Source organism: Columba livia, chromosome 8 (genome assembly GCF_036013475.1).
Source record: "Columba livia isolate bColLiv1 breed racing homer chromosome 8, bColLiv1.pat.W.v2, whole genome shotgun sequence".
In the NCBI taxonomy this organism is placed as follows: Eukaryota; Metazoa; Chordata; class Aves; order Columbiformes; family Columbidae; genus Columba; species Columba livia.
In genome coordinates, this window is record NC_088609.1 from 2,844,020 (window position 1) to 2,915,346 (window position 71,327).

Below are 71,327 nucleotides of genomic sequence, written 5' to 3' on the forward strand. Positions count from 1 at the left end.
ACAGAGAGGGCTGGAAGGGATCCTGTGGTCTTTTTGACTTTGCTAAGAGATCAGGTAACTGCGGGCCAGTGGATTCAGGAACTTACCTGCACTGTCTCATTTCGTGTTCTTCCCTTTGATTTGTGTATAAAGCAAAAATCCTGAAGTGTGGCCGGGAGTGGTGGCACGATGCAAAATACTTCTCTTGGATGGAGTCCTGAAGCCTTTCAAACTCCAGAAGCCTGAGCAGCAGCATTAGTGTGGAAGTGTGAAAAGGGGACGTGAACGGTGCTGCTTGCCCAGGGACGATGGGATCTGGTAGGTTTGTTCCAGAGCTGGTAAGTGGTCCTGTGCAGGTTTTGCTCTGCACTTGCTGCTCCTCACTGCTGGTAGAGGCGGCCCCAGAGAGCGGGTTTGTGGAGCCAAGACCAAAGCTCCTGTTCTGTGTTCTTGGGTGAGCTCTTGGTCTGGACAGTCAGTCCTTTCACTCGCCCCCCTCCCTCTTTCCAAAACCCAGCCTGGAAAGTGAATCCAATGCATGTGTCTTCTGGACAGTGTGGGGGGGTTGGAAAAAGCTGCCTTGCCAGCTAGATTTGCTTTCCCTTTCCAAAGAAAACCTTAGTTCAGGGATGCCTGTGCCATTCCCTTGGGCTAGTGGAGTTGCTAAGTGAGCAAGCACCCCTTGGGCTTGACGCCTCCTCCTGCACGAGGAGAATGCTCCAGCCGTTGGCTGTGCAAAGGATTTTCACACTGGTGTATGAAACTGTGAAGGTGCCCAGCAGGACTTGCACTGAGTGGTTAAACTTTGCTCTTGTAATTGATTTTTGGAGATCTGTGGCTCAGAGTTTAATGGAGTTTGGGGAGGGTTGTTTTGCTGGCGAGGTGGGATGCGGCACTGCCCAGTGCCCTGTGAGCCTGGCATCGTCGGGTCAGCCCGTCTGTGACAAAGACGGTGGGTTCGAGTTCCTTTCCCAATGAAGTCTGAACAGAGCAGGGACCCCAAACCAGGTGGCTGGCCCTTTATTTGTCCTCGCTTTCAAAGGAAATCTGCCGTATTTGCATAAAATGCTTTTGTTTGGGCTGTGCTTTAAACCGTCTGTTTCTCCTTCCATCTTCCTCCTGGGCAAGAGAGGTAGCGGAGAGCGGTGGAGACCTTGTGGTGGTGGTACAAGAGTGATGTTCCAGTGATACAGCTCTCAGACCTTTCCTCGTCTTAAAATAAGCGAGATCCATCTGCTGGTCCAACAGCCTCTCATCACAGATGCCTATTTCCCTCTGGTCTTTATCTTTCAAAGAGAGTTCAGCTTTCTTTCGATGTTTTATCCCTAGAAGACCAAATCTGATAGACCTTCATGATGCTTTTTTCATGTTGGTGGGGAGGAGACACTTGTTTGTAGGTGGGAAATCCCTAATCCAGAGACTCTGATCCATCCTTATGAAGCAGAGCTGGATTTGCTCTTGTGGCCTGAAGGTCTCTTATTTGGGCAGCCTGTATAACGTGAGTCCCCCTCATTTCTGAATCCCACCGTCCCCCCCCTTTGGAAAGGGCTGGATCTCTGTGCCACACTTTTCCAGTTCCTGGTGATAAAATACACCAGGCAGTGTATGTGGCTTCTGGAAAATGAAAGGGCTGCAGAAAACATCTTTTTGGCAGGGAAATGGCGTGAATAAGGAAAAAGGTAAGTTTCAAGAATTGGAAAATGTGTTCTGGACAGCAAGAAGAGCAGCAAAGCTGATTTTTGATGTTCACTAAGGTGGCCGCCGGGAAAATTCTTCCCTTCCCCAAGCTTTTCCTGGGTGAGCAAACCGAGGGAGAGACGTCAGTGTGATGGAGAGGGGGTGATTTCAAGCAGACAGCAACCAAACAGAACGAGTCTCAAAGTACCTTCCCTCTGTCTCTTGGGAGCTGGGGACACAGGATGCTCTGCAGGACCTTTGCTGCCCTTTAGGTGCAGTATTAAACAACGCACATTCAGCCTTGTGCTTCCCAGTGCAGTTTCTGCATTGTTGGGTCCATGAAAGGGAGGTCCTGTTTGTCATTATGTGGTATTTTCTTCTGCTCTCTCTTCCTTCCCCACGTTTTAATTGAATCCTTAATCAAGGATGGCAAGATGCAGGTTTTGGGGTTTGATTTTTGAGGGCCGTGGGTGGGTTGGCTTTCAAGGTAGAGAGCAGCTTGGTTAATTTTCAAAACTAATAATTTCCTTTGGGCCACTCCAGTGGCAGCAACAGGCTTCAAATTTGGCTTCCATGGAAACATACTGCCATGGTAACGGAAAGGCCTGACAATCCTCAAGAAATATTTGCTCGTATGCTTCCTTGCCTCCTTCATTCTGTTTCCCATGCGATGTGTGTGTTTGGTTACCCCTGCCAGACTCAACTGGTGCATTGAAAAAGCTCTAAGCGCAGAAATGGGAAGAAAACAAAAGAGTTGTAAGAGCAATGGCATTGTTTGCAAAAAAAATCTGTTGTAAGTCTGGAGGGATATGTCACTGAGCCACAAATTCCCTTCCAGTGGGAAAAGAATGCTAGAAGAAATGTTTCATCCTTTGATTAATTTGTGGGGACTGGCTGGCATGGGCTGGTTCAAGGAATCAGACCCTGCACCCAGTCCAACGTCTGTAATATTGAGGATGGTGAGAACTGACTGATCCAGCGGTTACAGAATCCCAGAGTGTCAGGGGTTGGAAGGGCCCTGGAAAGCTCATCCAGTGCAATCCCCCCATGGAGCAGGAACACCCAGATGAGGTTACACAGGAAGGTGTCCAGGCGGGTTGGAATGTCTGCACAGAAGGAGACTCCACAACCCCCCTGGGCAGCCTGGGCCAGGCTCTGCCACCCTCACTGGGAACAAGTTTCTTCTCAAATTTAAGTGGAACCTCCTGTGTTCCAGTTTGAACCCATTGCCCCTTGTCCTACCATTGGTTGTCACCGAGAAGAGCCTGGCTCCATCCTCCTGACACTCCCCCTTTCCATACTGATCCCCATGAGTGAGTCCCCTCTCAGTCTCCTCTTGTCCAGCTCCAGAGCCCCAGCTCCCTCAGCCTTTCCTCACACGGGAGATGCTCCACTCCCTTCAGCATCTTGGTGGCTGCGCTGGACTCTCTACAGCAGTTCCCTGTCCTGCTGGAACTGAGGGGCCACAACTGGACACAATATTCCAGGTGTGGTCTCACCAGGGCAGAGCAGAAGGGCAGGAGAACCTCTCTGACCTACTGACCAGCCCCTTCTAATCCAGCCCAGGATGGTGAGGCAGTGCTGGTGATCTGCTGGGTCCCTTCCAGCTGATTAATTTGATGCTAGAGTTTCTGGAGCTGCCTGTCACAGCTGCTTTCACACCAAGATCAGTTAGCAAAGTTTGGCAGGGTGATGAGCAGTCCCAGCTCAGCATCTTTGCTGTGATTCAGTCCGGAGCGGGAGGGAGGGGGGAATGGAGCCTCCTGAGATGTTTTGCTAAGTGAGAAGCAGGTGAGGACACGACTCTGTGTGACAGAGGGTGCAGAGGAGTTTGGTGCTTTTGGTTTGAGCTCATGGCCTAACCTGGCACCACATCTGATCGAACTCCTATGGCCAGTTATTAGGCATCAGTAAGTGTGTGTATAGCTGTGAATCTTCCCCACAGTTTCCTCACCCTAAATCATCACACTCTAGACTTCAGAGACTTTTTTTGGCCAGCTGCCTTGAGACTCACAATGCCTGCACACCCAGCACCAGGCAGCTCATGGGGAATTAAGAGTTGCCTCATTTATTTCCTGATTTTTCCTTTAATATTCTCCATTTTCACCCTATTCTTCACCTTGCATCAGCTCTAGATCATTTGCTTAGCCCAGGGGTACTCTTGCAGTCTGACATGGCCTCAGCAGGCTGGAATGGAATGGAATGGAGAAACAACTCATGGAGCTACATGTAGGAGGAGAGCAGACACAGGCTGGTGAATTGGGGATGTGGGAAGGGGTCAGGTCCTGTCCCCTTCGGTCAGAGAGCTGCGTTATAGGAATAATCCCAACACAAACTTGCCCAGCTTTAGAAGAGTTACTGGGGGGGCTATAAAAGGTGTATGTCTCTCTGTACTAGTGTCTTGCGTGGCTTAACTGCAGCTGGTTAGACCAGGACACCGGGTTGTTTTGTGGTTGCTGTGCCTGCTGGTTTATATTAGAGACTAGAATTGCTTTGGGGGATACTACCTGCTAACTTTGGGGATGCAAGAGCTGCAATGTCCTTTTGTTACGAGCAGAAATAGCTGTTTACTGGAGAGCTGTGCGGATGGTCCCGCTTGTCACGGAGCTTTGCCAGCTTTTGCTGGCGATGCCAACAATGCGGTTGCTTGTGGTGGTGGTGGATGAAGTAGGTTGGCTTTTCTTCTCTAGCAGAGGGGAGCAGAATGAAAGAGAGAGGTTGCACTGGGCTGAAACAACAAGTGATGCTGGAGAGGGATGGGCAGAAACAGCAGCACTTGGCACTGTGGGGTGATCCAGGGTGACATACGCCTGTGACTGTCTGTCACTGAATTTCAGGGCCAGCAATTGCTATGTCATTGTAAAATTAGTTATTCATCAATGTAACAGCCTGCAACTTCAGGAAGAAATGAACAGCATAATAAAGGAACCCTTCAGAGTGGGGAAAAATTGAAGAGAAGGGGATGAAGTCATTTGCAAGCATCCCATATCCAGAATGGAGAGACATCTCACTGAAATTCCTTCTTATTTTCTATCCTACCCCCTTGCTGCCATTTTCAATCACTGCCATTTTCCTCTTGCTGTCTTTGGCAGATCTGATTTCTTAGTGATTTCTTCCCTCTGTGACACTGTTTGACTTTCTCTCCTCCTGCCTCTTGTGGAACCGAGTGGCTTTTTTTTGAGGGGGTGGGTAACGGAGGCAGCTTTGCTAAGTGTTTTGTTTTACAACCAGCTTCGCTTCTGTCCCGCTCTGTCCCAGCAAGTCTTTCAGAACAGGAAACCTCTCTGACATATAAATAAGGTTCTACTGCAGTCACAGGTTGCAATTATGAATTTATAAGGGAAGCGATCAGATTAATTGAGCAGCAGTGGGAGTGTTCAATTACACTGGCTTCTGATTAATTACCCTTTGATGGACCATGTCAGCACACTTTGTAATGCCAAAAGCATTGCCTGAGGTCTGTGGAGCAGAAAGGCCTTTGCTTTAAGCAATGGAAAAGGCAAATGTGTCTCAAGACTAATAGATGGTTTCTCCCCTGCCCTTTTGTTACAGTGGGAAAAAAATGACAAAATATCATCCAAGTATTTGAAGCCATTTTGGATTATTTGCTTTTGATTATTAAAGAAATGGTGTGATGGAGGGGATTTTTATGAAACCAGATGGCAGTTCCTCTTGACATGGATGTATCTGCTGTCCTCAGTGCAGAACTGCGAATGTACAGCAAAATGCTCATCTGGAAGCAATCATGTTATATTTCGGTTTTGTGCTTTCCCTCCACACGCGTTATCCCAAAGGATGGTGAATCTGGGGGTCTCTGGGGAAGATGCTAAGCTGGCACTGGAGCTGCTGCATGGAACGTTGCTCCATCTGGTCAGCCTGTGTCTCATGGCTTCCCTGGAGCTCGTTACAGGGCTGGAAATGATGAGAGCCCTCCAGCTTGATTTGTCAGCTGGAAATCAGGGCTACTTACCTTTCCCACCTTCACAGCCACATACAGATGCCGTGAGAGGTCTGGGCTGTTGCAAAGGCTGGAGGAGAACGTGAAGAGAACATCTGATCACATCTGTAGCCACTCTCTGCCCCTTAGTTCATGCAATGACCTCGTCTTCCAGCGTAAATATCTCTACTTTCCTAAATGTTATTCCTGCTATTCACATTCGTTCTCAGCCTTTACATGTCCTGGTAAATACACGGAGCCTGTTGGGTGGGAAAAGCCCCCAGTCTGACTCCGGCTGTGTGCACTAAGGTCTTGCACACCAGCACTGATGCTTCCCTGCTCCCTGGAAATCTCTCGCCCAATTATGTCAAGATTTCTCTCACATCTTGGTATTTGCAGCCACTAACGTGCTTCTGCATACCCGGTGCTTTCCTCTCCTCTGAGAATGAGAGACCAGAGGTTGAGTCTTCACTCTTACAGCAAAAATGGTAATTGCTCCCTAATGGCATTGCTGTTTGCTTTTGGATTTCAGCCCTGTTACATTACTGAGGTGCTCAGCATCGTGCTCGTGATATTCTGGTCAATTAAAATAAGAAGAACCCTATAGCTTATGAAGTTTCATAGAACTTGTTGCCTTTTGCTTTAGCACAGGAAAGACAGAGCTGTAAGAAAAAGTAGAGATCTCATGTGCATGTGTTTTCTGTTTTCTTCCCCGTGTCTGAGTCTGACAAGTCCAATTTGTTATTTTCTACCTTGGATTACCAGTTGTAATCTAAATCCCACAGTCCCTTTTCCTGAACCCTTCAAATAACACCTTTCTCCTCCCATTCCCATTCTGCTTCTGGAGCATGGACACTTCCCTTTGCTCTCCTCCGCAGTCCAGTCTACTCACTGACTTCTTCGATTGAGGACTTCGTTCTGTAATCTGGCGGCATCTCCAAGATGCTAACTCTTTCTTACCTCTCAGGTGGATGAAATCTCTCACCAGAGGTTGTCTTCCCAGTCACCTCCCTCAGGACTTAATATTGAGATCCTGCTCACATGCAGGTACCCACCAATATGAGGCTTCTCAAGGTTTTGACCAGCATCTGCTGGAGCGAGTTCAGAAAATGGCATTGAAGCTGGTGAAGTGTGTGGAGAACAAGCCTCACAAGGAGCAGCTGAGGGAACTGGGGCTGTTTGGCCTGGAGAAAAGGAGACTGAGGGGAGACCTTATCACCCTCTATGACCATGTCTTTGTAGCTGTAGCATGGAGGGTGTTGGTCTCTTTTCCCAAGTAGCAAGGGATAGGATGAGAGAAAATGGCCTCAAGTTGCACCAGGGAAGGTTTAGATCGGATATTAGGAAAAATTTATTCACAGAAAGGGTTGTGAAGCGTTGGAACAGGCTGCCCAGGGAAGTGGTTCAGCCCCCATCCCTGGAGGTGTTTAAAAGACGTGTAGATGTGGTGCTTAATAACGTGGTTTAATGCCAGTGTTGGGTTAATGGTTGCGCTCAATGATCTTAAAGGTCTTTTCTAACCAAAATGATTACATGATTCTATTCTATGAATAATTTTGTTCCTGAATCAAGTGCTTTTCCTTCTCAGGTTACATGAGAACAGAAGCGAGGCAATCCTGACTTTCCCATCAGAGTTTTTGGTGCAGCTCGTAGCTGTGAGAGCACAGGCTGCCACATGTCAGCTCCTCTTGCCTTTGGCACATGGAAGGCACCACACTACTCTCTCATGGGTGGTTAAGCTCTTCTGAATCACACGGTGTTTATGACACAGTATCTATTACACAATAAGAACACACACAAACTATTAGTGTGGTGAATTGTTTCAATGTTTAAAGCCTGTGGCTGGGTATGGAAGATCTCCACCACCACTAGTTACTCACAAACTGCACATAAATAGATCCCTTACATTATGGTTTTGGAAAGATTTCCCCCTTGGGCTTCTTCGTTGTCAGTCCAAGACAGCAACAATTCAGTCCAATATCTGAATTGTGAATGCCTGCTTCCGCACAGCCATTCAGCCTTGCCGGAGCTCCTTAGATGGCTTTCATCCCAAACTGAGTTTCGAGGAATGCTGCCAAACTTTTCCAATAGCACCAAAGTCAATAAGCTTCCCTTCCCACTCTAGTAGCTGTTTTTCCCCTTTCTTTTCTTTCTTGTCGTGTGTTTTTTCTTCTGTTGAATAATTCAGCTAATAGCCTGGCACTTGAGAGCTGTGTTCCCTAATGAGGGAAGCAGCTTGCCAACTTTTTATCTTTCCAGTCCTTTGACTGCAAACCCAACATCATTAACAAATCACTGTGGAATAGCCGTGGAAATACAGAACAAAATGTTGTTGTCTTAACTTAAGTGGGCAAAAAAGCAAAAAATAAACAGAATGAAAGAAACCTAAGCCCTGCACGGGAAAACGAGTTATGAAAGTGAAGTGTGCGTGAAAGGAAATGGTGATAATACAAATCTCTCTGCAACCTGATTTTGTCTCGATATCTGCAAGCAGGAAAGCTGTATTGGAGAAAGGTTGTTAACTCATTGAAGAGACATAGTTGCACTAATTCAAAGGATGGGTGTAGGTGTACCTGTTGGCAGATCTACTTTTTTCCATGTTTACAGAGAGTGGGTGTTTTCTGATTGTTTTATGGTCCATGTGACACAGATGGGATTTAAACAAAAGAAACATGTGATGCCTTTTTGGACAATGCATAATCCCCTTCAAAATAGCATTGAGATGATACTGGCTTGCGTTCGTTCAGATCAAGATTCACACTGACATGTTTCAGATGAATGTTTAGTCTTTGGTGCTCCCTGCATTTGTTCTGTCCTGGATCTCTACCTCTGCTCTACCAGAGTGGGGTTCAGCAGCTCGGGGTGCCTGCAGAGTCCTGCTTGGCCTCCAACCAAATGAGGATATATGGAATGATGTCTGTTATCTCCTTTGCAGGACAATAACAGCCATAATTTGGGAATCGGGCAGAAATGTGAGCTGGATGAGAAGCAGGAACCTAAATAATGTGTCCCCACATGCACAAGGTAAGGATGGTCAGATCATGTTCTAGGTCCACTTCATGTTCACCTAAATGATGCTCTGGGAGCAGGTCCCTAAACTTGATATGAATCTCATTTTGATGGTAGGTGCTAAATATGCAGCTGAAATACTCCCAAAGAATAGTACCTGAACATCATGTCAGTAGCAAATACTCTTCGGTTTTGTGTAAATTGGTGCTGAAAGCTTTTATCACCGTAGGCACAAGGTGAAGCATTAGCATTGTGTTCTGTTGCAATAGAATGCAGGAGCTGGCAAAGCACAAACAGAAACAAGGGCTTGGGAATAGGCTGATGTCTCCCACCAAAGACACACATCTACCAAGATGCTGGTCAGAATGTCCAACAGGCTTCTGTCCCTTGAGGATTTGACAGTGCATCCCATTGAGAACTGGCTGGATGTCTAATAATGGTTTGGTTCTCAACAATTGTCCTCGAGGAATAGCTATTTTCTTGTTAAGCATCCGTTTAGCAGTAAGGAAAGGGCAAACGATGTCAACACATTAGTTTTCGAAGCAAAGATTTGTGTTCATGAAGGGAGCAGCCAGGAAATGAGAAAACGTAATCAATAGAGCTTTTCATCCACAGATATCAGTGTTATTCATGTTTCAGGGATGAGGAAATGAAGGCTTGAGAAGCTGATGTGGCTCAGACAAGTCCTCCCACCAGCCAGCAGCTCGCCCAAGACCAGAACTCTCATCCTGAATCCCTGCCCAGGGAAATTCTGCTGCTGAACTAAAACTACACCAAGTGCCGAGTTCAACATCGCTATCTTAACTGTGTGATGTTTGCTGTGATGCAGGGAAGATTCTCATCTCAGGTCTTGAGGCCAAATTCTCAGCAGTTGATGTGTGCTGGGATGCTTAATGGGATCGAGACTTATCTCAAATATTGACTTAAAAAAATGTACATCTAAAATCCTCACATGTGGCAAAGGTCACTGTACTGTACAAACGTGGCTCCAAGAGATTTTCCTGATCCCAGGAAGTGTATTTTCTAATTTCTTTCCTGTTTTGTTGTCAGTATTTACACAAAATGCAGAACACTGAGCTGAATGGCAGAGCTGGGCAAAATTTGGCGCTTCTGAATTGAGGTAAGCTGTCTTAATTGGAAGTTAAAATCCCACTCATCTAGCCTGTAATTGCTATTAAAGGGTCCTTTAAAGACACAACGCTGAATTAAATTAACCTTGCTATATGGACATACAGAGAACTGCACCAAATTAGAGCAGTTAAAGATCAGATGTGTGTTTGTTTGCACTCAAAGCCTGGAGAAGGGAAATCGAGACAAACAAAAATGGTCACAATAGAAAAATAAAGGAAAGCAGACAGAATGAATGACTGAGATCTCGTGGAACATTGCTCAAAACGGGTCCTCAGGGAATGCAAATTGTTGCTCCTGAAAGGCAGCTCACCTTTCATTTGCATCTGCTTGTTTATGATCTCTCTTCTGTTTCATATCAGTCTTAGCTGTTTCTTAGTCCATTCTTCAGTTGCTGTTGGCAGGAGAGAAGACACCCTTTTGTTTTGCATAGCAGGGATAGATGCGATATGAAGCCAGATGGCTGCCAAGATGAGCAATTGAGAATGTCTGCACATTATTAATTGCAGCTGCTGTTCTCGCAGTCAGAGGTGATGGGAGGGTTCCCAGCAGCAGCCCCGAGCAGAGGGACAAAGAGGGAGATACCTTGATAGCATGTGATTACAATCCGCTGGTACGGGCTATTCTCAACCCCACTCTGGGCTTAGGCTTTCATTGAACAGTGGGATAATAGGAATGGATTTATCCTCGCCTGCCCATAAAGGTGATGGCCAGGAGCTCGCTTTGATGCACTAGTGTGATCCTGTTGTATTTGGTTGAAGCTGAACTGATTTTTGTTGTTTCTTGCTCTTCATTCTTTGTTTTCCTCTTACTGCTGAATTACATTACTAAAAATACCTAAAACCATATCATTTACCGAGCAGCTTCCTCTGCTTGTTCTTGTTCCAGGCACAAACATCCATCTCTCTCTAAACACCTCTCTCATCTGCCCAAATTAAGTCCCTGCTTCAAAGCAGAGCTTCACCTTTAGGGAACCTGTTATTCTGTAAGCCTGGCTTGTCTCTTCCTGTGCTAACAAGGTAGGGGTCTAGTTTAGGAATGACTGAAGGGAAGGGTTGATAATCCTGCCATCCTCAAAATAGGAGGTTGGAACATCTTGGCTTCTTGCTGATGATTAGAAGGGCTGTTTTGAGTCAAGCCAAATCCAGTGTAACTCTGCATCCTATTTCTGGTGGTGGCCAGGAGGAGATGCTGAAGGGAGACATGTAATTAGTATACTTTCCCTGCCTGTAATCCCCGAACTTCTGCAATCAGCATCTTAAGGGCTTCATGAACTGGAGGTGTGCTGTGCAGTCAGCAAAAGGCAGAGGTGGTGGTTGTCTTTATGAAGCTTGAAGAAGACTTGCTATTCCATGTTTCCTTCCTGTCTGATTCACCCGTGACACAACACTCCTACAGTCTCATGGTTCAGAAGACAGGGTGAATTTTAGCTGAAGTTGTTCATCTTGATTCAGGATGCTTCAGGGTAGGTCCTGTTGGTAATGGGTTTTGTTGTGTGTTGTCTCCTTCAGCTGCAAATTTGTAAACTCTCTTCTGGGTTTGCATTGGTAGCAGCAGTGTCAGAGTTTATTATTTTGACTGTGACCTCTTAATGGAAAATCCTGCTCTTCAGGTAGAAGAAAGAAGCAACAACAACAAAAACAACTTGAGAAGAGTCCTTTGGAAAGGACCCTTTGAAGCAAAGTTGGCTTTTCGTATTTGGAAGCCTGTGGTGATGACAGTGACCCAAGATGTTATCTGACTGGTGACCACCCACTATCCGAATCCCTGGGAATGTGCTTTTTGTTCTGTCTGTGTCTGTTGTGTGGCACACGAGTCTGTGTGTGAGGGTTATTGTGCCTCAGGCACCGCACACCTGCCTGCTCCAAACTTCAGGCATTTTGACATCTGGAATTTGAGGGTTTTCATGCTTGGGGTACCTGATTTTGGCCTTTTTGCACCTCCCTTCCTGAGACGCATGACTTACGGATGACGATGTTACTGTGTTTAAGGCATGTTGTTGCCTGGACTGTTTTTTGGGATGATACCAGGGCTTTTGCATTAGGACATGTCCAAGAGGTCCCTGTGTTTTTTTCTCCAGAAGAAGCCTTCGTGGGAGGGAGAATGAGCTGACAGGCAGTTTGGGATGGGATAAGGTACTTCTCCAAATGCAAATATAGGAGTTGTACACTGTCCTTTCCCTAGGACAGTGATGGGCTCAGTTACACTCAGCGTGTTGGCTGTGCATAGAGCTATCTCTGTTCTATGTGTCTAGGAGATCAAGTCCAGTTTGGTTCTATTTCCTTAAAAAGTGTATTCCCCACATAATATATATTTACTTTTCGTATATATATTTAGTTACAGCCACGTATGCAATTACGCATGTTTTCTGTGCATGTGTTCGCACATACAATTGCTCTAATTCTGAGCATGGCTATTTCCTATCTGTTGTGATCTGACTACAGCAAAAATTAAAATAAAGATTAGATTAGTTGCCGTGGTAACAGCTGCCCCTGCCTCATATGACGCACAGATTCTGTGAAGCGAAGGAGCACATATCAATTTACACTCTTAATTTTTGGGACACTCAGGGCTCAGCTCTTCCCAGGAGGTCCTCAGATGACACCAAGTGCTATCTCCCTGTTGCCACTCAGCAGGCTCATCCTCTTCGACTTTTTGTGATTCATAAGAGCTTCGGAGCTGCTGTCACCATCTCTTGGTAGAAACAATCTTCATTTCAGTTTCTTTCTTGAATAAAAAGAGCAGGAGGGTGATGAAAATTGTCTGGTCTGGGGGGCAGCGAGGCTGTGAGAGGTGTATTTGCCCCCTTGGGAAAGGGAACAGCCAGGACCATCCATGTAGCAGCTGTACGTGGACCAGAGTTATATGGCTAATAAGTATTTGCTAATGATGGAGGGAGGATGGTCACGTAATTTCAGCAGTCATGAATTAGCAAAAGAGGGTAACTGTCAGGTTTACTGGGCTCTACGTTCATTTGTTCTCATGACTGTACATCAAGCTTTTAATGTTTCTACTTCGTATTAGAGAAAAATAAGCAGCCTTGAGTAGATGTAGTCAGACTAATCATGTCTTGTGGTGTGAGGTCTCACTTGTTACATCTCCCAGCTATTGGATCTTTTCAGGTGTAGGATGAGATGAATTATCAGGTCTGGAGGAGAAGAGCACATGAAGAGATAATACACTTGCCTGCAGTTAATGATTGCTGCTCTGTGTATTTCACAAGGATAACAGGTCTTTTTGATTCTTACCCATTTGGTGCATATCCATGCTGTCTTTCAACCTGCATCCTTGGTTCCTCCTCAGAATTTATTCCAGAGTTATCACCAGTCCCAAAGATATATCCTGAAAGGAGGTTGTAACATGAAGGGTGTTGGTCTCTTCTCCCAAGCAGCAAGTTCTAAGACGAGAGGAAGTGGCCTCAAGTTTCACCAGGGGAGGTTTAGATTGGATATTAGGAAAAAATTCTTCATGGAAAGGGGTGTCAGGCATTGGAACAGGCTGCCCAGGGACGTGGTGGAGTCACCATCCCTGGAGGGGTTTAGAAGATGTGTAGATGAGGTTCTTAGGGACATGACTTAGTGGCAGAGTGAGGTTAATTGTTGGACTCAATGATCTTGGGGGTCTCTTCCAACCAAGATGATTCTATGATCTTATGTTGTAAGATCACAGGGCACAGCTGTGAGCCCACTGGTAAGAAAGGGGTGAGAAGGGATGGTCTGGGGAATGTCTCTCCCTCCACTCTTCCCACATAACTTCTTATCCATTGTTCCCTGCCACTTTTTGTGTCTGTCTCCCAAACAAAGGCATTTAAAGCCCTCACCTCCAGAGAAACCCGTTTACCTCAGGTGCATTAGGTATCTGGTTCATCCGCAGACTAAACAAGCCACAAACCCTTGGCAAGGCATTTTGCAAAGGGCAAGTGGAAAATGAGTTTAATACCACCCTGTCCCTCTGTGTCTAGCTTCCTCGTAAAAATCAATTTATCTCCTCCACAAGTGACGGACGTCTCTCCCCGCTGGTCTATCTAGGATCTATCTAGCAATTTGTGAACCCAGCTGATGGCAGACCTTAGTGTTCCCAGTTGGAAGCCAAGCTCAGGGTTTCTTGCTGCCTTCCCCAGGGAAACAGACTGTGGCACCTGCTTGTCCAGCTCAGGGAGCTTGAAAGCTGCTCAGCAGCCTGGTCAGGACTGGATCTAACTAGACTGTTTCTAAAGCTGGGATGGCAAACTACAGGTTCTTCTGAAACATCAAATCATTTGTTCTCCTGAGTTTCCTATGGAAAACTCATTAGGAAGAAGTTTGTGACTGTGGTTTAACATGCTGAAAGAGGACAAAATGTCCCAGCTCATACTGGAGAGGCGGCAGCACACTTAGATGTCTGTGTTGCCACAGCTGTAAGAACAGAAATTTATTATGAATGCTAATTATATTAATTAAAGTTGTGCCGCTGTTTGTGTGAATGTTTCCAGTGAGGAATACAGATTTTCCTCATTGTTTTATTTCTGGACAGAAGCTGGAGGGCTGACAGAGGCCAAGTCTGTACAGCGCAAGAACATACGTGCTATGAGTCCTGAAATATAATAGCATATGCAATGTAAAAATGCAGTCACTGAAAGCAATATTCCTCTTCTTTAGACTGATTCCCTATGGATTCTGAGGCATGCAACACATGTTGGCTTTCTCCAGCATCCCTGACTTGAGCTGTGCACACAGATGCCTATACTGGGAACTGCTCTGTGCCTCAGTTTACCTCCAGTTTCAAGAAAGGAAATGGGATGACTGTTTTTCCTCTCTCTCCTGGCTTTATGTGGGATGTCCAGTCTTCAGAACCTTAGTCTGTGTCTTCACATAGCGTAACGCTATGTGACTGTAGCTTTTTCACTCTGATTGTAACAAAGCAATGTCAGTACTAAAGATGTGCTCCTCTGTGTGGTCCAGGAGGAGCCCTGGACTGTGGAGAAACCCCTGGGGCTTCAGGGATGAACTGGGCTGTTTATTGAGCTATGTCTCCTCCTTCCAGCCCCTGCTGCTCGGCTCCAACCCCAAGTGCATTTCTTGGGAAGTATTGCCTGAAGTTTCCTGGCACTTTGTTTTCTGGTACCTTCATAAACCTCCAACTGCTGTTTTGTTCCCTATTTCCTCCTTTCCCATCTCCAGGGCCTTACCACTAATAGCTAAAATAAGGCACCAGCTCTGAAGGGCCAAGGTCCTTTATTCTGCATGGCGAGGAGAGGGCAGCTGCTGGTGGTGTAAGTGGGAGGAACGGGCTGCCTCTTAACACAAGTGCTCTATTTATGGGCTGTGAAGGACTCCTGCAATAATGCAGAGTTCTGGATGTCTCCTTATGAGGGCTGCAGAAAACCTTGTCTCTTCTGCTTATGGCTTATTACCAAAGCGAACTATTGTGGGATGGAGGTTGTAGGAAATGTGGGAGTACCTGTGCCAGCTTGTGTCTTGCACTGATGCGGTTGCCTTGCCTGTCTTAGCACTGCGCCTGTGCAGAGCAACCTCAGTGTAACTTGACCTAGACCTTCTCGTTTCCTATCTAGATTCACTTGGCAGTAGTCAACTGTTGCTCTTCCTTCAGCAAGAGTGTTTCTCCCTCTCTATCTAGCAGTCTGCTTTCTTAAGAACTTATATGAACACAACCTCCCTCCCAAACTGGCTGGGAGGCTCATAAGCTATTACAGATCCACATCCTCTTCTGCTCTGAGCATCATGATCCTTAATGCAAAAGGTGGAACAAGTGGAGGGGCCAGTTCTAGTAAAACCTGAAGTAAAATCTCCCTTTAGGAAAATGTCATTTGTAAAATTAGCAAAAGCTGATGCAGGAAGGAAGATGAGTGTGCTGCGTGCAGGGCAGCAATGCTCCTGTTTGCCTGTGGTCTTGGTGTTGCACCTTTGTCTCACTAAATGAAGAAAACCTGTCCAGCTGCATCCCAGCTTGTGCTTCAAGGAAGAAGAGTGAAAATAATAGATTTTGGGGACAGAGAAGGCTTTGAGAAGACTTTCCTGCTGCCCCGAGGTGAGCTTGGTACATTAATAGGATAAGTACATGTATTTTTATACATGCAATAACTGTTATGTGTCTTTACAAGCTGCAGATTCAGATAGATCCATTCTCAGCTTGTATATGGTTTACTACAGAGTGAGAAAACGAGGACAGAAACTTTATCAGCATGATATGGGTGAGGCCGAATGGTTGGAAAAAGAGCAGTTTTAGTCCTCAGTTCTACTAAAGCCTTGTGGTGTGACCCAACACAAACCACTTCATCTCAACACGTAAAAGAGGGGCAGAAGGATTTTGTGCTGTGGTCATGCTGAGCCCTGTGGGCTCACAAGACCTGACGGTGGGACACAGACGCTGGCTTTGCTCAGCAGAAGCAAGGGAGCAGGTAGCAAGATATTGTCGTTATCCTATATGTTATCCCTCACTGTCACAGCGCTTTGCTTCACCTCTGTTTCACTGTTCTAGCGGTGTTTAAAAGTCTATCTTAGTGCAGCCACGCTCCCTATTTCGCTGCCTAAATTTCCCCATTTCAAATGACATTCAGCTTTCTCTTTGTTTTACTACCATTGTGTGGCTCAAAGATTTGAGTCTTTCCATCTTTCAGCCTGATAGTTTTCAGAGCAAATGTAATCTAATGCTTACAGAGGGTATTCTCAGGCACAATGTGTTGTGCTTCCCAGCACAAGCTGTCTCTGTTGGCTCTACACTGCCATAACAACGATCTTTAATCATCTTTCTTGTCCAGAAGATGAACCTGAGAATTTTCCTAACCCATGTCTGGTATGATCCCAGACTGGTTTCTATTTCCTACCCTTTTGTGATAATTACTTGGTGGTGAAACCTGAGTGGAAGTTGTCTGGCCTCAGCGAGCTGGTGTTTGCTTCCTCTGATGGATGAAAACAGGAGGAGAGTGGGTGCAAAACACCAGGTCACACTGCTCTCACAGGACTTATAGAGAGAAACAGAAGCTCATCTTCATCCTGAAATAATCGCTTGCAAAGTTGGAGCTTTCCGGGTGGGATGTATCAGCTGCTATCTTGGGAATCTTCTGAATCAGTGACCAAACGGTCCAGGTGATGAGTATCCATTTTCATCTTCTTCTGCTTTCTAGTACCAGATCTTCACCAAAACTGTCACAAAGTCTTCCTCACCCTCATGGCAGGTTTCCCCAGGCAGCCTCGCTCTGCTCTTGCAGCCCTGGAGGCTCAGGGTGGTGGTTGACCACATGTGAAGCAGAGGAAGGAGACCTGTTCTGGGTTACAGGAGACTGTAGGTGGGAGAGAAGGGAGGACATCAGGCCAGGACAAAAGGATGATGAGCCTCTGGGAGCGCTCAGGTCCGGCAGGACAGCGTGGGATGCTGTTCTGGGGTGAATGTCCTTGTTCAATGCCAGAACCATCTTCCCCCATCACCACAACTACAACCAAAGGGGTTACTCTGGTTGGAGCTGATGGGAATTGCTGACCACAAATGTGTCTTGCATCATTGAAAATCAGGGAGAAGGTGTAGACCCACAGCATTTCTCACACATCTGTGGGGTTCCAGGCTCTGGGGGGGGCACCTGGAAGTACCTGGTCTATGGGTTTGGGTAAAGGGCTTGCAGATGGGACCACATGTTGCCTTTACTCCCTTGTTCTCTGTGGGTGAGCTGAGCAGTTTGTTTTTTGACAGAAATTGCTTCTGATGTACTGAAATCAGTATTTATCCTCGGCTGGACATAGAAGACCTGTGTAAGTGCCTCACATTAAGCCAGCAGGGGTTTGGATCCTGCAGTGCTGGAGCTGTGGGGCTCCACTCCAAAACCACCCAAATTACCTAGAAATAGTGTTTTGAGAAGGATTTAAATTACCGCTTGCCTGGCGGTGGCGCTGCCTACCTAAGGGAATTTGACAGAAAGCAAAAGAAAACCGGGGAAAATGGCAGCTTGGGGTCATTTTGCAAACTAGCCCGCAGTCAGTCTGTGTCCTTCATAGCCAGATGAATTGCCCTCAGGCACCAGGTGTCTAACCCATAATGTTTGCTGGGTGTTCATGGGTGCTCAGCAAAGCAAATAAGGCTATATCAAGTGTCAGAAGCTGATACTTTATAGTGGATTCCTTTTCCAAATGAACTGAAGGCTGTTCTGGTCTCAGTCGTGCCACTTTCCTCCCATCACAAAACATCTGAACAGCCAAACAGCTTTTATTATTTATGTTTGGGGATTGTGACCGTCCTTGAATGCCTAAAGCAGGCTGAAAAAACTGATTTTTTTCTGCAGGACAGAAGACTTTGGTTTGGAGTGATGTTTCCATGTGAAGTAGATGCTCCTGAGCCTGGTAGCTGCTCCAGGTCGTCGGTGGGTTCTGCACTGATTCTGGTTTCTTTGAGCAGCTGCAGGAGACTTTGGGGATCGGTGGCTCTGGCCCATCACACTGCCATGGACCGCAGGCTCTTTGGGAGCTCTGTAGCCATCTCAAGGCTCCAAGGTCTCTGCTGCAAAGCTGTGAACTCAGCCTTGCTTAATCCATATGTCAGCAAGCTGCGGAACCTGTGCTAGTCCTTGGTCAATCTAGGCAGAAAGGAGGTATGCCGTCTTTGCAAGAAAATCACCTTAGATTCGTGGAACCTGAGATGTTTTGGGTGAAACCTTCTATGGTTTTCTTGGTGAAACAAGGGTTTGAATGACTTCTGTCCAGCTCTGCCTGGTTCTGCTACTCACATCTCTGCTCAAGGAACTGTGGTATCTGGTCCTGCAGTGCAAAGACAGAGCAGAGACACAGCTCCCTGCCTGGAAAAACTGGCACTTTTGATGTGGGTTGGTTCTTCTGGGTTCCTAAGTGGGTCCCCTATGTGATCTATGTCCATGCATTGTTCCTGTGGTGTTTTGTCTTTGGTCTATGTGATCTCCTGATTGCATCGTGATTTTTAATGCCACTGTTGCAAGGATCTCCAAGTGTCACAGGACAGGAACAAGACACATTTTATGTTTAGTATTTTCTCAGTGAAACCATCAGCTTTCCTGGCTGTATCCCCAGTCTTGCTGTTGATATGTTTCTCTCTGCTCCAGGCTAAAAACAGCACCCGCATAGTAGTCAGCTCCAAGATGATACTTGCTGGGCAGCCTGTTTAACAGATTATAGGTTGAGCAAATTAAAAGCAAATGGAAAAGGAATGATAACAAGCAGAAGAGGTGGTTGCTGGCAGTTTTTCTGAGAGATCGGGGTGTTTAATTCTTGGCTGACTCAGTAATAGGCTGCTATTTTCCTCCATCCTTTACACTGACATCCTTCCCTCCACCTTGCAGCAGGGCGCTCAGGGCTGGATGCAGGCGCCTGTGTGACCACAGCTCTCTGCACGCTGAAGTGGGGGCTTGGAGCATCACCTCTCCCCAGCCCCAGCACGGTGTATCTGACCCTGGCTGCTCATCACTACAGACCTGTTGTTATGGTGCTGCAGAGGCAGTGCTCTGAAAAGCCAGAGTAGACGCACGTGCCTTTGGCTGGGTCCGGCTGGCTCAGATCTGAATAGGTCTTAATTACTCTTTTTGGCTGGGTTTCCTTCAGAAGTGAAGGCTCACAAGGGGCTGTTCATGTGTGTGTTTACGTATCTCCCTCCTTGGCTCTTGTTTCTCTATCTGTTCTTCTCCTTTCTGTGATGAGATGTGTCCTGCTCTTGCTCTTCCTCTCACAGAATCCCAGAGTGTCAGCGATTGGAAGGGACCTGGAAAGCTCACCCAGTGCAATCCCCCCATGGAGCAGGAACACCCAGATGAGGTTACACAGGAAGGTGTCCAGGCGGGTTGGAATGTCTGCACAGAAGGAGACTCCACAACCCCCTGGGCAGCCCGGGCCAGGCTCTGCCACCCTCACTGGGAACAAGTTTCTTCTCAAACTTAAGTGGAACCTCTTGTGTTTCAGTTTGAACCCATTACCCCTTGTCCTGCTATTGGTTGTCAGTGAGAAGAGCCTGGCTCCATCCTGCTGACACTCTGCCCTGCCTCTTGCTCTCACAAGGGTTGTGGGTACAGTTAGGAGAGCTAAAATCAAATGTCCATTTGGCTTCTGCTGAGCCAAATGCAAAGGCTACATCAAAACCTGAAACAATGGCCATGGACTCTCTGCAGGGATGTGTGGGGCAATTCCCTCTGCCTTGGAGGGACCAGCAGACCGGCTGGAAGCTCTGACACCTTACTGGCATAAAGCTAAGCCCCACAGGGATTCCTGCCACCCCAAAAGATGCTTCTCTCCCTCCAGTTTTCTCCTCCTGCCTGTTTTTGAGAGCAGAATGAGCTACCAGCCCACCCCAGAGTCTGTTTTCTGGAACTCAGCCTCAGTATCGAGAGCATAAAACTTTGCAGCAAACCCATAAATTCCTGTGTAATGTTTCCTACACATCCTCCTGGATTTTACTGCAGGTTTTATTAATGCTTTCCAGCAAACATGCCACTTGTGATATAACTAGCCAGCCAAGTTCTAACTGCAGAAATTTTATTGCATTAAATTGTTTTATTTTTATTTCTCCTGCATTTGAGTTCTGCTACTCCCTCCCCACATGGGCACTTCTGTCACTTGACCCGTTAGGGTCAACTTTATGTTGTTTATAAAACTAATTCACTGTCAGCTCAGTCCCTCTGCCACTGTATTTATTTCTCTGGTCATTCAGAGGTTTGGAGCAAAGAGCAGAGCAGGAGAGTTTATGGCTGAACAGACGAGCCAGGGAGACTGAGATGCCCAAAACATAATTAACCAAGTTTTGTGGAGGGATGAGCAAGGTGCAGAGAGACTGGGTCATACTGAAGGTGCCACATGGGCATTGGGGCAAAGGTAGGAAGAAAAGGAGTGGAGTCTCCTACTCTGGAGGCATTCAAGACCCACCTGGACACCTTCCTCTGTAACCTCATCTGGGTGTTCCTGCTCCATGGGAGGATTGCACTGGATGAGCTTTCCAGGTCCCTTCCAACCCCTGACACTCTGGGATTCTGTCATCTCTTCATTTCCTAAGTCACAACAACCTTTTCTCAGTGCTTGTCTGGTGCAGGAATCCCTGTCCTGTGTCATGGGTGGTGTGGTCATCACCGGGAGCTGGACAAAACCTCCTGGTCAGAAAAAACAAAAGCCAAACCAACCAAAACTGTGTTGCATGATAAACACAGGAAGGGCTTGAGTTTACAACCCCCCTGTTATCCTCTGGGCTGTTCCAGGGGCTTCTGATGTGTTTGTCTGTGGGGAGCTGGGGTCACCATCCTTGGCTCCTGTCCAGGGTGGGCTAAAGCTGAACAGGAGCTATAGAGGAACCACAGGGGTACATTAGATGGGAAAAGCTTATCTCTGTATACTGCCCTGTGCTCTCCCAGACCTGTTGGATGATCCCTGAAGGGAGCAAATGAATAAACTGGATCCAAAATGCCAGAAAACTGCACTCTGGCTGAGCCAAGTGATGAACTATTTCCTTAGCAGTGGGGATGTTACTGTGCTATGGGGGATAAATAGTTACACCTTAAATAATATGCATAGATTTCCAGGCATTGATCCAGCACATCCTGCAGGTCTCAGACCTGGGAAATATGCTTGAATGGTTAAAAGGCATAAATTACTTTAAATTAATCATTGATTTAATCCATCTCTCCAAAAGCTGGGATCACCGTGTTATTGTATCAGAAATAAGCTGCGGTTGCACAGGGAACTGCTTGAGAAACACACATTCTCAGTACTTTGGCTTCTTGCTCTTTCTGCGAAGCATATACCATTTCCCACGGAGATGAGTGGGTGTTGTACAAGCCCCAGCAGTGAGCAGAAAATCTCACAGGGAAGTACAAGTGCACTTTCAATCCAGCATCAAATTGCACCCATTCAAACACACAGAGGAGCCAACAGAAGATTTCTTTTGGGTGAAACAAGGATTGGGGGAGTGTTTGTCTCCACTTTTTATAAAATGGGGTTAAATGTGACAAACACCCAGCTGAGCCTGTGATCCCTCTGTGCCTGGGGACACCGGGAGCCGTGCACAGCATGGATAAGGGATCAGCTTCCTTGTGGGTGAGCTGGTGCTAAAAGCCTGGAGACAGAGATGATGTGGTGTCCTCGGTAAGGTGGAGCTTGTAAGGAGGGTGGAGGCCCTGGAGAAGATGCTGGAGACCAAGTGATGAGCTGTTTCCCTGCCACAGCAGAGCCGGCTTCTCTTGTAGGCAGCCTGACAGTGGCAGAGGGGGAAGGCTGGGGGCACTTAGAAGCCCCCCCAGTAATTTCATTGCAGGAAGGTGACAGCGACATGATGGCTGGAAAACTTGCCAAGGGAGCAGCAAGGAGTGATAAGGGACATGCTTAATTATTTAGAGACCATCAGACATGGCAAGTCATTGACTTACTGCACTTAAAGACTTAGCGGTTGCGCACGGGCTCCTTTCAGCATCGGCTGTGAATGCTCCTGGCCCATCTTGAGTGCAAAGGAAAACACATTAGTTGAAAGCTCTCCCCGAGGTGCTTAATGAGGTGCCCCTCGTTAGCTGAATCTGCAGAGCCGGCTCAGTGTATGCTCCCAGCCTGTGTGCTAAAATCAGTGTGTGGTGCTGCTGCCAGAGTTCAGTTTGTAATTGGAAGGGGCTGGGGATGCATGTTGTCTCACCAGCTCAGCTGCAGAGGTTGGACAGTGGGCTCGTCACTTGTGAACACCCTTCTCTGATCCTGAGAAGAGCTGAGAAAGCCAAACCTGCAGGGAGAACGGTGATGGTCATTAAGAAGTGGGTTTCTTTGGTGGAGTTAAGCTCTGTGCTGGCTGGGCAGGGATGGATGGCCAGGGAGTGCAATTAGCAGCAGGTCAGAATTGCAAATGGACGCTCAGCAGAAGCTCTGATCCTGATTCCTTTTCTCTGTGGAAGTGAGGAAAGTCCAGTCCTTGTCTGACCAGAAAGCAGGGGAAATGCCTCCATACCCTCTGGTCACTGCCTGTCATCTTTTAGAGAAATTAATGATCAATTAAACAGCATATGGGAGAAAAAGGTGGGATTTTGTGTTCAGATGAGACCATTTTACTCTTTTTAAATAGCCACAGAAAAAACTTATCCAAGGTCTTTCCAGTCATTTGGTTTATTTATTTTTACTTTCTCTTCCTTAATCGTGTTTGCAGCATTTCAGGCTTTTCAGAAAACAGCTGATGAGTTCATCCTACATCCAAACACACTGCGGTGTTTCTGGGGCAGTCTCTCACTTGCTGGGCATGAAAAAATGGTTGCAAATCAGTCTGGGCTTCATTTGGTCCTACAGATCTTTCTTCAGCAGTTTGCTGTTGCACTAACCCCAGTCAAACCAGCACTGGCCAGGCTTTCCCAGTCTGTTTCTTATCTGAACTGCTGCTTTGTTTATTGCACAGTTTGATCTTCTGGACATTGGATACCCAGAACACTTTTTTTTTTGTTGTTTGCTTTAAGTAGTGGTGAATAATTCTAGGCAGCAATTCTATTACCTAAGGAATAGGCAAGCAATGACTCCTCAGGCAGGTTAAGTGTCATTTACTCTGTTTTTACAGATGATTTAGTGAGAAAAGCTGTGAAGCCCTTATTTTTCACAAACCTTAGAGAGACTGAGTGCTGATTGCTCCAGTCCCCTAGGCAGCGGGTGGGATGCTCACAGAATTTTTGCAGTTGTTCTTTGTCTCTGCACAGATCCTGCAAAGTCCCCGTTGCCTCCCAGGCTGGGGGAGGCAGGTCTTGACCATGGTCTTGGAATGTGCCTCACCTTGACGTAGTCTCCATGCCTCAGTTTCCTGCTCTGCTGAATGTGTGTATTGCCATTCCCCTGCCCTCTTTGAGACAGAAATCCCTTACATCCATGTGCCTATATGCAGCACCTGGTACCTTTGGTCCCTGATCTCTCTGGAAGGGGTGAAATGTGAGTCTTACAAAAAGCATATTGAAAGGTGATGAGGGAAGGGGTGTCCAGCTTTGACCACATCTGTGACGTGGTACTGGAAAAACACTCCTGTAAACCAACATCTGCTTCTAATGACACTTCAGTTCCTCAAATCTACAAGTTTTGCTAAAGAGCATGTGAGATTTAATCATGATTTCACATGATCCTGGTGGTGATGGTAGATGAGAGCCCTGTGCTTAAATCTTACCTGGTCTTAGCCAGTCTGCTGGGTGGAGGAGTTAGCAGGGTCTTACTGATGGTCGAGGCAGCTTTTCCCTCTACATGCACTGTCTGCATGTAGGATGGGGAAAGCGAAATAGTCCAATTTCAGTGACTCCTAAAGTTAAATAGCACTAAAACCTGCCTGCAGAAAGGTGCTTCTGTAGCTCCTGTCCTGCCCCAGCTGTAGGAGATGAGTAATACTTTCTCTTATCAGCCAGCCAAGTTACAGGTTGGTGATGCTCATCTAGATGCTGCTGCTCTGAACTCAACCCCACCAACACCTGCTGGCATGTCTCTGTAATGGTCTGTGCTGCAGAAGGGAGGTACATTTCCTAATTCACTGGGTTATGGATCGTATCAGTCTCTGAAGAGCATGGTGAAGTAGGAGCCTCTGTTGTGTGCCAGTTGCCTAAAAGAAAAGATTTGGTTGTCTTCAAGGGCAGACACTGGTGACTGCTCTTGGCAGGAGGTAAAACTTGTTTGACGTGAGGTTCTTCTTCTCTCTCTTCAACTATTTTAAATAAAACCCTGTAAAAGCTATGTGACCACACTACCGCTTTCTGCTGAGGATCTTATTCCAAAACCTGCTGAATTAATAATGCATGAGCTGCCATAGTTTTTATAGCACATAATTATAATGGGATTTTTTTTTCTCTTCTGGATGCTGATATTGGAGGCAAAAAGAAGTCTGTCACGTGGAACTAATCTCAAACTTGCGAGAAACAGCTGCCCTATATGGACCGGTGGGTAGTCATGATATCTGATGTGGGGTATATGCAAGTCCACATCTGCTATAGGCAACTGCAGCAACTCCCGCCTCTGGTGCCTGAGAGGTACTTGGAGGCAGAGTAGAACCTGTTCTCTGTTTGGTGATGACACTGGGAGGGTGGTGCAGGAACCGAGAGGCAGAAAGATTAAGTGTATGGGCAGAGAGGCTTTGCAGCAGAGCTAATGAGCTGGAGTCAAGTGTTTTAACCAGCTTCTTCCCTGGGCTTTATGTAAAATAAAACTTGTGCAGGCACAATGATGCTACGCAATGTTTGACGTGATGACCTTATAAGCACTTCATTTAAGGATGTGATTAATGATCTGTGCTTTGCCATGTTATAACTTGATATCCCACATGGAGGCCACAGACATCTGCTCTCTACCAGAGGGTAAATATTCAGAAGGCAGCATCCTACAGACCTTGTTCACAGCTCACTGAAGTCACTGTAACAACTTTCATGAAGTTATGTTGGATCTGGCTAAAGCACAGCAGAATCCAAATGGTTTGATTTTCTCTTCTCTCTTCTTCCTTCTCTTCTTCCTTCTCTTCTTCCTTCTCTTCTTCCTTCTCTTCTTCCTTCTCTTCTTCCTTCTCTTCTTCCTTCTCTTCTTCCTTCTCTTCTTCCTTCTCTTCTTCCTTCTCTTCTTCCTTCTCTTCTTCCTTCTCTTCTTCCTTCTCTTCTTCCTTCTCTTCTTCCTTCTCTTCTTCCTTCTCTTCTTCCTTCTCTTCTTCCTTCTCTTCTTCCTTCTCTTCTTCCTTCTCTTCTTCCTTCTCTTCTTCCTTCTCTTCTTCCTTCTCTTCTTCCTTCTCTTCTTCCTTCTCTTCTTCCTTCTCTTCTTCCTTCTCTTCTTCCTTCTCTTCTTCCTTCTCTTCTTCCTTCTCTTCTTCCTTCTCTTCTTCCTTCTCTTCTTCCTTCTCTTCTTCCTTCTCTTCTTCCTTCTCTTCTTCCTTCTCTTCTTCCTTCTCTTCTTCCTTCTCTTCTTCCTTCTCTTCTTCCTTCTCTTCTTCCTTCTCTTCTTCCTTCTCTTCTTCCTTCTCTTCTTCCTTCTCTTCTTCCTTCTCTTCTTCCTTCTCTTCTTCCTTCTCTTCTTCCTTCTCTTCTTCCTTCTCTTCTTCCTTCTCTTCTTCCTTCTCTTCTTCCTTCTCTTCTTCCTTCTCTTCTTCCTTCTCTTCTTCCTTCTCTTCTTCCTTCTCTTCTTCCTTCTCTTCTTCCTTCTCTTCTTCCTTCTCTTCTTCCTTCTCTTCTTCCTTCTCTTCTTCCTTCTCTTCTTCCTTCTCTTCTTCCTTCTCTTCTTCCTTCTCCTCTTCCTTCTCCTCTTCCTTCTCCTCTTCCTTCTCCTCTTCCTTCTCCTCTTCCTTCTCCTCTTCCTTCTCCTCTTCCTTCTCCTCTTCCTTCTCCTCTTCCTTCTCCTCTTCCTTCTCCTCTTCCTTCTCCTCTTCCTTCTCCTCTTCCTTCTCCTCTTCCTTCTCTTCTTCCTTCTCCTCTTCCTTCTCCTCTTCTTCTCTCTTTTCAATGTACCCTGCAGTTGAGGAAATAGAGCGCTCATTGAAAATGTTTCCAGACCTTCACATAAGGACAAATAGGGACTCCTGATTTATATTTTTCACCTAAGTCTTGCTTATTTTGCTGTTCTGAAGAGTTAAGTACTCACCTTGTGCTCTGCTGTTGTACTGCAGATTGAGCCATGAGGAGCCCCAGAGTTTTTGCAAGCCACAAAAACTTGCAAAAGATATCATCTGTGTCCAAGGTATTAGACATTTGAAGGGGTATGAACTGCATCACACTGACCTTGCTTTTCAGCACTAGCTGTAATTCTGGGCTTTAATCATCACTGTAGACTGTGCATTGCCATGTAGAGCCTCAGCCCTTGGGGGAAGAATGTTGGGTGAGAAACAAGAGCATCATTGCCCTAAGCAGTGATAGTCTGATCAAAGACATGTCTCCTCTTCAGACAAAAACATCATCTGTTGGTAATGTTGATTCTGACATCCTTCAAAGCTAGTTTTTCCAGGAATCCAAAATGGCTAGAGTAATGTGATTTGTGCTGGTGGTAATTAGTTTCTCTTGTGGTCTGGCATGCTGCAAGTTGACCAGATGGTAGATATAACAGGCACAAAATAAGTCTCTTCTTGCTGGCTCACAAAGCAGTATGAGATCTATTCCAAAGGGGTTTTGGTCTCCGTGTCCAGGGACAGGTTGAATGGAGACATAATTGAAAATGGTGAAATTATCACAATGTGGAAAGCTTGTTATTCACCATTCTACCCATAGTAACTAGCTCAGCCTGCCTCCACTGGGAAACAGATTTTCATGGTCTAAGTCACCATGTGCGTGCTTTTCCCCATGGAGATGAGTGAGATGAATGTATTTGCACCTGAGGCACCCAAGAACATGTTTGCAGACAACCTCTGATATCTTCCATGGCTCAGCTGGGCAGCGGGACATTGCTCAGAAGGAGATACCTCAGTGGCTGAATGGACAGGAAGAGACTGGGTGGGGGGCAAGGACCACTTGGTGGGTTTGGTTCCCAAGGCTGAAACAATGTGGTAGATCACCTGGTGTCAGAAGGTGGCATAGATGTCTGTCCTCTTTCTTGTGCTTTGTCTCAGCCACCAGAATTGGGTTCAAAGAGGACATGACACTTAGTAGTTGTTCCCTTTCAGATTCCATCACTTTTGATTCTCTTCATGACCAAAAGCCCAGTTTATGACTTTTGATTTGTGATACCACCTAAATCCCATCCTTAGAAACATGCTTAAATTCACTGAAGACATACTTCCAACAGAAGAGCATAAATGCTCTTGGAAGGGCAGTTCCTTGTTCATGTGATGTTTCACGTGTGGGCCCTGACTCTGTTCCCATGCATATCACTGGTTCTTCTGGTGTTACCTTTGCTTTATCTGGTGAAGGTATTGACCACAGAAAGCACATACTTACCTTAAGGCTTGTGAGTAGTCCCACTGAATTCAATAGGCCAGTTCCTAGAAAAAGCACCTATGTAAGAGCTCTGCTGGATCAGCACCTCACTGTCATGACTCCTACCCCATCAAGGCTGTTAATTACCTTGGCAGCTCAAGTGCAGATCAGATGCATTTGTGTATTCTTCCTGGAGAAGATGGGGAAGATAAGAAAAAAATACTGTAGTATCTAATATGTAACATACAGTATATAAAGTATAATATATAATGCACACTGTGATTTTGGTTTTTGAGGAGCCAACAGTCCTTTTACTAAATTATCTACCAGCACTACTTTTAAAGAAGATGATGTAACACTAGGGTATCTGATGATCTGTATATGAAATAATGAGGTAGAGCTGCTGATGGGTATACTGTGTGGTTTTGTCTCTTCCAGATCTACTGTCCTTTGGTGTGATCTGGCTGGCAGAGAGGATCACGATGTGACAGAGGAGAATGATTTGGGCGTTTGCCCCCTGGGTGAACAAAGCCACATAACTTCAGGGCTGCTCTTCCCGTGAAGCTGCTTTCTAATTAGTTTGCCAGTGGGAACCTTTCAGGATTAAACACAGAAGACATAATCCTCCCTGCAAGGTAATTAAAAATATTTGTCCCTTGCTGATAACTGACCTGCTAATTTCCTTCTGTTTGAGAAAGCATCATAAAAAATTACTGTACTGTTTGTGTAACAGGACAACCACTTGCGCGGATGTTTCTCATCTGCTTACTTCAACTCAGTATTTTCGCAGGGTGTCACAGGAAGTAGAAACTTGTTTGAACATCTTAAAGTCTATTTTTGTTTGTTTGTTTGTTTGTTTGTTTTTAAAAATTATCTTTAAATTATTTAAAACAAAACAAACCCACAAACCAACCAAGCCACAAAGGTGCTAGAGAAGAGGATCATCTGATGAGAGGGTAGAGGCAAAGCTTCAGAGATGCTGCAAGTCACACTGGTAAACCATTGACTGCGAAGCTGAGATCCATGTTCTGTCCAGGACCCAAATCCCCACACAGTGTGACATGGAGACAACACTTCATACCTTTCCCAGTCAATCTCCCACCAGCATCCTGTTCTGATTTCAGCTTCCTCAAGACTGTGTGCAGGAGTCTTGACATGAGTGGATCATGCAGGAGAGGTTGAGTCTGCGTCAGGTCACAGCTCTTTGAACCCGGTGGGTTCAGCTGGGCTGAGTGCTCTGCAGTAACATGGTAAGAAGCTGCCAGCACACTGAGGAGATGCAACACAATGAGGAAATAGCGATATTCTGCCTGTAGCCTTCAGCTAAATGGTTAATTGGGGGTTAATTGACCCCTGCTCTGAAGGGCTTTGGTGTATGACATGTGCAGGCATGGGGATGGGGGCATTGGCTAACGAATCTGGGAACAGCTGCCCCAGATGCTTTAGGTCATGAAGACAGTGCTGTGCAGGATGAGAAAGCTCCTGGGAAGAGCAGAGTAAAAGTAGGAACTGTCCCTGCTGAGGTGCAGTGAGTATGTTGAATATTGTCTTGACGGAGATGAGGCATGTGGTGTGGCTGCCAAGTCTCTGATCAGAAAAGCAAGCTTTGATCTACAATCAGAAACAGCAAAAGATTCGTCCCTGACATAAGAACAGTCATATGGGACCAGTTAAAGAAATCTACGTTACCTATTATTCCGCCTCAACAGCAGAGGCTTAGGTTATGAAGATTGTGTCAAACCTAGAGTGAGCTTTCCCCCTCATGCCATTCCCAGTGATCAGAAACGTGAGGACACTGTGAGCCAACAGCTGCAGCTCATCTGTTGAGTTTCACAGGCCCAGTTGTATCTGTGTTCTGGGTCTGAGCACGTTAATACTGTTTTCCTCCATGGCAGAGTCCTGTGATTTTAATTACATGCTGCACAAGGAGACATCTCCTTCATGGATTTGAATCTCTTGCACAGTAATTTCACAGCTGCCTCTAGGAACGACAAATACTAATTTATTTTTTTATCTATCTCCTTCTTGTTGTACTTGATGTTATGGACAGGTAAACATAGCTGCAGAAGTTGGCCTTGCCCTCTTCTGCATTGCAAGAGATAGGACAGAGCACAGCACCATGAGACAGAGCCGGACCCTGCTGCAGTGCAAACTTTCAGACAGGCATGGTGGCATTTAAAATCCGTTTGGAACAACAGCAGATTCAGTCTGATGTTCCCTTCCCCTTAAGAGGCAATTAAAAGGTAAATGCACAGAAAGGTGCCGGCTCCAGAGACCTTGAGGGAATCTGCAGGGGACGTATCTGCAGTGACCTTTGTATAATGATCTTACTGGACCACGAACTTCCAGGGTGTTCTCTGTCTCCCACATGCTTTTTGCATGATGGGTATGGTTCAGCGGGCAGCATCACAGGCTGCTGGGTTTTGGTCTTGTTGTGCCAAGGAACTGGGATATTAGCATCCCGCTGTTCTCATAAGCGTGGATGCTGCTCATCCACTTTCACTCCAGTGTTAGCCCCAACCAAAATCCTTTGAAACCCCTATGAAAGCATGGATCGTCTTTACCCTTCCCACCTTTTTTTTTTCAGCTATTCTTGCAGAGAGAAACCCCCCAAAACCAGTGTGACATCTAAGGACTTGTTATGGAGTAGTAGCCATCCTGACCTGCTTCAGACCAGGAGGTGGTGATGCTGAAGCCCAGTCTTTGTGGGTGCAGGAGTGCTTCAGCTATAGATTTCTTAGTCATGTAAACCGGAGTCAGGAGCTGACAATGGGAAAGGGCAGGCAGGCAATTTTGCCTCTCATTCAGAAATTTCTGACTTCAGCTCATTTCTGAATGCAGCAAAGACTGGAAACAAACAGCTTCTCTGAGAGGGATAAATTTCTCCTCATCCGAGGGTTAGGATCTTGCCTCTGAAGAAGGCAGGGCTTCCCAGTTGCTGGCAAGTCTGAAATTAGGAGCCATCAGTCAGGCAAAACCCCCCTGGTAAATCACGAATCCTTGTGACCTATCAAAGCTTTGCAAGGCAATGAATCTGCTCTGATTTATACCAGTGGGAAATCTAGCCTTTAATTTTAGTTCTTGAATTAGCAGTTGTTTTAATCATGTGAATGCAGTCTGCCAGTGCCAGGTTGTCAGGGCCACATATGCGAAACTCGGAATTATTGCTTCAGTGGAGCCCTAAATATATAATGTTTCAGTAAAGCATTTTTATTTGGTTTATGGACCATTAAGTAGAAAGTGTGCTGTAGAGTCATGCAAGAGCCAACCTGAAGCAGGCGCAAACTTCTTCATCACTGCCTTGTGCAATTAAGGAACAGCTCATAGGTTATTTGGTATTAATTGACCCCCATGGGAGCTTGAGCGCTTTATGAATGCTATTATACAATGTGATAGCAGGGGACTTGAATCAATGCCCCTGGAAGTCTCTTTAGCTCTGACAGCCACTGTTCCTAAATAAACATGGTTTATAGGGTTGTTTCCATTGTGCTCTGAGGAACCACAGCAAGAATAAGTTCAGCCTCTCCAGCTTCTACCCAGCAACAGTTGGCAAACACCAAACACCAATTCTGCCACATGTGGAACTGTCTCAGTTATGCCCTGTGGAGATTTTCTCCAGAAAATCTTTCATCATGTGCTCTCCCATCACTTTTCTGGTAGGGATGAGAACACTGAGCCATTGTGAACCTCCTGTTACAGGGCAGAGGAATCTCTAGAGAAGACACAGCACCCCTGGAAGGGTCTGAAATGAGATTTCATGGATATTTCTTTCTAGAAGCACTGCTTTCCTGATGCCCTTGTGCCCTCTTGCTCAAGTCATGCAGTGTTCTGTTAGCATTATTCAAGCTAAGGAGCAAACAGAGTTGTCTTCCTCAGCAGGGGCTGTACCCCTTTCTGCAAAGCTTGTTTTTGCTTGAAGGATGACCTGTAAGGTGAAATACAATGTGATGCAGTAGAAGATGCTGCTGGATTAAGAATACCCAGACTGGAGTAGTGCCTGGAGAACGGAGAGAAGTAAGTGTTCATTCCTCTTCAGCACTTTCTTTGATCTTTGTTTTTCACCATTGCTATGTTACCTTTCTCCTTCCTCCTCTATAGAGATCATGAAAGTGATAATTTAAAGAAGAGGGGAGCATGATTCATGTTGAATCAACTCCAGCCCAATTCACATAGGATTCCTCTGCAATAATCTGGAGAAGATCTGCTCAGTTGCTGCTGGCAGCATCCAGGCTGGTTACAGCAGCATGGGCATGGAGAGCAGAAGAGGACATGAGTGTCAGCACCGCTTAAGCTGTGGAAGGATTCAGTGCATAACTTGCAGTTTGTCTTGTTTCCTTTGCTCACCAACTCTTCAAACAGGTGGTGATTGGCTTCTTAATGTGGGAGCCAAGATCCTGGCTATGCTTGCAGCAGGGTCCAGGCATATTTCTATAGCAAATACCTTTAAGTGTACCCAAGACCTGACTGCCACATGGAAACATTAATTTTGCATCTCAGGACGTCTTTTTTTATTTGCCAGCTCCCACACTCCGAGCATTTTCACTTCTGGGAGGTCCTGTCTCAGCATCCTTCACTGCCGATTGCCCAGCGAGGAGTCACTCCTGCATCCTTCCAGGATCCAAAGACAGCATTTGTGTATATATACATATATATACAATTTTATTTATTTGTACCGTGTGTTTCAAACCTCTTGCCTTTAAGAGATCCCTTCCTCTCCGCAGCAAGCGGAGTGCCTGCATCTTATTCCTTGGCATTTGGCGGTGGTTCTCCCCTCCTCTCCCCGTGCGGCGCCCGGCGCTTTGTTCTCCGCTCCGGGGCCGCCGGAGCGGGGCTGGGGCTGCCCCTCGGCTCACACCCGCTCCGGTGCTTTTCCTCTCCCCGAGGGGAAAAAGGGGCTGTTCTGCTCCGGGCACTTTTGTCAGCTGAAGGGGGCGGGAGCTACAGCCTTGAAGTAGAAAAGGAAGAAGGGAAAGAAGGAGCGGGGAGAGGGGGGGAGCCTGCCGGCCAGCGGGGGAGGCAGCGGGTCCAGCCTGGCTGGGGACCGCGGGCTGGAGGAGGAGGAGGCGGCAGGAGAAGATGCGCTGGGGCAGCGGTGCTGCGTCTGAACCCCCTTCTGCCTAAAGCAAAGGATATCGTCCTCCGAGGGAAACGAGGAAAGTGGGCAGAAGGCGGCCAAGCTCGCACAGAGCTCTCCCGGGAACTGCCCGGGGTTTGCCTGGCGCCCCAGCAAAGTTTCCCGAGCTTGGTGAGGACAATGAAGGAGACAGGTGAGATCTTTCTCCTAGTGCACAGCTGGGCTTCCAGCTCCAACCCTGCTGGTACTAGCCATGGCTTGGTCATTCCGGACTGAAGAGTGAAGAGGAAACCCGGGCACCCACATTCTCCATCACCTTCCCTGGCTCCATGTGTCAGCCTAGGTAAGTGTCCTCCTCTTCCAGACACTGGGGCATGCTCTGGCCCTGCTGGAGACTTTCCCAGCACTTTGCCCGGGGAAAAAGTCTTGCAATTCTCCTAATAGCTAAAGGGTGCATATATGTGTGTTTGTGAGTCTATCTGTGTGCGGGGGGTGCTTATAGCTGTCTTACTGCAATTTCTGTTTGTTGAACACTTGTTACTTCGCTGTGCCATCACACCTCTGGAAAGGAGACTCATCTGGGGTCTGTCAAATATTTCGGCTGTGCTACTGCAGTGAAACAGCATGGAGGGATGACAGTTCAATCCCCCTCACTGCAACTAAGGGGGGAGCATGCTTAGCTGAGCATGTTGCTGTTGCTGCTGGTGTGGCTTTAAATGATGCTCCTAAAATGCTGGCTCAATGTGTTAGTATATTCTTCCAGCTCTATGAACTCTCAGAGCTATGAATGAACATCTCTGTTCCCCTGAGAATATAGAGAAGGATGGATATTCCTCTGGAAGGAATCACTATAGCCCCTGGATTTCCATCACTCTAGCTTGGATATGCAGCTTGTTTTGTGCAGCAGTGTTTGGGAGTCATGCATTTCAAACTGAAATGTTGTTTGGAAAAGAAATCCAGACTCTAGCCAGTAAGAAAAGAACCTGTTTCACACAGAGAGCCCAAAGAGAACTTTCTCCTCTACTGGTGGAAATGAAGTTGTTCATTTTGGACAGGATAATTTGGCTGGGGAGAAATTTGATCATTTTTTAACGCATTAACTTGGATGAAGTGGAAGGTAAGAGCTGCCAGGTATCCTCAGGCAGTTCAGCAGTGGGAGCTGCCCACATCAGTGAGTTCTTGTGACTGCAAAGGGGATGGGGAGGGACCCTTCTCCCCACAGCACCAGTCTGTACTCTAGGAGATGACAGGAGAACAAAGATGCTTCTGTTGTACGTGACAATGAGAATTAGGATGGACTTTGTGTTGTTGCAGGGTCTTATCAGGAAAAGAATGGTGTAAGGCACTCTGTGGTTTTGGTTTGTTTTTTGCTTTATCTTCCACTGCTCTGCTGGCTTTCTTATCCCCATTTCATCTGCTTTCCCAACAGGAATCTCCTGTCAATAATCCTTGCTGTTTTACATGGACATCAAGATATAAGTACACAGTGATCTGCTTTCTAGATGTTCCCAGCCCAAACACTCTGCCTTCTATGTACCGTTGGTTGCGCTGTGGTGCATATGGTGGTCATGTCCTGGCCCTGTGATGGTGCTGTCCTCTGTGCCCAAGCCAATGGGAGAGGTCCCCACTCCAGGCAGGGTTCCCCTTGGATTCTCCAGTGACTCCATTGTTTTTTGCCAGGAAAGGTCTGTTATGTTGTGTATGTGCTACAAGCAAAGAGGATAGGAAATAAGTTTTGTCTGAAGTCTAGCGTAGCCAGAACCCTTATAGTGCAGCTATAGAAATGTTGTGACAAGCCCCATAACTGGTCACACAGTTTAAATGAGATCTCAACTCCTGGTCTATTTTCGAGCACTCCAGCTAGCTCTGTCTCATGGTTCTGGGGATATCTCCATCTGCATAACCTCAATGAGACTCATTTGGCTCTCCGTGCTTTTCTTTGATGCCATCTCTGCAGGTTTGGTGACTTGCTTGCTCAGTCACCCTCATGTGCTTTTATTGCCCACCTAAGGGTGTGCAACACAAACCCTTGGATTCCTGTTGTTTCAGCTTCAGCCTTTGGACAGTGTCACGGCCATTGTGTTAGACCTGGCCCTTTGAACTGACAAAATGCATGTTTTATAGCTGCAGATGTATCTGAGGAGGTCCAAGACCCTGGGTTTTGTCACACTCTCTGCTCTAGTCTCTGACATTTTTTGCAGGCTGATACTGATGCATTCCCAGACACCCAGCCCAAGGGGCCTCCTAGGAGGATGATTCCTGGCAAACTTCTTGTCACTGCTTTAGCCATAGCCATTTATTTGCAAACATCCTTTCTTCCCTCTTCAGATGCCAGGAGGCAGGTAGCTGCCATTGCCTGACCAGTCCCTTGGCACAACATGGGACCTGTGTGCTTGTCCTAGGGTGGCCAAAGGAGTGGCTGGTGCCTGCTCCTGTCAAGCTGCAACGTGAAAAGTCTCCATCCTTATGTGCCAGTTCTTATTTCTGTACTGTAGATCTGGTCCTCTCTCCTTCTGGGAAGTGACCATGAATGCCTGGGAAGCTGATGGTGACTGTAGCTGCCCTGAGCCCAACTGGATAATTCTCTAATGTCATCTATCCTTCCAGAGCAGATCTGTGGTTCTCTTTTACCTGCTGGGGTGAGCTGTCCTTGGAGAGTCTGCCCCAATTTATGATTGACTATGGTGCCTGAACAAGCCCTCTTTTCCCTCTCATCCCCTGTTACAGCCTGTGGAGGTCTGGTGAGGATTTTGCCCAAGCGTAACCCCCTATGCTTACAAGACCTGTAATGACGAACAAAAATTGCCAGACAAGGAAAATCAGCTACCGGGGACTGTGCTGGATGTTACCGCTGCAGCATTCAAAGCAGCCAGAAACCAGCAGGGTTTCTTCTGAGTCACTACAGGTGACTGCTGACAGATGTGATGAGCGGCATATTGAAGCTCCTCTGGAAAATCTCAGTGGGAGGATGAGCTCTGGTCTCTTCTTTGCCTAGGAGCAGAGGCAGTGGCTTGTCTGTGTATCCCAGTAGAGCCCAGCAGCTCTGACAAGAGGGGGAATTATTGCAGGGTGAGGGCAAACAAGGGCTGAAGAGTTGGGAGGGAGAAACCTGGTGGAGTGAATCTGTGATATGATTTAACCATGAGAAGTCACGCTGTTCCTTGCTGAGCATTTTGCAGCGGGAAGGTGAAGGGCAAACTGAGGGGAAGAGCCATGCTGGGTTATCTGTGCCAAAGATTCAGACTGGCATCCGTAAAAGCTGGGCTGAGAACAGCATGTGTGTGTCTTTAATCAGATGTTTTGCTGCTGGTCCAGGGCTGGTGAACGAGGCAGAATCAGAGCTCCAGCTCACAGCAGTGTGCCAGGGTTCCCAGGCAGAACAAAAGGATGCTGCTGGAGAAACGTGCATAGATGTTAGCCTGGCTAATGGAGAAAATGCCCTTTCTCTCTTGCACACTTTCAGTTCTGAAAAATCTTTGCCTGCAGAGACACTCCTCCCCAGTCAGGCATTCCCAGACGAGGAAGGATTTAATTATTTCATGTGCCTGTCCCTGTCAGCTCCAGCTGATGTCTCGCTGAATGGAAACTTCACTGAAAGTTCACTGCTGTGCTTCATTCAGGTCTAAACAAAAGCCCAAGCCAAGGAAATGAGATATGACACCGCATAGAAGAGCAGAAAGCTTTGTCTCAGCTGGAGGTGCAGGAAAATTTCATAACCTGGGAAACATGTTGAAAACACCCAGCTGATCCCACTGGCATGGTTCACGCTGGTGGGCGTTGGTTTGCTTTTTTTCAATTTAGTGGCTGCAGAGTGTTAATACAGAAGCAGTGATTCTTGGCTCTTGCAATAGAAACCTGTGCGGTATCAATTTTCCCCTGGCAAGTCTCTTGAAAATGATTTGACAGAACGGAGGGAAGAAGCTAGGGAGCCAGGCAGGGGGGTAGGAGAGAGCAGACTGCTATTGTTTGCAATCAGAATGGGAAGAGAAATACTCTCCTGCCTGTAAAATCAAAGGCATCACCAGCAAACTGCTGGCAATTTGTCTACTGGCAATTTGGCTTCCCAGCAAAGTACAGTGAACACAAAGCCAACTCTTATCACATCCAATAATCTCCTCCGTGGAGGAGCTGCTGTTGTCAGTCAGGGCTATGTGCTCCTGCTGTGGGTCCTAGGCAGATGTCCATGCAGGGTCTTTTCCAGCTTCATCATCTCAGTTTCCATGAACCTCCATTCAGGAGCTGGTGTTGCTTGGACATGAACCTTGCACAAGTTTGGTTTCACAGTTGCTGAGGCAAACAAGCTGTGGGTGAGGACAAACACTGTAAGACCGGCTACCCTCCCAATGGGCAGCAGAACATATTTCCAGTCCCGAAGAACCTGTATTTTAAGGAAAGGGTGGATGGAGTAGGGGAAGGGTCAAGAGTTGTATGCAGCAGTTCTTAAATCCTCGTGAAAAACACTTGAGCTCATGCTGTGCGTCCGTCTGCCCAGCCACAGTGGTCCAATGCTGTGTTGTGGTTCATAATCTAGGTAGAGGCAAGTGTAGGCTCTGGGCCATCATGCTCTCAGATCCACCTGGACATCATCCATGTGGATGGCAAAGGGCATTGAGCACACGGACGTCAGTGCTTAAGCCTGAGGCTGACTGCGCATGACCACCAAGGACAGAGAGAGCCCAGACTTGAGAGCAGGCTTGGATTTGTACTTAGTTGTTGGTGCCAGCAAACCTGAAGATGCTGGTCACCTTGAACAGTGGTAGAAATGCATCTTTCCTTTGTTGCTCTAACACTTGCATGCTTTTCTGTTCCTCTCCAGGGATTTCAAGGCAGCAGAAGACCAGAGCTAACCTTCTCAACAAAGTGTACAACCCGTGAGGACTGAAGAGACCTCTGAGATCCATCTCAACATGTTCAGTGAAAAGAGCAGTGCCTCTTTGTCCCAGAAACCCATCCAGAAAAAGACACGACCTCAGGGCCTCCCATCCCCTGCTCTCTGCTGTGCTTGTGGACTTTGCATCATGCTAGCAGGGATCAACATCACTTTAGTGGGAGCATTTGCCTTCGGGACCTTTCTCCCCGTAAACAACCCTCCCATCATCATCGGACCCATCTTGCTGGTGGTGGCCTTCACATTCTTTGGTGCCTGCTGCATCTGCAGCCGGAGGCCCCCAGCTCATGGGGCCAGGAAATCCAAGCCAGGTTCCAACATTGGGCTCATCAAACCTGGCAACACAGCATTTGAAATTGAAACTAGTGAGCACACGGTGCAGGATACCACCGCTGTTCAGCTGAGCCCTACAAATTCCCCCATCTCTTCGAAAAAGTCCACACCAGTCCATGAGAACACAAAGACTTGCAAGCTCTTCACCATGGAAGGCAATGGGCCAGTGGCCAAATACACCACTGGAGGAGAGGCGATCCAGCTCAACTTGCCCAGGGACCTGTCCGCATCCTAAACCCAGGCAGAGCTTTTGTTAGTAGCCAGCCAAATGCTGCAATGGGTGGGCTGGATAATCCATGATGTGCCATCGTTCAGAGGCATGGGGAAGGTGCTTGTGAAAAGCCAACAGACAGACGGGTCTCTTTGAATCACTGTAAGCGATTGGATGCAACAGCAGAAAAATTCTGGATATTTTGCTGAAAGGAACATGCCCATTATACGGCTTTTAAAAGAAAATTGATAATGATGTTGCTGTGAAAAGGTGACTCTCAGTTCCTGGGAACAGACTGATGTTTTTGAGGAGCAGATAGGAAGAGGGGAATAAATTAGTTTGTCTAGTGTAATATGGAAAGGTGGTGGCTGGAAGGAGGGGCTACATGGAGCTGAAAAATGACAGCTCTTTCTTCTCAGATGGGAAGCAATTCTTGAATGTAAAAGAATCGGGAACTCAGTATATTACAGCTTGCTGTCACTCAGTCACAAAAATATTTCTGCATTTTTAGTTCCAGGCTTTTTGGCGGTAGGGATGAAGCTATGTGTTTGCTATTGAAAAAGCAGTGTGAAACAACCTCCTCTCTACTGAAAATCCTTGCTCAATCTTGCCTTCATTTGGGTGACTTTACCACCCATTCTAAGAGACAACGGATCACAAGGATTGCAACTAGCATTGTTTTTTTCTTCTTGTTTTAATTGGGTTGGGCTGCAGCTGTGCTGCTCAGTACGATGTGTATCATGGAAGATCAGTCAGGCTGAATCTTTGGGGACAAGTTCTTGGGGTAACCAGAGATGCGCAAGAGCTTGCAAATGAAATCAGTGGGTCATGATAATGAACTGAGTGCTAGGCAGCTTCCTTTCCATCTTTTTGTGGAAGGTTGGCCTGGGACACACATCAGCTTGGGGCACAGGGCAAATAACTGTATGGGCTTCAGGACAGCTGTGCTGGAAGGTGGTGACTGTATCTCCCTCCCTGATGTGTCTGCGAGATCCACCACAGAGAGCGAGCAATCAGGAGTGGATCTCCTTGCTAAAGGAAACTGGCTGCTCAATCTGTTTATGGGCCTGCAAAGCAATAGGATGATTTTGCAGAAGAGAATTTATCAAGAGCTTCAATGCAAAGATACAACGTCTGCCTCAGAAAGACCCTGATGGGATGGATTAATGCTGCAAAGGCTTAATGCTCCTCCCTGGGTGACCCAGGCTGGGGAGATGGTACTGTGCTAATGGGCCTTTTGTGAGATGTTTTGTGAGATGGGGCCAGTGTGGGCAAGGACAGCTGTGTTAGGCAGGACTAGTATGTGGGGAGGCAGCAGCAGGAGAGTGGATTTTATGTAGGAACAGCTTCATAGATTCTCTGTTTATGGAAATCCTACATTTGAAATGGGACTCTTGGGACTTTAACTAGTAAGTCATATGGACACACGAATGACCATACCAGATCACTTAAAAGGCCCAGCTAACCCAGCATCCCATTTCAGACAAGGTGTGGAGAAGAGCATACAGACTGGGCAAAACCGAGGTGTTGCTTGCCTAAAATGCTTTCCCACCCCCAATGCGCTATTACTTAGGAGCTTCCTGAGCTGGGAGTAGTACCTGTACTTAGTAGCCTTGAATGGATTTCTTCTTCATGAAATAATCCATTTGCACCTAAATGTGTGTCAACATTCAACATTTGTGATCCTGCAGCAGGGAGTTGCACAGTTTAATGAGAAACAGTAAAGTTCTCTGTCCTTGGCTTATTTTCATCCTGCACTCTACTAATTCCCTTTGATGGCCCGAGTTTCCTGGATTAGAAGGTCCAGCAAACAGTCCATGGCCCCCACACCGCTCAGGTTTCCTGGGGCCTTTCTCATGTTTCCTTCAGTCATCTCTTTCCTGTGGTACTTCACATCTCTCATAGACAGAGGGAGGTGATGCTTCCCGTTCAGCTCAGCATCAGCAGTTTGCTAGGCTGAGAGCAACACAGCCTTGAGGCTTTAGTCAGCAGAGGTGGGTGTATGGAGAGGCGAGAGGGCTGAAGGGGAAATACTGGAAAAGAGGGAGAGGTTGTGTTATGGCCAAGGCTCCCCTGGGCCACTAGCAGACCTCTCCAATGGCCAGACTGTGAGGACTGTATGGCTGGTGTGCTGGGTTAAGTGATGGCATATGGGTCATGGGGGAGCTGGAGAGAAAAGCCACGGTGCTGCACAGTCAGTGCATGAGGTGTCCTGGTTGCCTTGTGGAGCCACTCTGCAGCTGATGATCCCTTCATGAGCTTGGGTAGGATGAGGTTGAATTTCACTCCTTGATGAGAGGGAATCAAACAATCTGTCTTCATGTGGGTCCTCCTTTAGTACTCCATCAGTTTGCTGCCTTGAACAGCTCCTTTCACATCAAGGAATTACATTGGTATGACTTTTATCAGGGCTGGTCTACTGGTTAGGAGGGGCAGAAGCAGGCTCGAGAGAAGGACGGTCATGTTGGCATGGAAAGATATGGGGTCAAGTCCTTGGTAAAGCCTCCAGGTCCAGGGCAAATCATTAATTGTGCTACTGCACAACTCCCTGCCTGTGTGAGAGGGGAAATACCCGCTCCCACCTCCACCTAAAGCTGCTTTAAAGATGAGCACATTGCCAAGCAGCAGGGTTGGTATTATCACACCTGAGTCTGGAGTGCTTGAAGGCGGATGGGTCTGTATGGGCTGATCTCTGCACAATCTCCTTTAGAGCTCATTTTTGTGGGTGAGCTCTGCCTGCAGCACCGGCTGCCCTTCGGCACCCAGAAGCTGTTGTGCTGAACAAAAGGTTCCCATGATTTTGCCTGCTGGTGATTGCTGTAGCAATTAAACAGAAGAGCTCGCTGATGTAGGTTTGATTCCCAGCCTGCTGGCTGACGAGCATTTTGGAATAGCATTTTGGAATAACACACGACAGGCTGGAAGTCCTTCAGAGGTATTACCCATGTGAATACGGTTACTGCAGCTCTTTTCTTTGAGTACTTGGAGCCAAAAAATTAGTAAAATCAAGTGGTAGCAGTACAACTCCTTTCTCTACTCACTGAAAGCTTAAAAACCAAGTCTGGTGTGTGTGTACTGGCATCACTCCTCATTGCAGCTGCAATGTGGAATGCCACCAGTGATGGATAATGCAATGGCACATCCCATATCAGTTGGGATGGAATGGGTACAGAAGCTGGACTTGGAGGGTGGGCTAGTAGTTTAGTGTGGTTCACACTTGCATTGTGGCATCGCAGCCAGTACAATGCAGAGAACCCCGACACAGCCCTAGGACCTGGACATCCTGTGCTGCACACGCAGGTCACCACAAAGCTGGTGTTGCTTTGAGAGCTGACGCCCTTGAGACCTAAGAGATGACAACCAGCAGAGATGACACCTGGGCAAGCAGAGGTGTAGGACCAGTGAGATGCTGATCCCCTGGTGTGATGGGTCTGTATGCCAAGCCGTGACTCCAACCACCCGCCTGCACAACGAGGTGGACACGGGATCATCTGCTGCCTTCCAAAGCATGAATGCTTTCGCCTTTTTCTGTCTTTCGGGATTTCCGTGTCTGTCTCTCTGTCCGCCTCTGTGATCAGCCACGACTAATGTTGTTGTGAATCTTGTGCCTCCTTGTGTAGCAGGAGGCAGGGAGAGTTTCTTGTGTTCTAAGTCAGAGTTTCTGGTGCGAGTCTTTTTTTTACGAATGACTGTTTATGTGTGTGCAATGTGGAATTTAGAAAAGACAGACCCATTAAAATAATTGCCCTTGCTAAGCATGTGGGTCACCTTCTCTTTCACTTTGCCAACCACCTTCTCCCTTACCCTGGGACTGTGTATGCTCTAAGGCTGTCTGTATTCCTTTTGCCTTATGCTCCTCACTCTCCTGCTTGATTTCTAGACAGTGCAACCAATTGCAAGGGAAAAACATCCCTAAGAGTTCATGTTGCCTCTTGAATGGCATTGTCCCTTGAAGCCCTGATTGCCTAAACACTAATCCCACTGTGGACTCCCACTATCATCGCTTTGGCTAACATGGGAATAGTCCATTTTAGCCATTTTCCTTACCTGTGTACATTAACCCCCAGCTGTGCACCTGAACAAGACCGATATGAATCTGTGGGCTGGGGTGGGTGAGGACCATGGGATGTTCTGAATTCAGCCTCTTCAGTGATGGAGGACTGGACTGGATTATTTTAAATGATCTTCCCCAGTCCTGGGTATAGATGACATTTATTTTATGGTGCAAGGAAGGGGCGGAAGCTGTATCTGGTTGTGTTTATGTCTGTCTAGGATTGGTGCCATCACCTTTCTGTGCTCCTTTTGGGCTTAGCCCAGCATGGTCTCTTGGAGATGAGTCAAGGAGGGATAGCACAGTGAGAATAAAGAGAATTTGAGAGCCTTGCAAATTCACTTCGTCAAAGGGCTTCTCTCCCATGTGCAGCCCAGTGATTTGAGATGAGAGGAAATCTCTCCATTCCAGGCAGGCTGGCTGGTTAAAGACCTGGGAAATGAGCTGGCTAAGAAGGTTCCACTGACAATGTGTGTAAAATGAAAACCTGCTCCCTTCAGAAAGGATTTTTTTCTTTTGGCCATTAGGAAGAAGTCCCTGGAAGGGCTTTTCTTTTTTAAAAGTGGGACCAGAAAGAAAAGCACAGAGGAGGGTTCGCTGAGCATCCACTGCTGCCCTCCTGGCCCTGCACAATTCCTGCCCGGCAGCTGCACAGCAATGAGCTGGACCACGAGCTTCTCTCTCCATCTGGAAAAACAGAACAGGAACATCATATGACATGTAATTAGCTTTTTCTATTTCCCAGCCCAAATTTATTTGTGGCTAGTTTAGCTGAGGTACCTTTCTGCCTCATGGAATTTTGTATCCCTGAAACATTCTAGATTTGTTGCAGATTTCTTAGAGCTTCCCTTTTGTCAGGCTGAGCTGGCTGACCCCTTCCATCCTTCCCTCCTGTGAAATGCTCATCCTTCCCCAGGACCCCCCTGGCGCATTGCTCTGATTTTGGCTCAGAAGCTTCATAAATGCTCATGTGCTGCCATTTTTTTGCAGGACTCACAAGTCCACAGAAAGGCACAAACTTTCCAGGTATCTTTTGTTGCAATAAATGAGGCATTTTTCCCTGAATAAGTCCTGGAAGAGAAAAAAAAAAGTACACGAAAGAGCAAAAATATCCATGAAAATGTGAAGTTTCCATTTGCAAAGTCCCTCTGTAAAATGTGCCTTTTTGTTTCGTTTTGTTTTATGTCGCTAGTCTCCAGTGAATCCACAGCAAATGTGCTCGACTTAGGGGTCAAAAGGTCAGTTTTCTCCAGCTTTCAGTTGTTGTCAGGTCAGTGGAGCTTTCAGCATCCATTGGAGAGACCCTCAGACACTGCCAGCTGCCCCATTACAACATGCTCTAGGAGAGCTTGTACATTTGTTTTCTAGAACTCCTGGCTATCAGAGTGATAACACCAAAGAATTCCTTGTTTGGGATGCCCTCAAAGTGACACCCTTCCCATGTCCCCAGGGTGATGTGAAGCCACAGCAGATGCTCATCATCTGCAGCGGCACCTGCCTCTGGATGGACCAAGGGTATGGAGCATCTCTCCTGACGTTGTCTTACACTGTTTGTTCTCTCACACTTCCTAGGGAAGACGTGAGTTTAACTTTTTTCATTTTAACATTTAAAATTTAATGAAATATAACAAGGGAAAGTGTAGAGTCTTGTATCTGGGCAGGAACAACCCCAGGTTCCAGTATAAGTTGGGGAATGACCTATTAGAGAGCAGTGTAGGGGAAAGGGACCTGGGGGTCCTGGGGACAGCAGGGTGACCACGAGCCAGCACTGGGCACTTGTGGCCAGGAAGGCCAATGGTACCTGGGGTGGGTTAGAAGGGGGTGGTCAGTAGGTCAGAGAGGTTCTCCTGCCACTCTGCTCTGCCCTGGGGAGACCACACCTGGAATATTGTGTCCAGTTGTGGCCCCTCAGTTCCAGCAGGACAGGGAACTGCTGGAGAGAGTCCAGTGCAGCCACCAAGATGCTGAAGGGAGTGGAGCATCTCCCTTATGAGAAAAGGCTGAGGGATCTGGGGCTCTTGAGCTTGGAGAAGAGGAGACTGAGGGGTGACCTCATTAATGTTTACAGATATATAAAGGGCGAGTGGCAGGAGGATGGAGCCAGGCTCTTCTCGGTCACAACCAATGGTAGGACAAGGGGTAATGGGTTCAAACTGGAACACAAGAAGTTCCACTTAAATTGGAGAAGAAACTTCTTCATGATAAGGGTGCCAGAGCCTGGCCCAGGCTGCCCAGGGAGGTTGTGGAGTCTCCTTCTCTGCAGACATTCCAACCCACCTGGACACCTTCCCGTGTAACCTCATCTGGGTGTTCCTGCTCCATGGGGGGATTGCACAGGGTGAGCTTTCCAGGCCCCTTCCAATCCCTGACATTCTGCGATTCTGTGATTCTGTAACACCAATTCAAAATTCTTGGAGATTGGCTTCACACAATGGTGGTCAGTTTGGGGACTTCTGCTGTGCCAGCTGCCCCCACTGCTGACCCAGGGAGTTCCAACAAGGAGGGGACCGTTGCTCACCCAGGTTCAGTGTGCCACCAGGCTGCAGAAGACAGCTGGACCATCAGGGCTGGCCAGCAAGGATTGCTCCATACAGGCTCGTTTCCATGGCTTCGTTCAGTTCAGTCTAATTTACAAATTCTGCAGAGGCGATCTCACTGTTTCCATCAGCAGATCTCCTACTTCTTGTTATCACTCGCAGTCTCTCTCTGTGGGACCTGCACACACCGACATGGCTTTAAATTCTTGGAGCACGGAGGGTGTCAGACTTGAGAGGACAGATTATGTTTTTCAAGGCGTCTTTGCATACAAAGAGTCCCTAGCAGTTTTTCCAGGGAGCACACATTCATTGGGAAATTCTGATTTCTTGAAATAGGTCTGTCCTGAGAAGACACTGGTTCTCATAATGCTTTTGCCAGGAAAATAATTTCCCAGGTTCCAGATGAAATTTCTGATCTGAACACTTGAGAATTGCTCTATTATCCAATCCTCCAGGCGCCCCTAAAAGGAGACCTTGCTGGGCTCTTTCTCCAAAGAGAACCAAACTTCAGCGGCAGCTTCGGGGCTACAGCCCCTTACCAGACCCTGCTTTCAATAAAGTCCAGAAAACCAGATCTCTCTGCAGCAGATCTGTGTACCCTCCCAAATCTATGGCAGGAGGTTTCTCCTGCTGGAGTTTCTGCCATCAATCTGCTGTGACAGTGCACACAGCTTCGTATGTAGCTTTCTGACCTGCTGCCAGATGGATATTTGACGAAGTTTGCTATAAAGTCAGGCAGAAAAATGATTTATTTTGCTGGCACATAGGTTGAAATAATGCTGCTTTGGGAGCCAAATCCTCCTCTGTTGTTATCTCTGTGTGAGAAATCAGTATGATCTATGGTTCATCTTTTATCTCTGGCTGAGCCAGGCAAACACGATGCTGTCATTAGGAGCTGATCCTCCCTTTCCTGGTGTGAGTGGTTGGTGTTTTGTCCCATTTGTCTCTGCAACTTCACACTCTCTATTCAGAGGCAGACTTCTTATGCGGGAAGGACGCGATGCTGGTAAACCCAATGGGTCTGGCTTCTGCAGCCTCCATAGGGGTGGGCACATTGCTGCTGCATGTGCCCCATGGCTGATGTGCAAATAAGCAGCCAGCTTTGATTTATGGGTTGGGAACCATTCACAGGATCACTGAGTTCACAGGAGAACAATAACCTTTGCCTGGCAATTGCAGCTGCACCTGGGAGGAGCAGAGCTGTTTGCTATGGGGGAGGAAAATCCAGGTAGCAAAGCATGAGGAGCTCCTGAGGCTGCCCTCCCAGCTCCATGCTGCATGGTGGTCTCCAAAGGGCTTTTCTTTCTTATCCTTCATCTGAAAACACTGACCAGCCCTGAAGCCAAGGCAAATTTTTTCTGTATTCATGCTGGATAAACCTTTTTTCATGGCTACAAATCCCTGGAGATCCCTTTGAATGTGGTGCTACCCCACAGTGATGACCAGTGGTCCCATCCATGCCTCTGGTGCTTTGCTGTGTAGGTGTGAGACTGTCTCTGGAGACACCAGGTAAGAAAGGAAACTGAGACACAGACCCGAAGAGGTGATAGCTCAGATCAAAGCATTAATCTTGCTTTTCCCAGGGAAAACGAAACCCAAATATCTCTTGGCATCTGTAGCATCCCGGGGCAAGGATTTTCATGACTTAAGCCTGTGTTGTGTGGAGACCCACCTGCTTACGTGTGCTGGCTTCATTTAAAACAGAGGGAGGAGAAAACACCTCTTTTCTTGATTAAACCTCAAAACACACCTTTTGGGTGTGCCAGATTTGGAGACTCAATAAAGAACTGTAGATTCCCTTGTTCGGGCCAGTGATCTCCGAGGGCCAGAAATGCAGAGCCTTGTTTTCTCTGCAGAGAACTGAGCGATGAACTTACTGAATGAATCTGTTGGCTGTTGTTTCCTTCACATGATGCATTTCTTTGGCATAACACTGAATCTCCCAGCAGCTCTGGGCTACATATATTTTCACAGAGCCTCATTAAAAACATAGCTTCAGTTCTGAAAATCACATTTGTTCTAAATAAGAGCTGTCTGCTGGGAGAATTAATTCCTCAGGCTTAAGTCACCTCCATGGAAGTGTTGCTGTTGTCTTCGATTTTATGGCTCAAATGATTATGCTTTTCCAACACCCAAGAATAACAAGATTAGGGAATTTGTGGCAATGAAAGCAAAGAGGAGGAACTAGCTAAGAAACAGAAAAAAAAGAAGAGAAATTGAATTTTCCTATTAAAAGAAAAGGAAGTGGCTATTTCACTGAAACAATTTTGCTTTCGGGAAATAACAGCAGGGAAAACTCCCTGCTTGAACCAAAGAGAAATTGAATTTTCCTATTAAAAGAAAAGGAAATGGCTATTTCACAGAAATGGGTTTTCTTTCAGGAAATAACAGCAGGGAAAAATCCCTGCTTGAATCAAAGTCTCTTAATGAACTTACCAAGTTCATTGTCACATTCAAAAAGCTTTGTGATCCTTAGATATACTATTTAAAGCTAATTTGGGAAGCATTAAATCCAGTCCTGTGATTATAAATTAATGGAAAAATAAGAGTAAATTGGCAGGAACTGAGGTCAAACGTGCAGCTGGTGTAACTGCAAAGTACCACTAGCGGAGGTACAAATGTCTCCTGCTCCTCACTTCTGGCCAGACCTTTCCAGAGGGTGGAACCCTTGTTTGGAATAGATGAGGGGTCCCAGGTGGTTTTCTGCCATCTAGAAGATGAGCAGAACCACTGGGAAAAATTGGTTCAGAGGGTTTGGTCCGTGTTTGAAGATGATCTTGTGATCAGAAGTATCCAGAGATGACAATTACCATCCACCCATCAGCGAGGCACTGGGCATCCCTCTGGCCCTGTGCTGCTGGGGGAGAAATCCAGGGAAGAGGCTCAAACTGGTGCATTTTCCCTGACGATTTGGGCAAGGTAAGTGTGAACCTGTGGGCTCCTCACAGGGCATGGCTGGTGGAGCAGCACTGCAGGGGGCAGGGGAGGTGGGGAGCGGCAGGACCACGCTGAAATTGAGGATGCTGAGAGTTTGTCAATTGGGAATGCAAATATTCTGAGATGCGGATGATGGCTGCACATATGTCTGCACCCCACACTCCTACTGTCAGCCAGCTGACTTCCCTCTGCAAGGCCAGGGAGGGGAACCCACTAAGGGAAAGGCTCTTCTTTCGTGACACCGGGAGCACTTTAGCAGGGCTGACACTTGCAACATCATTAGGCTTTAATGTTTCTGTTATTTGTGCTGTCAATTCTCTTAATGGCGCTTCAGCAGCATGGAGTGGAGTGAGTCATAAAAGTAATTATTAACTAGGCTATGGCACTGAAAAGGCATTCGAAGTTCAATTCAGCGCCAGCCCTGGTCGATGTGGATGGTGTACATTTGTTAATGAGCAGGTGCAAAGTGCATTTGCTGTGGAGAGAAAAGGAGAAAGCCCATTCAGTGTGGAATATTTTGCCTGATTATCTTCACAGGGAAATGCATGCCAGCAGGTGGAGAGAGGGAATGGTTTATGTCTTGCTCCCCAAGTTCTTAAGAGTACTTAAAACTCAGGCACTCTGGAGTTTACTACCTCATGTGCAGATGGACTCAGAGGTGTTAGGAGCTGCATGTATGAGGAATGGCAAGAATCTGTGGCTGCCACTGAGACCTGAGAGTCTGAGTAGAAACAAACAGGCGAAAGGGTGGGAGAAAGGAGTGAACGTTCCCATTGCAGAGCGAGGGAAATGGATGTACTGGGAGGTCAAGTGATGTGACTAAGGTCACGTTAAGGGTTGGATGGCAGAGGAGAAAATGGTGCTTAGATTCACTGTGTCTTGTTGGTGTGACTTACTCACCAGACCTTCCTTTTACCTAGATGTGCTTTCTGCTGGAGGCACACATCACCTTTCCAGACAGATTTTTAGCTGCGGTGACAAGGGTACATTAACCCCCTCCCAGGCGTCTGTCCTTCCTCTGCCAGAGGTTCCAGCCAGGGCCAGAGGTGGTGGAGGAACACTGAGCTCCTGAGAATTCCCATCAAAGGCAAGAAAGCAAGTCCCAGGGAGGAGCAGGTACCAGCTGTATCAAAGCTATTGCTGCTGGCAGTGTTCTCAGGCAGGGCAGGTCGCTCTCTGCTACAAGGTTGTATTTACTCCGTAAGATTATTGCTTAGCTCCCGCTGGGTAGCTCTGCTAGAGCTGATAATTGTCCATCAAGCAAATGGCAGAGCAAAAGCTCACATCAACAGCGACAGAGTCCAGGCTACCCAGATGGGTTTGTGCAGGGCTTTCATATTTTGTTGTTTTCCTTGTTATTTGGAAAGGGGTTTGTTTTAATCAGACACCAGCAAACGCATTTCTGAAGGTAGGAAGATGATATTTGCTGAGATGGGCACCAGCCACCTGGAATAGCAATTACAGACCCTGCAAGTATGGCAAGGGTCTGGGCAAGCGAGAGGATCCAAGGTAGCTGGTTTGCATTTTATGAGCGTGGATCTGTGTTAATAACAGGGAAGAGCTGGTCTGAGGAGGTGATGGACTGCCTAGAGTGAAAAACAAGCAGTGATTTATCTTATCTTATGATCTGTGAAGCAAAACTGAAGGAAGGTGACGGTGATGGGATAGAAGCTCATTTGCATCAAGCCATGAGCAATTGCCTGATGGACAGACTCCATGCCCATGGCCAGAGGCGTGTGATGATGAGCTCATGTGTCCCATGGGAGCAGAGTTGTGGCAGACAGCACATGGCTAGGGTGGGACAGCCTTCCCCAGGGCCTCGGTGAGGCTGTGATCCCACCATGGGGTTCTTGCGCATCCCATGGCATCTAGGGAGGATCTGAGAGCCCCTTTAGTGTCAAGGAGTCAACATATTATAATTGGACCTGCTTTAGTGACAAATTCTAGACAAGCTCTGAGCAAGGCTTCACATTTCAGCTTCATGGTTTATGGGGACTGCAGTGATAATCATGCTTCTAAGTGGAAATAGCTGTACAGGTTTCTCAGATTATTTCCATTCAGACTGACACCCCCAGCTGCCCCCAAAAACCAAGTTCCACAGTAGCAAAAAACCCCTCCAAACCCCAAAACATTATAGTCTCAGCTTTAATTAACTTCCTACATCAAGAGCCACTTTGGCTGTAACAGGTGAGTGGTTTTCAGATACACTATTTATCAGCTCCCTAAATGGAATCAGAGTGAGTTTGATGCAATTAGGCAGTAAGCAGCACAAGATAGTACCACACAGCCTGCGTGCAGCTCTTCTCTGTTCAGATTTGCCTTGGAGGAGCTGGCTCCATCCTACACCATGCAAACCTGTCCCCACTGCAGACAGGCCGTCCTTCCCCACAGCCACCTGTTTAATGCTGAATTCATTCGCATTTCTTTTACGGGCTTGTGTTTTCTTTGGCAGACAGGGTATGAATTATTGCCTGCTCTGCTTCTCTGTTTAGGAGGTTACAAGGGCCCAGTTAAAGAGAAAAAATATATGCAAAATGAAAGATGACTTTCCATTTGATCAGTACACCAGACAGAAAGAGAGGAGCTTTTCCATCAGTGCCTACAAAGCTTTTTGCCCTGAGTTCAGTGTTTGTATGAAATTATCATCAAGCCATAAATTTAACTGAAAACTGACAGTCTGAATGACAGACTTCCCGACAGTCATCATGTGAAATAGATGCCATTCAGGTGAGTACTGGCTGTGCATTAGGATGTGGGTTTTATCTGGAACAGCAAGCTGATTGATGAGGATGTGTCAACAGCAGGAGTGTTGTCTGCTTGAGTGATGAGGCGCCTGAAAGCAGTGGCTGGTGTTTGATGGGTGCCAGAGATCAGATCCTGAGCAAGAAGAGTGGGTCAGGTGGGACCCACTCAATGCTGCTGCAGATGCACTGGAAGAAGAGCCAAAAGACAGCAGGCACAGCCAAGGGGCTGGAATTGGGTTTGGGGCTGGGGATTACACCAGCAGGTGTCCCAGGAGCTACTTCGCTGGTTAGGTGGAGTGTTTTCTGCTGCCTTTGATATGCCAGGTGGGGAGTGTACTCCAGGAGGACCACTTAGGGTGGGTGCTGCCAAGGTTTGCTTTGAGTAGTTTGAGCAGAGGTTAAAAGCAGACGCAGAGCAGGTGAGAGGACTGGGATTGTTTTGGCACTGGATACAGTGGTGCTTGCAGCAGAAACTGTGACCACCAGTGCCTGGGAGATGCTGTGATGCCACTGAGGCAGTGAAGGCAAACCTGCACTGTGCTGGTGTTTGGCAGGGAAAGCCGACCTTGAACGCGGGTCTCATTTCCCACTGAATTGCTGCTTTACACCAGATAAAACCAGATTACCACCCCTATAGCTGCTGTGCTGCCAGCATGGCCATTCTGCCCCTTCCTGGGTGCCCGTGCAGAGTCCCCACGTGTCATCTTTTTGTCCTCTGTACCTGCTTTGTTCTCCTCAGCCCACAGCTCTGGGGACCTGCCATGGACTTTTAAGTCAGAGCACTGCTCTCTCCCTCTTCCCCCGCTCCCCCCTTGTATTTTTTCTCTCTCGGCTGTATCAGCCAGTCTAATAAAAGATATTGCCTCTCCCTATAAACCTTGCCTCTAGAGACTTAACCGCACTGAGGTTGCTATAACAACAACTGAGCTTTTCACCAGCAAGAAGCGGAGGAAAAAGGTACTGGGAAGACCGAGCAAGAGCTCAGCAGAGACCCTTCCATCACGTTATCCCTGCGAGGGCAGCACCTGGGAAAAGGCAGAGAAACACAAAGAAGGAGCATCTCTTAGGAAAGGAGGTATTGGAATCCTGACTCTGCAGGGCAGATCTCCTGGGTAAATGTTTGCCTTGTTTGGGCTGAAACCCACCTGTTGCTGCTGCACAGAAAGGCACCGGGTTTAGCATCCCCAGTTACCAAGCTGCTCCTAGGACCCATTTGTGGGGCAAAATTCCCATCCTGTCCAGGAAGGAGATTCTGATTAGGTCTTGGGGTGAACCAGGCACTTCCAGAGGGTAAATGGTTGATCTGCCCACTTCTGGTTGCAACTCTCCAGGAAAAGTCTTCCCCTGCCCTTGGGCACAGCTCGTGTCAGCATCAACAGAGGGGCTGCTGTGGTTTCTTGGGCTGAAAAGTGCCAGAGAGGGCTCAGGTGAGGGGAAGGAAGTGGAAACTGCTGGCAGGAGCATGCAGATACTTGTAGGGGATGCTTCTGCTAGGAAATGATCACTTATAAGGACAAAAAAGTGGTAGGAAAGCTTATCTGGAGTAGCTATAGATACCTACAGAGACGCTCTTCTCCATCCTCTTCTGTTCTTTTCAGCTGTTTGCAAATGCCACAGCGAAGCTCTTCTAACTCCTTCAGCTGGGGGTTTATATGAACCAAATCTTCATTTTTCCCTCCCAAGTTACGGATTAGGGGCTCTGAATTGTTAAACAGCTGAGGATTGCCAAGAATAGAGAGTTTGCTAAGCACTCTGAGAGCTGGGCATTAGAGAAAGTTAAATTATTATTCTCAGATCCACTGCAGAGCTGAATATTTATGGCTCAATCTAGTTTTCCAGAGTCTCATAATTTCTTATGCCAACTGTACTTTATGGAAATGTCCACAGGGAAGGAATTGACTTTTGTCCCAGGCCCAAACTAAACAAGCTCAAGCAGTGATTATTTGCGTTTTGAAGCAGTCAGATAATTTAATCTCAACATCTATCGATTCTCTTCTGCACCGGAATCCTATGGCTAAACATCTGCAAGGCAATTAATAGCCTAGAGTACAAATTCATTACAGATTTATCAATAGGTACAGAGTTTTAGACTGAGAAAAAATAGTTTTTAATCTGCTTACTTTGGGGTGACAAAAAAGAAATGCAGCTTCATGCAGCTGAAGGTACATCTAAGGCCATGAGAAAACTGCTTGTTGCTGGAGTGGTTTGAGCGGCTGATCCATTTAGAATCATAGAACCGTTTGGGTTGCAAGGGACCTTCACAGGTCATCTAATCCAACCCCACCGCAATGAGCATTTCAACCCATGTAGTTCCCAGTTTGGGGTAGACAAGAGTAAATCTTTGGGCAAAATAACAAGCATTACCGTCATCTAACTAAAAATTGAACAAACAGCAGCAATGTCCAGTGTTGCTGATCCTAATCCCTTCCCTGGCTGGCAGTGGGGGCTGACATTTGCGGGTCCTTCCATGGCAGCCGCCGCCGTTGGTGCTTAGGGAAGTGATTCCCTTACCAAATAATTAATTGGTGCAATCTGTTAATGATGTTTACAATGTACTTTGTGGGCCATCTGGACAAAAGATGATTTGCGAGGATGATTGCCATGTGTCCCTGCCTTTTATCCTCGGTAATGATTAAATATGGACTAATTGGGGGGCGGGGGTGTAAACAGGTTACAAAGAGCCAGGGCTGGCAGTGATGGATCTGTTGTCAATGAATAGGAACTGCAGCTAATAGGAAAATCTATACCTTTCTGAGGAGGATGGGCAAAGTCGATCAGAACCAGGTGATGTGGCAGCTGGGGTGAGGGCAAAGATTCCCAGGTTCCCCCTGCAAAAATTTGTCCCGTACTTCACCGTTGCGGCTGGAAATCTAAAAGGCAAAGGGTTGTCAGGTATTCTGAGCATTGCAATTCACCGCATCCTAACACAATAATCACCAGGCTTCTGGAAGATTATTTTAGTGTAGAAAAGAAAAAGTCTGGCATTGGAGGGTGCTGGGGGGAGCAAGGAGAGTACCATGCAACCCTGGAGAAATGCCGTCTCTTTGGCCCTGTCCTTGTCTCAGCCTCCAAATAATATGATATTCATCTCAGCCCCGTTCGTCAGAGCTCATTTCCCTTGCAAGGAAATAAAGAGTGCTCAGCTCTAATTTATGCAGCAGGGGACGCATGAGTCTGGAAGGGAAGCAGCTCAGCCAGTCACGTGCAATGTAAACTCCCTGTGAAAACACCCCAGATCCACTTTGCAAAATGAATCCAATAAATGACAAAACAATATACATGCACTCTTAAGGAAGTAAGAGATTAAACAAGACCTAGAGCTTATAATCATTGCTGCTCTGGCGTAAGAATAATTTACAGTAATAGATGCCTGCCTGATGCGTCTTTTAGCAGTTTTTGCAGGCTTTTTCCAATTCCTTTTCCTACACAATACTTCAAATTTGTTTGTACCCAGAATAATTAGAAAAAACACACTCTTCTACTTAGTGTGTAAATCTGCATCCACAGGCCATTAGAGAACAAATGGCTGCAGAATGATGGCCCTCCAAATTAGCCACTATTTATTGCTTCTACAGCCAACAAGGCTTTTTCCAAAAAACTCTGAGCTGAGCAGCCTTGCATCCATCAGTAATACTCTTGTTTAGTATTACATTTAAAAGTCATGCTTTTTTCTTTTTTAAATGTAAAAATACCCATCTACAGAGAAGACGACTCAATGGCCTATTGTCAGACTAGGAACTGGTATTTGTCAGCAAACTGGTATTTGTTGGCAAAAGGAACATTGACTGACCTGACTCATGGTCCTGAAGTCTGCAAATCAGTGCGATTACTGATTCTGAGTGCTCAGCACCACCAGGAACACCAGCCGTGTGTTAAACCACTACCTACAAGGACTAAATACAAGTGTTTCTGCACCCCTCAAGCTCTGCCTTCGCCTCCCTTCATTCACCAGGTTCTCCCACTCCAACTGCACGTCTCCACCACAGAGTTTTACCTAGCACGTGAATGATGAGCTGCAAATGCAAGTTGCCTTACGCTGCAGCTCTAGTGCCTATTTTTATCCCCCTAATTCTCACCAAGATTCCTATTAAAGCAATTGGGATGCTTAATATGGGGCTTAATAATTCTTTGAGGGGTAGAGCTATCTGAAATGAGCACCTCTCCCTGTGGAAGCAGCACTTTGAGCTCATCACTGCCTCTTCCCACTGTGCTGAGAATGAATAGTGTTTTATTTATAGGCAAGGCACAAAGCTGAAGGCCCAGGATAAGAGCTGCCAGCTCAAGAGACAGAAATAATATCTGTGATTGACCTAAATGTCCAAGGCAACCGCTGACAGCCGAAACACAGCACAGGAGTGGAGCCTTTGACGAATAAATGGAAGGAAATTTATATCCAAGGCTGCAAGAGAAGACCTTGGGAAATAAAACCTCTCAGCCTTTCAGCAGCAATCGCTAAAGGTAGATGACCAAATTGCATCCCACTGTAACACCAGCCTCCCTGAGCGCAGCAAAGACCAAAGCGCATGACCTGACAGTTTGCTATCACAGGACAAGATCCCAAACTGGCATTTTCATTCTTAAATTTTGCATGGGCAGGTGTGTGCTCAGAAATACCCTGGGTAACATGTTGGAGGGTGGCTCTGATAGCCACAGCACAGCGGGCAGCTGCCATCAGCCAGGTGAGTCCTACACTCAGCAAACAGCCTCTGGGTGATGCCCAGGAATCAGGTGTAATGCCTCAAAAATCCTCATACATCAGGGGGAGAGCCAAAAGCTGCTGGCGGAAACTTTCTGGAGGAAATGTAGCCAACAGCAATGTAGATCTGGGGATATCTGGGACTTTATAGACTCACAGACCAACCCTGGTGCTTATCTATTCCCCATAACCCTCCCTCAGCTCTACAATCTGTTGTCCCCCCTGACAAGAAGCAGTAACCTCCACCGAACCCCCAAGCCAGGATGCTCAAAAAGCAGAGCAGCTGGAGAGCTTTGGTGTGGCTGTGGGATGGAATGGCAACAGTCAGAGAAAAGACACTGGGGCTGAACAGGGACCCTCAAAAATAAATATACCCTTGGCTAAGAGCTGACGGGGCAACTTGAACACACCTGTAGGAAACGTAAATCCTCCATGGAGAGGAGGGAAACATGGCAGTATTCATTTTCTGCACTACCAGATGAAGCTGGTAGGTGTCACTAACAAGAAATAAATTGAAAATAAGAAGAGCAGGCATATTCAGATTTCTGAATCAAGCCTTCACTGCTGGGTTTGGGTGTGCATGTTTGGCATAGCACAATATGGGGGGGGAAATCTAGATGTTGCACAAGCCAGGTTAAGTGCAGGATTTAGAGATGGGATAGCACAGTGCATGGCTGTGCAGAACAATGTTAGAGATGGGGCAATGGGTGCATGGGGGGCTTTGCTGCTGAACCTCTTTGCTAAGGATGTCCAGGAAGGAAAACCCCAGCATGGGCACCACCTCATCTGCCTGGTCTGTTTTTCATTTTTCCCCAAGCTACCTCACAATCTTGTGCTTCTGGAGCCTGTGATCTGAGCCATGGTTATTGCACACAATTTCCCCCTCAACTGTTCTAACAAGTAATAGAATTATCCTCCTTCCCCAGCTCATCGGCCAGGAGCTCTCTGGCTTTAATTCAGTGATAAATCTTTGCTCCATGGAGGGAGAAGGGCAAGAAAGGGGGAGAAGGAGCGGTATAGCCACGAACAGGGAGCTGATAAATGCTAATGAGTTTATAGGGATTACACCAATTCTTTAGCTGACGCCAGCGAGCCACATAGCTACACAGACCCATGCAATCCGCCTGCATCTGCCTGCAATAAATAATTCAAAAGACAGGCAATTTGCCCTTTCGCTGTAATTAATTACAGTTGGCAACCACAAGAAGCCAGGGTAAACATTTCCCATGGCTGCAGGTGGAGGGACATGCTGTGACCCTGCGCCAGCTCAAAACCTGGGCAGCGCTTTGCCTGGGCCAGGCTGGGCCCCCCCGGCTCCCTGGGGCTGGTGCTTGGGGGGCAGCGGGGACTGGGACAGGGGGTGTTGGTGGTGGTTGACTCCCAGTTATTATGTCCTGGACCAGGAACAGGCTTGAATCAAGGCACAGGACCCAGTCTGCAGGAAGTCTATGAGATGCAGCCGGTCCTGCCATGGTTGCGTTTCCCCCCAAGACCCAACCAATATGAATTTTTTATTATTATTTTTGAAGACGATGCCTGCATCTGGCAGGGGTTTGGGCAGCAGAGGGAGCTCGCACATCTGATATGAGCAATTTCTCAGCTGGAGCTGTGGTTCGCCTGTCCTGAGTTTGTGGGTGCTCCACACCAGGATGAGGTGTGGGGATGGAGGCTGCCAGCCCATCCATGGGTGAAACAGATGTGCAACATCTGCTGCATCTTCTCTCTGTGGGTGGATGCCAACCACCTCCATGTTTAACAGCTGTTCCTTGTGATGTGGTTGTACTGCCTACAAATGTAACACAGCAGAGAGAGTCCCTGTTCCAGAGAGCATCCTCCAGAGCTAGACCTCAAGGAGTCTTGGCTACCAAAATACCAGCTTGAGCTCTGCAGGTTAAAAGCTGAGCTCCAAAGGACCTCACTGCAGTGTCCCACAGCTGGTCCCTATGTCAGGCATTGTTGATGTTATGGTGACAGTTTCACCACTGCTCCTGCTGATGCTGGTGCTCTGGACAGGAGAGGCACGGATGTGGCCATGAGTGGCACATGTGGCGTGCTGGAGAGAGTCCAGTGCAGGGCAACAAAGTGGAACATCTCCCTTATGAGAAAAGGCTGAGGGAGCTGGGGCTCTTGAGCTTGGAGAAGAGGAGACTGAGGGGTGACCTCATTAATGTTTACAGATATACAAAGGGCGAGTGGCAGGAGGATGGAGCCAGGCTCTTCTCGGTCACAACCAATGGTAGGACAAGGGGTAATGGGTTCAAACTGGAACACAAGAGGTTCCACTTAAATTGGAGAAGAAACTTCTTCATGGTGAGGGTGGCAGAGCCTGGCCCAGGCTGCCCAGGGGGTTGTGGAGTCTCCTTCTCTGCAGACATTCCAACCCGCCTGGACACCTTCCTGTGTAACCTCATCTGGGTGTTCCTGCTCCATGGGGGGATTGCACTGGATGAGCTTTTGATGTCCCTTCCAACCCCTGACATTCTGGGATTCTGTGTGATTCTGTGATTCTGTGCTGGAGGAGCCCCGGCCTCCCCCCTTGGCCATGGTCTCACTCCTACCACCTGGGCACTATGATTTTGAAGAGGGCTGCTCTCCACTGAGAGATTTGCAAAGGATGGTCATAATCTAAAATTGTATTTGTTTGCCTTTTTTTTTTTTTTCTTTGTGTCAGGTCATCATAATATGGCTTGAGGTTGAAGGGCAAGATAATCTCTTATCTTGCCTTATCTCTTGTCTTTCAGTACTTTGAAAGGCTTTTCTTATGATAACGTCTATTTGCATGCTTTGACATTAACTTCAAGATGCAAGAAGCATGAGAAAGTTTTCCTTTCTTTTTCTTTTTAACTTCATTGGTTTAGGCTGAGATAGAGTTGATTTTCTCCATAGGAGCTTGTATGGTGCTATGTTTTGGATTTGCAAACAGAACAGTGGTGATGATATAGGGATGTTGTAGCTGTTGCTGAGCAATGCTTACACAGTGTCAAGACATTTCTGCTCCTCACCCTGCCCCACCAGTGAATGGGCTGGGGACAAGAAGCTGGGATGAGACACAGCTGGGACAGCTGACCCCATCTGAGCAGCGGGGTGTCCTGGACCATGTGCTGGTATGTTCAGCAATAAAAGCTGAAGGAAAAAGGAGGACGGGGCAGGGGATGTTCTGAGTTATGGTGTTTGTCTTCCCAAGTCGCTGTTACATGTGATGGAGCCTGGTTTTCCTGGGGATGGCGGAACACCTGCCTGCCCATGGGAAACAGCGAATTAATTCCTTGTTTTGCTTTGCCCATGTGCACAACTTTTCCTATTATCTTCACCTTTATCTCAACCCACACATTTTCTCACTTCTACCCTTTCAATTCTCTCCCATATCCCAGTGGAGGGGAATGAGTGAACAGCTGTGTGGGGCTGAGCTGCCTGATGGGTTAACCCGCAATATTACCCGACCTACCTTGGCAAAACCAACCTACATTAACAGTATTTTCAGTGTTACTGAGTTTCCCCCATCCCTATCCACACACCAACACTCGCATTCCGAATTTCATGTGAAGAGCTCCTGACAGCTGCACTCCTCCAACCTCACATTATTACAGCGCAGTCCCTGGAAGACGCGGTAGATGGCACTCCAGATATGGTATTCTAGGCCTAAAAACTCCACTCCCGAAGTTAAACTAAAATTAAAAACCTGGAAAAGTTCAGGAAAGCTTTAAGCCTCTTAATTTAAATACAGATGCTGAACGTCTGGAAGAAATTCCTGACACTGGGAGCTGCTTTTCTCACCTTCTTCAATAAGAAAGGTCCCACACCCGAGTTATCAGCACAGGTTGTGTGTGGCATCCCTGGAGTAGCAGGTAACCAAACAGAGAGATTTGGGGGAAGGCAGGTGGAGAAAAGGGTATGGCCGATTTTATTGTCATTAATAATAATGAATCCTTCTCTCAAAAATTTCTCACCACAGAAAGAACCTTGTATAAAGCTTGGTGGACCAATGGAATCGGCTGCGGGTGCTTTTCTGGTGGTTTTTCAGCTATGGCTTGGCTACAGGGAGGTGCCACATCTCTGACCCATTTTCCTTATAGCTGCGTGCAGGAGCCTTCTGACCATCTCAGCATGATACGGGCACTGAGGCTGCTGCTCTGTCCCAGTGGAACCATAATGGAAATGCAAGAGGAGGTACTGCTAGTGATAGAGGTTTGACAAAAAATAAGCAAATTATGTCTAATTGATTCTTAAATCCTGCTGAGCTGCTGGATGGATCATATCAGTGTACAGTCATCTCAGGTAGAGAAACAATAAGACCCAGATTCCCTGGACTCAGAGTGTAGCTGTTGGCTCCAGAAGATCCTATTCCCATTCCAAACACGTCTCCAGAAATCCTACCTTAGCTTCCATTTTTTTCCCATGAAGTGCAGTGAAATTCAAGTGTTTCCTACTGTGCAGGTCAAAAAAGTCTCTCTGTCCTACTTCTCAGGAACATGAGTTAAAACTACTTATAAATATTCTTTAAATTGTGACTGTTGAGGATTTGGGGGTTTCTAAAGCAAATTGTCTGTTTTTAACTAAAACAAAAAGCAATAAGTAACTTCTGGGTTTTTTATTCTGTTAATTAACTCTTCAGAGGACAAAAATGAAAGACTCCTATCCTGATAGGATATTGGTGTATTTCTCCATATTTATTTAGCTTTTCTCTTTCCCAGTGTAACTCTAAAATGATAAATAAGATAGGAATATGGTGTAAAATCATCTTCTAATGGGGAGGAGTGAGTGAGCAGCTGCATGGTGCTTTGTTGCTGACTGGCGTTAAACCACAACAGGCACCCAAATCCTGCTGAAAGACCATAGAAGAAAATCCATGGGAATGGTTTCTTTGTGGATAAACAATATCCTGCTCTAGGTACCTCTCCTTGGGCTCCAGCAGCAGAGGAAAGAGACTGGAAACCACAGGACTCTATGACACATGGGGATTAGCTGTAGGTAGAACTGGTCATGATTTTTCCTTGGCTGTAATATACAGACATTGGCAAAATGTTTAAACTTTTATAGACAAATGGCCTTCGACACACCTTGAACTCTGGGTTTGTCACCACTGTTGACCAAGGAATGGCACTGCACAAGGAATCAAGGTTTTCATGGAGGAATTGTTCAGGGGAACATCCATTTCTGTCTTTTTTTTGTGGGATACAGCAAAAAAAATATGCACGTTTGTGCATATCTGTCTGAAACCGGAGCTGCTAAGTTATAAGGAGAACATACCAGCAACCTTGCTGCAAAGGTTCTGTACAACCTTCAGGTCTGTGCATGCCTTAGCATGTCTAAGGGAGGCTGGATTATAAATGTCTGTTCTGCACAACACCTCTCTGTGCACGTCAGTGGCAAAGGCAATAACAGGACATTTTGTATTCTGCAGGTTACGTCCTACTTCAGTGACCCAGGTGCAAGAAACCTGATATTAAGTAAGCTGGGGAACTTGTGTTTCTCTCTTAATGGGATTCTGGCTGTCATTAATCCTTTATCGCGATTTGTGTTACCAGAAGAAGGCGTGTGTAATCAGCAAGACTGATGTGCTGGTTTTTGGATGAACTATGTTCAGTTGCCATGGTGTGGAAGGTCCTGCTGGGCTGGTTCACGCTGCAAAGCCAGAGCCAGGAGCCATTCCCAGTGCAGAGGGGTTACATGGGAGGGCAGACGTGGCTGTGTCCTTTGGCTGGGGGACGGAGACATGGACAGGGAAGGTGGCTGGCTAGGGATGCTGTGCTGTGATGGGGCTCAGAGCTCTTCAGTAGCACTGCATGGAGATGTCCCACTGTGTGATTCATTTCTGATATGTAGTTTTTAGAAAATTAAGATCCCCAGAAGGAAGAAGTTGACATTATTGGGTTTTTTTTTCCCCACACTGGGCAAAAATCACGGTGAAATTCTTCCTGTGCTGCCATCCAGGAGCAGTGAGGACGAGAAGAGCTGTGCAATGTGTAGGGGGGCAATGGGACTTTGGCCCCATGCTGTAGCCCATTGCCCAAGGGGGTTTTAAGCCTAGCAAAGTGGGGTGCAGCATTTGGCACCCGCACATGACCTGGCTCACCATTCCTGAGCAGGAGCAGTGGGATAAGTGGGGCTGGGGGCTGTGAGGGGCACTGGGCTCTTTGGCAGCTGGCAATGAGAGGTGAAGATGGACCCATCATGGGAGCCTTGAGCACAGGACATGTGGGTGCTGCTCAGTGGGTCTATTCCTCCCCTTTAAAATTCGCAGAGTCTTAGGGAAAGCAGGAATCTTGCAAAGCTCAGAAAGATCAGTAGGAACAGAAAGCTGTTTCATATTCCTTTTACGTACATCAGCCTCTCACAGGGGTTGTTTAAGACCTTCCAAAAGCTTCTGTACAGCAGAGTAGCTGCTGAAAATGCACTAATATCCAGGAGGGTGACATTTGTACTGAGATGTGCTTACCTCTTCATTGCGTACAGGAACAGAGAATAACTAAATAAAAACCACAGCAAAATTCCCAGTCCCATGTACAAGGTGATCAAGGGAAATTTAGGGGCTTGCTTACCTCAAATAAGACAATAAACCTACATATCTCGTATAAAGGTCTTGAATACAAACAATAATTTGCTGTAATTCTTCTCCAGTACTCTTGTGGTTTTGCCAGCACATTACCAAATGTTTAACAAGTCTGAAAATAAAAGATGGGAAAAATTAATAGGATTTAAGTATTTAAAGAGCAGCTTACAATCAATTAAAGACCTCATAAACATGCCAACATAAACAACATCAAATAATTCCTGCATATTATAAAATGATTTGCCATAGAGTGGCTTGCGTGAAGAGATTAGATATGGCTTGCAGCATAAAGCATTATTCTGTAAAGGCATTATGTTTCAGCAAACACACCACGCTAATTGTATTAGAGGAAGTTCAGGTGAAGCATAATTCCTGGATTAGAAAATCGAAGACCCAGGTTAAACAATAAGTGTTGGTCAGACTGCTTGAAATTTGCTGGCAGATCTTACATGGAATTTTTTATTTTCTATATTGATTGAATTAGTGATATTTTCTTGCTAGACTCTAAGATCTGTTTTTTTTCAAAGTACTAAAATTTTAAGCAATATAATGAAATATATTACACATAAGAATGTAGGAAACCTATTTTATAGTTATTTCAGCTATTTCAACAAACCATCTGATTATAGCATTGGAAACTGCTTCTCTCAGTGCTACTATTTTAAAACTATTCCTCCACTGGCAAACTGTTTTAATCCACTAAATTATTTCTCAGGTCTGAAAATAATTAACACATACTACAGTGTACATATCCCGAATACAAACGCTATAATAATTCAGAGTGTATTTTTGGCCAGGTGTGGGTACAATCCACAGCTAAATGACGGCACTGGGCGATACACCGGCTGTGTGAGTGAGTTTTTCAAGCAGTCGCTGTGCCGTTTCACACCCATGTGAAACACAGAGCGGGCGTTTGCACGTGCTGACACCGATCCGCGGTGCTTTCAGATGAGCCCCCATTAGCAACCTATAACTTTTCAAAACAAAGCCCCCACTGCATTACCCTCCTGCAGCCAAACTTCATCTCCAGCCTTCTCAGATGGAGGCGGAATACATATTTACGAACACTATGAAATAATCTGGTTTTATTAAGTTAGCAAGAGTGACTGCATGAGCCATGGGATGCAAAGAAGAAATTCATTCTGGTTCGCTCACCCCTATTTTGTTTGACAAGGAGCGCATACACAAAGACAACACTGAGCCTCCATGCGAAAAAACCAACAGACTTTGTCTTGTCACAACAATCCTGGTCTCGTTTTGTATGACAGGAACCTACAATAAACGAAAAGAAAAAGACCAAACAGAAGGAAGAGAAGAAAAATGGCAGCCACCCCGGGAGGAAGCTTCCTAGCATATGATAAATTGGAAAATGGACATACAGAACATGCCAACATACATTTTTAATGGCCCAATTGCTCAATTAATTCTTTCCCTTTCCCCTTTTTAATGTGAAAATCATCATAATTCCTCCCAGATTAGTATAGATACAGGCCGACAGTCTCTCCTGCTCAAGGTATTTGCAGGACATAATTCATTCATAAAGCCGTAATGCACTCATCTATCATCTGAATTTTTTTGCTTCTTTTTTTTTCCCTTTTCCTTTCCCTCTCTGCCGTTTGTGCTTGGGGCTCTCGCTGAGTCTCTGGGCACTGATGTATTAGCTGGCATATGCAAGCTATGAATTATCAACTGAAAGGAGTCAATTATCCACTCTAAAAATGAGTGTCTGGGCACCAATAGCCTGAGGGGCCCTTTTTGTATTTACGAAATGATTTCATGGCAAGTAGAGGTGTGTGTGGAAAGGGGATTGTGGAGGGGGGGGAAAGGGAAAGGTTTTCTTTCTTTTTCCCCTTTTTCCTTGTGGCCACCCCTTAACCAGAGCAAGGCAAGAAAAAATAAATAAAATAAAAAGAACATTTTGAACTTTTAATGCAATAATCCATTTTTGTATACACCGAATTTAAGGAGTGATTTTAGCTGGCTGGAAAGGAGACTTGTCTTGTGGCCATGTTTCCTGGACTTCTCCTTCTTTATCTGGTCTCAACTCAGCCTTCAATCAAACCCAGAGCCCTGGCTGACTTCAGCTGCTAATAGACTGGATAGGAAATGGGATATTGGATAGTTTCTTGGTCCCCAGTCACTGACCATGTGCCTTGTCATCTCCGCAGACATTGATTTCTCCCTCTCCTCCCCCCCACCCCCTGCTCTGCTATGGGGCTGTGGCCCACCACGAGGTAACCCCGCATCAGCAAACCTTGCGTTGAGTTACGCTTAGGGAAATGAGGTCATTAGATGGAATTACAGCAGGTTTTGATAGCTCAGTAATAGGTTTTAATGATGGAATTTAACATAGGACCCCCACTAGGGACAAGGCTGATATACATCCAGACAGGTCACTTAATAAACCTCCACTCAGCACTTGAGTTGAGGAATTTAGGAGGCTCTGAAAACACAACCCTTCTTAACCAAGCCAATACATCACTGGCAAGTAGTCTCTTTGGAAGGCTTTTTATTGTTATTTTTGAGATGTTTGATTGACTTAAAACATGTATTTTCTTTAAATATACACGTTTATTTTACCAGATGCACTTTTGAGTAGGATTTCTTTAGGCAGCAGATGTTTTTCTTAGACGTGAACAGACTGTTGTGCTCGTGGATGCTAAAGAGCTCATCTGATGGTGCGGTAAATTGTTTGGAAGTTTGAAGAGCTTAGCTGGCCTTTAATGTATTAGTTGCTGACAGGTAAATTGCAGGTTAAGTGCAAAAGCAGCATTAGCTGAGGAGTCCTGGCTTCCACAAATCTACCTTGGCCCCTAATCTGAATACAAAAGGAAGGAAGGAATTAAATTTGACCCCTCAAATATGCTGTTCACTCAATCCCAGACTTATTTAGTAAGCTCCTTTAAGGTGCTTTCGGTTTGTTCTGGCCTCATCTCAAGCAGGTACAAGAATGCCCACAAAAGAGCCCTCTTTACAGGTAGCAGAGTGGATCAAAGCCGAAGCCATCGCGTTGTGTGTCCCAACAATACCGAAGGGGCAGGTTTGAGGCTGTCTTGAAGGACAGCTCATTCAATTTGTCCTCCAAAAGCTATAATACCATGATAGCTGCTGGAGATCTGCACATTCCCCAAGCACAAGAGTCCCATGAAAGCCACTAAGCCTCACACCAAGTGGCAGGTCATTTATGTGCTACATCAGTCCTGGAGTCAGGTACAATGGAGATGCCTACAGCCATGATGCCCTGTTCAAGGGGATGAAATTTGGAGTTTGACATAGAGAGACTTCACAGCAGGGTGTTGCTGAGCAAAGGACACTGTGGTTGAGCTGTGGAGATGATATGTGGCTTGCAGTGGTACAATTTGGTCTTTCCTTGTTTGTTTTTGAACCTTAGCTGCAAACGGCCGTGTTAACTACTGCAATGTCCTCTATATATTGCAAAGGAGGGTCTCTAAATAGAAGAGGTGAGAAGAAAAGGTCTAGCAGCTGCTGGGAGGTTTTATTGATTGCTCCACCAGCATGTTTGCGTATTATGGACTGCTCAGCTGAAGGGAATCTTCAAAAAGCAACCAGGTGATCTCCCTGTATTTCCTCTGTATTTCATAGAAAAGGAGAGAGCTTCTTCTAGAAGGTACTTCAGAACCAGCGTAGACATGTATCCTTCAATGTCAATAGAAATGCCTCCTTCATGGTTTGATGTCCAGCTTAAACTAATTGATAGACTTCCTTGAACACCAAGGAGGCTGATTCGATGAATGACTGTGGTGACCTGATCCAAGCTCACCTTGAAGCGCATATTTCACTAAGAGGAACACTGGTCTATGGTTAGCTGTCAATAGATCCCACCACCCAGAACCATCTACCACTTGATTGTGTGCCTAGTAGTGCTACCATTTCCCAAAGGCATTTCGAAACTCAGCAGTAATATTTAATGTTCATATTGCAAGGCAGGTCAGAGACACAAAGACTTCCCTGGGGGCACTATCCTGGAGACTCCAGGCCAGGAAGCTGTGGTGCTTCCTGGGATGTTGGAGGTTCATGCAGGGGAGGTGCAGATCTCTACGCAATTTCCTTGGAAAAGAGGCTACAAAGATCTCTCATGTGAGCAGTCAGTAGGTCCAGGAGCAGGGGACCAGGGTTGTCTCCCCTGCTGCCATTGGTCTGTTCACTGCCCTTCTTCAGCCTTCAGTAACAAGGATGACAAGTGTTTTCATGGATGTTTTGAATTAACCAAATTTGGCTTTGTCTTTCTTGTTGTTATCACCTGCTAGCAATGCCCCCCCCACCCCCGGAGACCCTGATCTTCCCTGCAGTTTAACCTTTTTCTTTATTTTTCCCCCACTTTTCTTGAACAAAGGTGTCATAAGTGGTTTGCCAGCTGAGATGATGTTTGCTCCAAGTGTCGACTATGTGGGCTGTGGGAAGCTGAAAGTTTAATTTTGAAATCCCTGGTGAAGCTAAGAAACAAGACCTGGAACAAAGAAGAAACCGCCACTTTTTGGGAAGATTGTGCTGATTTACAAAGGGCACCCTTCAATTATTTAAGGAGCAGTCAGCAGTGCCATAACTTTAAGTATGAATCAAGTGGCATGACTGAAAAATTTGTCACAGTGTGTTAGATCAATGGTAATTACCTTACTGACATGAGTACTGTTATTATTTTACAGGGCTGCAAACAGGATCATGGACGTGAGGAAACACAAACTGCACTGTGATCAATACTCTCTGAAATATGACTCTCCGTGGCCCAAAATGGAGTTTTCGAGCCAGGCAAACCATTATAGGCTGATTCTCTCTCTCTCTCTGCCTTCAGATGGATACCCTGAAGTAAAACACAGCAGCAATTGGTCAACTTGTTTCTGGCTTTGAACAGGCAAATAGTCACTTATTATTTTTAAGGACAACTGTGTGCGAATAAAAAGTCTGTGCAGCCAGCTCGGGGTGAAGAGAGAGCCCTGGAGGGGTGTGGGGGACGAGGGCTCTGGCTCACACTGTGCGTATTGTTTAAAACCTAAGACTATTCCCTCTGCTGCAGCACACATTTAGCATCAAAGGTTTGCAGGTGCTCCCCAGCTCTGATTTCAAAGGATTGTGGGATTCCTGATCACTTGGCATCACAGCCGGGACCTGAAAGCTTTCCTGTGTTTCCTTTCTGGACAGGAATATGACATCAGGGAACATGGTGGGTGCCATGTCCAGTGGTGGTTAAAGGAAATCACGCTCTTCACTGCACTGTTCGATGAGATGTTTGTGGCCAAGCTGGGCACCAAATGTGAGGTGGACAAACAGGTTGACTGAACAGATGGCAGAGGTAGGATCTGAAGTTGTCTCTTTTCAACCCTATGAATGAGAGTTTCCTCAGCTTACGTGGAAGAGATGAAGACAGGAGACAAAATGGACATGCATGGGATAGACCTGGGATAGTTGTCAAGGCTGGCGGTTGGCTGAGTGTAGACCAGCATGAAGGATGCCAGGATGAAGAGGGGTTAAATGAGAAATATATATGGTATCGGTGCAGGAAAGGAAGGAGGAATAGATTTGCTTGAGTTATAAAGAATGAATCATTGTCCGTAGAGATGGAGGAAGGAGCTTGCAGAAAGGTTGGCTCTGGAGACAGCAAGATGGGGATTACTACCTTGTCCATACTGGGCACGTGGTAGATGGACAACATCCCAAAAACTACTGATAACCACCAGTGGCAGATCAGGGTTGAGAAGGTGGCCTGTAAGTCAATCACTTACATGTAGCCACTATGTGTATATAAAGCACTATGTCACCCTGCGAAGAGGTGGAGGGAGAGAAGGCCAAAGGTGAAGGCCCCAACACAACATGAGAATATTGCATCTAACCCAGGGTTTTCAACTCTACTCCTCACCCTAAAACATAAACACATGGGAATCCAATAACAAATGAAAATTTGGTTATCCCAGCTTCAATATTTTGAATAAATCAAAGAGCAAAGTGATGAGGGACACAGAGAAACAGTTGTCCCCATGCTGTCCAACATCTAAAAGATCATTTATAAGACGATGAAAAGTAAGATAACAGAGAGGACCACTTGGGAATATTCGCATTTCTGCCATTCCTATTCTTTGGCTGCTGTTAGGAAGTCTTGGTCTTTCCAGTAGGAAGGCTAAAGCATGTATTTTGGGTTTATTTAGTGCTGTTTTGTCACCTTATTCTGTCTTGTTTGAATTCCAGAGTGCTATAAAGAATGAACTGGGTACAGGTAAGTTTAATCTCATTAATAGTTGAATGGCACATGATGCTAGGACATTATCTGATGAGAAACAAATGTTGAGTGCAGTAGGAAGCAGCAAAAATGAGCAGTGCCTCTTGTGAGGTGAATAGTTCAGAAGTGCCTATGTATTATTTTGGAAAGGGTCACAAATTAAGGTGTAAATTCATGTACACCTTAAGTTGTGACCTCATAAAAATGATCAATGGTTAATGGTACAGATAACAGGATTCATAAGGGAAATTTATTGGCCACTTTTGTGAAATAAATATATTTATACCAGACCAGTGGGAAATAAAAACACATCAATAAATCATATAATATCTACAACTATACTAATAGCATGAGTAGCTGTAGGTATAACCAACATTTTTAGACCTGCAGACACCCCCTCTGGCATAGTACAAATATAATACATGTTAGCAGCAAAATGTACTTCAGTAAGAGACAGCCGTGTATATCCCACTTGTGAGTTATCTAGGCAGGCACCCCACATGAATTATGGTCCCCCCTCAAAACATGAAACATGGAAGAGAAAAATAGATACTCCACAACCGTATAATGCAGGTCAAACACAAAAACACAGTGGCAGAACAGGCTTGTAACCATAGAATATCTCAAGTTAGACGGGGTCCGTAAGGATCGAGTCCAGCTCCCGTTGGGTCCAACTGATGTGCCGATGTGTTCAAAGCGAGGTGACCCCTGCATGGGGTAGATCTGGGCAGCAGTACTCATTTCACTGCTGAGCTTGCATCAGTTTTTATTTTCAGCTGGCTACCAGCTAAGATAGAATTCAAGGGAAGATATTGCATGGTGTCCCACAAAAACACATCCTGGTTGTGCGGGACTCTCTGCACTCTGCTGGGGTGCAAAGGGATGGAAGTTTATTTTCCCTGCAAGCCCTCAGACAGTTTCCCCATGTCCCAAGGAGCTGCAGGGTTTGCCTGGCCCTGCCATTGGCTTTGACAGGGGCTCCCAACAGTGATACTCCCATTAGAGAAGGAAATCTCAGCTTACCAAGTTGTCTGCACCCACAAACGCAGAACTCCCCATTTGCGTTAAAGACCAACAAGGGCAGGTTTGCAGCCAAGCCTCCTAACAGAAAACCTGTTCTCTGGTTTCAGGCTGGGAGTGCAATGTCCTCATGGCTGATCTACAGAGTCTTCACAAGGTTCCCACCTCAACTTTAAGCTCCTGAACTTTAATTCGCCCTTGTTTCAGCACAGCTTGCTGGTTTGCGCCAGGCTCTGAGCTGGTTGGGGGTCAGGTGTATGGGTACACGTGTCATTCTGCTGCTGGGCTGGGGTGGACAATTGTGTACAGCAATATTCAAGCATCCCCGCAATGCTCAGTCAAGAGGTGAATATGTGCAATGCCATGTGGCTCCTGCAAGGCATCTCCTAAGCCAAACTCCATTGAAATCCATTAAATACAAAATGTATTTGCTTCTGCAGACTCTGGAACAGACCCATTCGGAGAGCTCAGGTCCCCAGTGCCACATCGTTATATCTCTCCCCGGCACCAAATTCACTTGAAATCAGATCAAATCAAACACTTCTTGTAGCTATCTGCATTTTTCAGTGAATTCCAGCGTTTGCTGTGGTGGTGATAAATCCATGCTGTAGTGGCATGCTGCATTGGCAGGGTGGAGAGATGTAGAACGAAATAAAGGAAATATAGCTTAAATTGTTGGGTTTGTGTGAATTTGGGAGGCCATTATTCAAACACCAGCATGCTTAATTTCATGAAGGAAAAAAAAAGACTCCTTTCGACTAGCAGAAAATAACAAATTGTCCTTGTGTTTTTTACGTATTTTCAGCTAAGCTGCCTCCTTTAAGAAAAAGTAGCTATGAATTTGCTTTCCAAATGTCTTTTTCATTGAGTATTTTATCATCTTTAGTCCAATAAAATTTTCTTTAGAAATAACACATTATTGTGTCAGAAGGGGAGGAGGGTAAGAATACACCAGGGACCCTTTTAAAAATGTTTAAGTATTAATTTATTTCATGATGAATTTTCCACTGTCATTTTCTTAATAGCATGCACATGAAATAATCATGTCTTAAAATGCTCTGTAATTGAAGGACATTTTCATTTCCTGATTACTGAGGGAATCCTGCTTTGAACCTTTGTGACTCAAGGATGTAAGCACCAGGCTTTCCTTTTTTTCTTCTTCTTTTTCCTCTCTTAATTTATGTACTTCTTCCCGCTTCTAGTCTGTTGGAACAATTTCATTCAGTGATAATTTTCGCATGCACGGACCTTTCTTTTCAGACGAGAACAAATCCTGGTATGTCCCTCACTGATTCAGATTGAGAACAGCGTAGCGGCTGCAGCTCTTACTGATCGTATTTTGGTTTATAGGGGATTTTTTGGTCACTTACAGGTAGGTTGGTAGCAGGGACAGCAGGTGAAGTGGGTTAGAGCTCTGTCTTGTCCTGATGGGATCTCTGTGGTCACCTGCCTGCTGAACCTCGTGGGAACCCCTATCATGGGGTTGTGAACATCAGGGTCCAGCTCAGGAGACAGAAACAGGTCAGATCCCTTTTCCCAGAATATTTCAAGTCTCTGTTGCACAAGCTCCCACGCCAAGGGGGTGAGGCAATGGCAGGGAATGTGTTGCAAGGTATGCCAGTGGGGATATACACCGGTCCACATGGCTCTCAGCTAGCCCTGGCACATCCACGGAGCCAAAGATGAGCCACTGTGAAGCTCTGAGCTGAAAATGCTGAACACAACGCCCTGCATCTTGTTCCACCTCCAGGGGCTAAGGGCCAAATCCAGCTCCTGGGAGGCCCTTTGCACTCACAGGCTTTGGGGGCTGTGGGGAAAAGGATGGCCATTGTGACTCCAGAGAGGGGAAACTGAGGCACAAGAATAGGACTGACTTGTCCTCACTCACTCACCCACCAGCCAGCAGCAGAACTGGAGGTAGCAAGGCTGGCGGGAGATTTTGTGAGCCCATAGTTTAGGGGTTTTCCCCAGCCAGATTTCTGCCCATCTCAGGGCTTGGTTTTATCCCCGTCAAGCTCCCTGCACCCCGAATTCACCTCTCCTCCCTCTTCCCTCGCACCAGTGGGTGAGGAGGAAAGACAGGGGGGCTGGGGGAGGCAGGGGAAGCACCGCTTGCCGGGAAGAAAAGGAAGATTTATTAGTGTTTATCCAGAAATACCAGCTAGCCTGCTGCTGATCCAACTGAGCCCAGCAGGCTGCAGATTGGGGATTTGCACCGAGCCAGTTCTGCGCCAGCCCATCCATCATACCCGGGCGGAGCGGGGGACGGGGTGCACGGAGCGGGGGTGCCCCCGTTCCCCACGGCTCACACCCCGCGAGCGTCCTCGGCTGCCGCCTCCCGCCTCCCCTTCCCTCGCTCCCCATCTCCAGCTGGCTCCGGACCGCGCCACGCAATCATTTTTCTCTCTCGGACTCGCTGAAGCAAGCGAGACATGTCAGCGCCTGATGAAACCCCATTTTCACTGATTAGCTCCCTTAAAAATATTTCATTTATCAGTGCCAAGATTTAAGTACTTCCCACTTG

General features: G+C 46.5%; 1 protein-coding gene across 2 annotated transcripts; it reads left to right on the forward strand.

Annotated features, from left to right (window-relative positions):
- The first annotated feature begins 20,237 nt into the window (after positions 1-20,237).
- Positions 20,238-41,794, forward strand: TMEM275 (transmembrane protein 275). 2 transcript variants are annotated; one of them, XR_010474204.1, is made up of 5 exons: positions 20,238-24,590; positions 26,294-26,364; positions 27,972-31,547; positions 31,632-32,950; positions 37,424-41,794. XR_010474204.1 is itself a non-coding variant. In XM_065071463.1 (3 exons), exon 3 carries the CDS (start codon positions 37,515-37,517, stop codon positions 38,061-38,063), a length of 549 nt encoding a protein of 182 aa, XP_064927535.1. In that variant the 5' UTR covers positions 30,126-31,547; positions 31,632-32,950; positions 37,424-37,514; the 3' UTR covers positions 38,064-41,794. The 2 variants fall into 2 exon arrangements, 1 of the variants encoding a protein (XP_064927535.1); XM_065071463.1 differs by lacking the exons at positions 20,238-24,590; positions 26,294-26,364 and having other exon boundaries at positions 30,126-31,547.
- Positions 41,795-71,327: the final 29,533 nt, after the last annotated feature.

Excerpts from the sequence above, each read along its gene's own strand:
- TMEM275 (XM_065071463.1), top strand. The coding sequence starts at position 37,515 with ATGTTCAGTGAAAAGAGCAGTGCCTCTTTGTCCCAGAAACCCATCCAG.